The following is a 66993-nucleotide window of genomic DNA, read 5'->3' as shown; positions in this document are numbered from 1 at the left end:
CTATTGTGACCACTTGAAATTGACTTTTCAATGTTATAGAAAAATTCCTACTATCCTTTTTGAAGTGCTTCTCTCAATAATTGTGGTAGTAATTTTAGAATAAGAAAAAAAATTGAAATAATTATATTTTATTAATATGAGTAAAAAAATAAAAATTAGAGTGAATTATTGCCCAATGTAAGAGTGCAAAATAGAACAAAAATAAAATAAAATAAAATAATAATTATTATGTTTTAAAATAAATGAAGTAGAATAAGTTTTGACAAAGGTGGTGTGAAAGGGAAAGGTGGAGGTAACATGTTGACGGTGAAAAGGATGCAATAAATATGAAGAAAATGATTTGAAGACTTTGCATTTGCATATAGCTGGAGATTGAAGTTTTATGGTAGATGCATTAATCATGATGTGATACTCTTTATTAATTATCATCTTAATTTCAGGTAGGTGGGTCCATCCTTTGTTAGGTTTATAATCCATTTTGTAGTGTTTTTCATCCCATGAATCATTCAATATTTTTTTTTTTCTATGGTGCTTTGATTTTGAAATTTGACCTTCATGTTTAATGAATTAGGTATGAGAGACGATAAATTTTATTTGGAGTAACGTTTTATTTATGAGTTTAACGGTATCCTTAAATCTGAGATTTGTATTTTAAAAATACTTTAAAAAATTAATTAAATAAAAATATATTACATCGTAACACGTCTTGAACACGGTTTTTGGTTTTTGAAAACCTCTTTTAAATAATTAAAGGGGAGAAAAAAAGAAAAAGGGCCCTTTGTGAGGTTCTTGGAAAGCATAAGAAAAAGTTAAAAGAAAAGATGGCATAAAGGGGTGATTATCTTTTTCTTTATGCAATGTGAGCATTCCTTCTCCATTCCTTTTGTTATTTCCAATAAACAATAGGGCATTATTTGACTGAGGGCATCCTAATATTCTCCTAAAGTTTGGTTAATTTTTCATATGCTTTGTGTAGAAAAATTCTAGGGTTTTTTATTCCCATTTAAGACTTTGGTGCCCTTAATGGATTGATATTCTTAAGTTATATGTAGCATCTCCATCTGTCAGGGCCCAACTTAACCCTAAAGTTGTGAGCAACTTGGGCAGGAATATCATATTTAATTGTTTGTGGTGGCCAGCCACCCTGTGAGTTGGCTTGTGCCACACAAATTGATTGAAATATTTAGTTTACATTACCTTTTTACATCTACTCACAACCTTATCATAAATCTAATAATCTTTTTTTATATATATATCCTCGTGTTTTTAATGAAGACTAATTTAATGAATCAAATTTTGATTATCTCATTTGAAAACCGATTGATTTTTTAATTAAACGCTATCTGCAATGGCAATAAAACTTAGAAGGGGATGTGGCATCATCTTAGATGCCAATCAGCCCATTGCAACTACACATCAATTTGTGTCCATGCCAACATGGAATGGTGTGGTTTCTCCATGACAAGGGCCATGGGATGAAGAAACAAAGAGGTAGAGCTGGGTCTTGAGATCCTTACAAAATCAGTTACTAACCTTTCAATTCAATGCAATGTGGGCCGTGGTGGCCTCCCCCAAAAAGGTACAAAAAAGGTATGTTATTTAAGGGCCCTAGAGGCCAAACTGTGGTGGGCTAAGGTTGGTGAGGGACAAAGAAAATTGGTTGCAAGGTGGGGGTTGAATGAGGGTTGATTCATATGGAAATATAGATGGCTTCTGTACAAAAGAATTGGAAGACAACTGGTTCTTCTTGTGGGGTATGTGTGTTATGCAGAATCATCTCCATTTCTAGCAATTGCTTGAGATAATCCAAAATGCCAAAATAAATATATGTATATATACAAGTCATGAACATGCCTCCAAAGATATTATTAATGACATGGCATTATTGGGACTTTTTAGAAGAAGGGAAATTAGGGTTATGTTTAATAACTGTTTTTAAGATTTCTTTTTTACTTTTGAGAATAAAAAAAATGAAAACATGTTTAGTTATCAATTGTTATCAGGACATGATTTTGAGTATTTTTATGAAAATCAACGTTTCTCGATAACGTAATTTAATTGTTTTTATTTATTTTGTACAAATATGGAGAATAAAACACTATTTATAAAATTATTTTTAATAAATATTTAAAAATATATAAAACAAGTTAAAAATATTTTAAGTTTCAAAACAGATAAATTATTCTAAAAATTTCAAATTTCAAAATAATTTTTCGAACAATGTTTTGGGAAGATGACTAAGTAATTATTTTTGTATAAAACAAACTATTTGGGCCCCATGGTATTTTACCATCTTCACTACTTAATTTTCTCCTAACTTTTGAGGAAATGTTAATATTTCAATTATCAATCATTAATAGTCTCATCACTCATCAATACTTTTGTGAAGTTGATAGCTAACAAACTACACTTTCAAAATATCAATCACATTTGTCACAAAACACAATCATCTAAGATTTTTGTCTACAAAAATACCTAATTCAAAGAGAGTGTCATTTGGTCAATAATATGCAAATAATATTATTAAAACATCATCTTTTTTTGCCCTAATTGGAAGAGTTTGTTAAAAGTTGAATACGACTTTTAATAGTATTTGAGCCTCAATTATGGATGTCACGCTTTCAAATTTGATTTATTCGTATTTAAAAACAAATATAAAAGTATTTGTATGATAATCGTTTTTAAAAACAGTTTCTTGTTCTTTATATTAGAAAATAATTTTATAATTTAAATTACCTATTTTAGAAATCATGATTGAAAATAAGTTATTTTTTAGAACAAATATTATATGTTTTTAACCGTTATTTGTAAAGTATTATAAGTAATAATTAAAAAAAAATTCAAGAAACTGTTTTTATATTTGAATTTCAAAATAAATTTTTGGTTTTTGAAACAATGAAAATTTATTTTTCGAAAATATTATCAAACAAATCATAAAAGTTTTCTTAAAACACCGTTCAAAAACAACTTTTTAATTAACAAAAATCTTTAAAAAATCTTATTATTATTCTTATTTTTAATAAAAACTAGATTCTAATCATAAAATTCAATTGAACAACAATAATGATAACTTCTTTCTAGATCTATTATTAAACTTAGAACTTAAACCCAATCAAATAAGGCATGATTTTCTTCTTGCAAGACCACATGCACATCAAAGAATGGGAAGGGGGAGAAAAAATTTAATGTACAAACAATATAGGACTCATCTTTAGATTCTCTACATTACCCACATGGTTTGAAGCTTGAAACCAGACAAAGGTTGGTCATAATCCAAGGCCTGACACACCTTTTTTGGCCACAAGAGAAGGTTAAGCCCACCCCACCACCCAAAGTTGAAGAAAAGATGGAAAGTTGGGGGGTGGAAAGCCAACAGTCATTGCCTACTAAGCAAAGGAAAAAAAGTGGTATCACAAAGTCTTTTTCTATATGGGTATTGGTTTGTGAATGGGGAAGAGGAGCCTTTTCTTCCTATTTTTTCCCCTATCTTTTTTCCATCCATGATTATGGTATATTTTTCTTCTTTATAAAATGTGGGTGGGTCTTAGCTAGGAATGGTCACCAAAATGCAATTTGATTGGAGACAAAGGGCCAAAGACCCCACCAGCATGGGCTACATATCCCGTGATTGGTGTGTGGGGGAAAGATCCAATGGATTTTTTTTCTAGGGTTTTGATTGAATATTCAAACACCACCCTACCCCATCTCCATGGGAAATCAATAGGGTTTCATAATTTCACCTTTTGTAACTCAACTCATGTGCCCTCCTCCACTTTAAGTGCATGGTGGAACCCTAGAATTTTGATTACCATGTATAAGAGTTTTGGTTTTTCGAGGGAATGCGGGAAATAAGTTTAAAGATACTATTAATTGATCAAAAAATTATAACTTTATTTAGGGGTGTTTTTAAAACTAGTTTTGAAAAACAATTTTTGAAAACTGTTTTCTAAAATTGATAAAATAAAAATCTATTTGAGATTTTGAAATGTTACAGATTTGTTTTCTATATTTTTAAAAATAAATTTTATTTATTGTACTTTGTTTTTAATCATTTTCTATATTTATATAATTAGTTTTTAAAACAATAAAAAGAAAAAATGAAAACAATTAAAAAAATATTATTTAAAAATACCATTTATTTCTATATTCTGATTATCAAACATGAATTTCCTATCTTTTATTTTAAAAAATAAAAATCTATTTTTAAAAAATAGTAATCAAACACGACCTATATCAATATTCTTAGATCTTTAACAATACATTGAAAACCTAAAACTTCCCCCATAATGAATCAAAGTTCCAATTTTAAGAAATTTAAAGTTTAAATAGTATGTGCAATATATTTTGTATCAATGGATTTGACTTACGAATTTCATCAATCTCTTATAAATATAAACTTTTTAGTTAACAACACTTAAATAAGTCTAAAGAGGAAAATTCCATCTCGTGAATTACCTCATGTGAACATTGTAACTAATAATTTATCCCACTCATACACGAGAGATGTTAAAATAGCCAAATTTGACTTTAAATCTTACTTTTGATGTACAACTTTAGGGATTAGTGTTTGAAATATGGCCCTAATTTTGTGCAGAAATTGGTGCAAGAGGAGCATGTGATCCTCTTTTGCCACTGTTGAATCACAGGCCATAAGTTGACTCCAACTAGTTGGACCCAAAAAGGACAAATGGGTGTTCTTCCATTTTTTATTGTTAAAGACTATGGGTGTTATTTTATAATATGTATATTTCTTCTTCAAAGTCAAAAACCCTTAATTTTTTCATAGAAAAAGGTTAAAGGAAGTAGAGAAGAAGAGAAAGTATTAGGCAATAGTGGAGGAATCACCAATATTTTCTAAGGAAGAGTGGATTTATACCAAAGCTAGGTAGGTTTGAGGAAAGTATCATGGAAATGAAAAATGTGAAATAAAAATAAAATCTAATTAAAATTAATTAAAAATTTATATGTTTTTCAATTATTTAATCTTTATGTATAAGAGAAAAAATAAATATTTGTAAGAGTGATTTATTAAACTTTTTTATTTGTGTCATTTTATTTTATTTTTTCAAATTTTTTGACAACCAAACATAGGGTATAGGTTGTATGGTTTTAGGGCAAAATGGTTATCAATGAGAAAAGAGTTGAGAGTAATGAATGGAAGAGGAACAGAGCAGATATCAATAAGAAAACACTTGGCATGCTTGAAGATAACATAGATATAATGAACAATGTTATTCACTATCAAAGTTTTACATGAAATCATTTTAATTCAGGAATGATGTGCCTTATCCTAGATACCGGAGAATAATGAGCAATGTTATTCACTCTCAATAATTTTATGAGATCTTACATCAATTAAGTATAGTGGATTACTTTATTGTATAAATCTGTTTTAAAGTTTTAAGAAATTTGATTCAAAACATCCATGTGGGGAGTCTAAGTGAGTGTTTTGACTAATCTCCATTTTCATGACACAACCCGTAATCCCAAAGGATATAACTCTCAATTCCAAGGTATACAATCCGTAATATTGAGAAATACAATAAGGACATTATATTTGTATTAAAAATTGTGAAATCTTATCTTCATTATATACCATCAATTCCAGAATATCTACTGTAAATCCTACATCATGCATCAGAAATTATGAGATTGAAATCTCAGATGGGCTAAATAGTGAATATTATCTGCATGGGGGTGTCAATTATGAGATCCCACATCGACTAAATATGTGATAGACCCCATTCCTTGGGCTTAGGACTTAACGATAATATCAACACAATCATGAGGATTAAGACAGAAGAATGTAAAAGGTGGAATCCAAATGGGCGGTTTAGTTCACATGGATAATGAGGGTGTGCCACTCATAGACACCCCCAGGCCCCAACCCCATATTGGTGGGGGACACAGCCTCGGCTATTCTGTGAATTTGATGGGAGTTTTTGGCCTTGATATTTCTGGAAGTCACGAGCACTGAGAGACCCAAGAAGGGTGATTTTATCACTCCCCCTAGGCGATGGGCAAAAGTTTTCTTGTGATTTCTTTTTGTCCATTTTGACCACATTAACTAATGGTATTTTGGGCTTTTCCTCCAAGAAATTCTAGTCCTTATACTGAATGGCAAGTATTGAAGATTCAATTATATAATTAAATAAGGATATAAATATATGTGATTAAAATAAATAAATAAATAAAACTTAAAATATATACATGATAAAATGTAATTAACCCTTTTAGGTATTGAATAAGTAATGTAGTAGAGAACCCGTAGGAATAAAAATAATATTACGGATGAAAAGAAACTTGGATTGTCTTTAGCATGGGATATTTTGTTTTTGGGAGAAGATGATAATGAGTCCAAATTTTGGCTATTTGGGAGCTGTCTGGTTGATGCCAGCCATTTGCTTTCAAGAGTATGAAGAAGTTACTAGGTGTGGATGATGGGATTTAATTGTGTGGGATAAAAGCGGGGAAAGATGAGACAGAAATGAGAGTGTTTTTTTTTATTAAAGAAATATGACGTATCATGTCAGAAATCAGGATAAGTATCAATGATAACTACAAAATAAATAAAATATTGTTAAAAATAAAAATATCTAATTTTTGCATAAAATGCCAAGAAAATTAAAAACTTTTTAAGGTTATTTAAAAAAATATTCTATTAATTTAAGTTTCTACCAAATTATTATTATTATTATTATTATTATTATTATTATTTGGGTAAGTTTCAAGTTTCTACGAAGAAAAGATTCCTTAACAAATTAATTTGACCATGTGGTTTACTATATTTAATAATAAAAATTATTTAAAAAAAAAATTGTCATTCGTGGACAAGTTAATGTGACACTGTTGTATTGGCAGAAAACAGAAGCCTCTGAAAACTTCAGAAGGGTCTTATCAAATTACAGCTAATTATTTCAATCCCTACAACTCTACAACCATGGAGAAGGAAAGGACAAAGTACAAACCCTTCTTGTCTTGTGGGATATATGTTTATCTTTTTAATTAATAATTTGAGACATTATTTATTATTTTGAATTCAATCTAAAATTTTTTAAATAGAATTAATATCAAACTGGGTCCAATTTTATGGGAGTGCAATTTACCAAAGAACCCATTGGTAAATAAGTAAGCCCATTAAAAAAAAAAAAAAGCAATAATTTACTAATCATGTCCAAGTGAGGTAGAACATCAATTTAAGCTGATTTTTTTTTAAATTATTAATTCCGTTTAAAATTATCATTATTAGTTTTAAGAATAATATTAAGCTGTTTTATGTGTATTTTATAGTGTGTTATAAAACATTTTACAAAGTTTTATATTATAAATAAGTGTTAAATAACATTTAGATATAATTATTTTTACATTTAAATTTCTAAACATAATTTTTGTATATTAACCAATGAAACAAAGAGTGTATTTGACAATGATTCTAAAAAAAGTTTTCGACATCTTTAATACTTAAAAGATAAATTTTTTTAAGTATTAAAAAGACTAAAAACATTTTCTAAAATCATTACAAAACGCAATCAAAGTCGAATAGGCTGTGAACATTATTTATTTTAAACAGTTTTACTCAAAAGCCAAGTAAAGCTCTGCAACACCGATCAAGGAAATTTTAATAACTACTTAGGTTAAATGGATTACCAGAACAAAGAAAGCAAAGGTTGGTCACCCTAAAGAGAATAAGCATTTCCTTACTAAGACCTCAACAAGCCTTTTCTAGTTCTTCTACTTTCAAGTTACAATTGCAGTCCTTGCAATTCCATCCTTTGTTAGGTTTTCGATACCAGTTTAAGTAAAACCATTAAGAACGGTTTTTGAAACTGCTTTGTAAGTCTTCTCTCCCTGTTAATCCCTTGTTCAAATGATTAAACTTCAATACTTCAATATACTATTCGATATGATATATAAATGTAATAACATTTAATATGTAGCTACTATACCAAGAGTTGATCAACATAAATCATGTTTTTGTCCTTAATTTATAGGGATCGAAGGGGCCGGGCTGCCATTGAAAACAGAATTGGGTTCCTCAGATCTTATCTTAGGTGAAGAGGACAAGGTTCTCATTACCCGGCAATAACCTGTAAAAGTAACTGACTTTGAGAAGAACCCAGAATTGCTTACCAACAATCTCCTCATGTCCTCTTCTATTTGGCCTCTACAGGTATAGAAACACAGCTAAAGGCTATCAAGGAATCTATGCCCATCCCTGCAAGTTTGTACAAAAAGTGGAAAACTTCACCAGCAATGACTGCAGAAGAAATATAATTCACAACCACACGCTTATCCAAAGTAATTTCGAGACCTCAAATAGTAAAAATCTCCACACAAGATGTCCTCCTAAACCCCTCCTTAAACCTTCTAATAGAGATTGTGCAATCTGGGATTTGGAGACAATGCTGCTTGGATCACACCCATCTGCTGAGACCTCCTCTGGTGGGGTCCCATCCCTTCCAACACCATGCCTATCTTGAAATTTTGGGCAAACAGTTGCCACAACCTCTATCTCTAAGTTTTTTGATATCACAATGGTACAAGATATTTTGTAAATCTATTGCACAATTTAAATAAAGGGTCTGATTACCTTATCGACAACCTCTTGGAATGCCCAAAAGAATGCTACTTTTGGAAACAACAAAGAAAGCAAATCTAGTCCATTCTTTAGATTGCTGTAACATTCTCTCTTGGATAATTGCTTACACCAACAACAAAATAGTATTAATATTATTTTGTCCAAATTGGGTAGGGAGGACACTAAAAGAAATGATGACAATTAAGCTAGAGTAAAAATTGCTTTAAACTTTCATCCATGGGTTGCCTTCTCAAATTTTCTAAACGCCACCACATAGCAATCACTAAAACCATTTCCAGATGTTCGGTTTCAATGCAGACTAGGAATCACTCATTTTTCACAAGCTACTGGTATGCCTCTTTTGGCATCCACTCTCCTTTAACTTGCATTTACTTGCTTCTTATTAATGCAGTCATTGGTTCTCATAGAACTTGTCCACAATATCTCAATCAACTTATCCTCATCTTCTTTCACGTTGTGGTGGCTCCTAATTATCCTGAGTGTGGTTATCTCATATCCCCTTGGTCTTTCAATCATCGTCTCATTGTCCTCATCTCAGTCCTTACAGATGTGAGGTTCCTTCACGAGCAAATAATTGTACACATCTAAAATATCTAAATTGACCCTCCCTTATCTTTCACGCCTTGCAATGACTTCTAATTTTCTGGAGTGCGGATACTCAGTTTTGGTCTTGCAATTGACTATCTCACACCCTCATCTCAGCCTTACATATTGAGGCTTCTTGGTGAACAACACTTCTTCTGTAAGGCAGCCCAGACCCCATGTGGTATCATCTCATATCAAGTTTCATAGGCCATGCCAGTCATATAACATCCATGAATTCTCCATTTTACTCGACTATTACAACATGAACAAAACATCCAAGATAAATTTCTCCTAATAGTTGTTAATTTAAATTAGTAGCAAGGAAGAAAAGATTGGCATGAAAAGTAACGTCAAGTTTGAAAACAGGGAGTAATGTAGATATCAAAAAGTTGAATATTTTACAAAACAATTTTTAATTGAAGGAAAAAAGAAAAGAGACTGTGCTGCACAATTAGAATCAAATATTGAAATGTTGTACAACAAAAGACATACAAAGCAAGGCTGTGACATATAGGGGTAGAGAATGCTCATATAAAGCATATACAAAACATCCAGAAGTAGGAGGATACCATTGATTGTTATGCTATAACATCCAATACATATGTTTAGAAGTAGTTCATGTTTGGCAATAACTTGTAATCATTAAGCAGACAAGTTTAATTTATATTTATCATGGTATATTAAACATAAACATGTGCAAAAATAACTCATTTTAAAAATAATTTATCAAAACAAAGCAAACTGTATACATTCTAACACACATTTACTTCATTAGACTCGTACCTTATTCAAAACCTTCTACACAATACTGATTTTGCATTAACCAATTCATAATCCGTAAATACAACTCTGATAAAGATTTATTTACAACTTGTCAATTCATTGACAATCAGTGGAACCAGTCACTCATTTATTCATATTCAACTGCAGAATTTTTAAATACAGTACAATTGCTTTCCCTTTTTCTATAGGCAAGCAAAAAATTTATTAACGAGGCCTAGCAAAGAAGCGAGTCGCCATTCCTTTGCTACTACAATTCCTCCCTCTCTCTCTCTCTCTCTCTCTCACACACACACACACACACACGCACTTACATAAGAGAATAATGGAGATTTTGAACCACTAGCAATAAACACAGATTTTATAGTATCATTCACAAGCAGTTCCACATGAATATCTTGCAGATTAGGAAAATCTATTAGCCTATCATACAATCATGAGAGAGAGAGAATTTTAATTTTCAAAATGTTAAGAAACGCAACTATCAGGCTTCAATTTTGCACAATCAACTCATAGACAATCTAGTACAAGACCCCATGGACAATGAAGCTTGGGTAAATGACCATGGTATAACCTGCCATATAACTCCCATCAGCTTTCTTGTGAGCCCAAAATAAGTAATCTACAAGAAGTTTAATGGGTTTTATTATTTTTTTTAAAGGCTCGCCCGGTTCAGCATTTCAACAAGCTCGATATTTGCTATTCCAAAAATCAAACACAATGTGAGAAGGCTATTGCCAGGTCATGGTTAGTAATTGTATTTATATGTATTTCCAATTTTACTCAATGTCTCCAAACAGAGCAATATTTTTATTTATCTATTTATTAGTGAAGCTAATATTTGATTTTACCAAGGAAATTTTTTTGTTGCATTTAGCATCATCATTTTCGTGTAAATGAAATTTTTGGTTTACTTTATGCTATAGTTTATTATATAACAAGTGTTACCATGTATTCTACATAACCTTCTACCCACCCTTTACCAGAATGTCTAATTTTTGTTCCTAACAGCACAAAGGCATTCAGCTAAATAGAAGGCATAGGAGACTACTCCATACACCCTTTTATAAGTCCAAGATGATAAGCAATGGAACCTATTTTAGGACTTACTCCACCTCATGTAAGTGTTTGAATTGCTTATTTACTGCTTTTTTTTTTCTTTTTGATAACAAAGAATCCAACTTGACAGGGGAGCATTTATCCCAACTCTCAGGGAAGCAAACTTCAGGTAGTATGAGCCTGCCCCTCTACTTTACACCACTTGAATAACAAGGAGGCTCAAACTAAGAGTCAGAGGTCATTACTGCAGAGGTACACTCAGGGGGCTTATAACTCCTATTTTCAAATACACAGCTATTACCCCCTTACATCTTATTCCAGCCACAGATCCATTCATGCTGTGCATTTAACATGCCTGCCATGGCCCACAACAACCCCCTGCACCACTGCACACCCCCACCCAGGCCCAAAACAAGGATTCTCCAGTTCATTATTGTGCTGATAACTTTAATAATTTAGAATATACATGGGACATCATCATTGTTAATTCATTTATAGAGACAAGTGATAATTGGGAGTGAGCCATTTCGTTGAACAAAATATAGCTATGATGGTTGATGGACACGACTGCAACATGACAGAGGTGACTTAATTAACATGAAAAAATTAGAATCTCAGCTGAAAACAAAACTCTCAGAATTGAATCATTCAACATAGAAAAATGAGATTTTTGAACTAAAATAGCCATTATGATTTTTTTATTTTTTTATAGTTAAATATTAATATAACCGTTATCATGATTGATGAAAGTTGCCACTGTTAGATGATAGAGGTGGCTAAGAAAGCATAAATAAAATTAGAGGTAGCTTAAATATAAAATACCATAAAAGTTTGAGTGTGATATAATATTCTCTTCTAGAATTTTCCAGAGGAGCAACACAAAGTGGTCAACCACATTTATAATAAAACCATGTTTACTGAGAGTGTTGGGCTTACTCTCACTCCGATTCTCCTGATGAACAGTATTTTTTCTAGGCAGGTAAAGAAGATGTCCAGGAGATCTAGTATGAAAACAAGACAAATGGTTAAATGGTAGCATCATACAACCAGAAAAATAAATACCCAGAAATACTTAAACATGCTTTCTGAGACCCATAATTTTATTCAACAAAAAAAGAGACAAGAAGCATGTTTTTGAATTAACAAGTATGCTATTTATGCATACCATGTTAACAACTTTGACTATCCAAAAGGCAAATGTGGTAGTACAAAGACCATGCTTTCTTTAGAGATACCATCTAAAAAGGCATTTTTGGTAAAGAGAAATAACTGCTTTTGCATTCATGTAACATGTGGCATATCCTGTCCATGCATATCAACTTCCCCAAATTCCCTTTTGGAGATGCTATGCCAAAAGCCAGTTCTTTGAAAGCATCACATGGTATTCAAAGGTGTCTTGAGGAAAGAGAGTTTATATTAATGGCTTTATTATTATGTAAGATGGGTTGACTAGTAGAACTAGAGGAAATTTATTTATTTATTTGGTAAACTGTCCTATTTGGACTTTTGCTCTAAAGATGTACAGCTGCATGATCTCATTCACATACAGGTCAATGTGTTTTGTAAACCAATGGATGACACCACAAATGAGATAGTACAGGAGCATATATTAGAGCTTGTTACAAACCCAGTAATTGCAAATTGCAAATTGCAAAGCAAGGACATTTAATTTGGACCCATATGCTGCACATTGTATAGATGTGTATAAGAGGGCATAAGTTTTTTTCACATTATGGAATAAGTTTTAACTTCTATATTGGAGGCTTGGAGCTAGCTTGTTTTGCCCTCAAAATTCTAAGCTCTATGACAGGCTTCTAAGATCATTGGAAAAAAAACACTGGAAACATTTGCAGCATTAAAACAGTTGGGAGCAATCGACCTTAAAGGCTTTGTAGCTCCTGGTGACTCTTTGTGCCATGGAAAGAAAGCAAAGAATAACAAAGGCGGGAGAATGAGTCTTAGAGAAAGAAGGTTAAGCATCAAGTCTTAGTGAATTCACATCTGCAATTGCAAAATGAGAAGAAATGCACAAACAATAATCTTCACAAACTACTATCAATGCAGACATAAATCATTACAATAATGATCAAGCAGGGGCGCAAAACTGAATAAGAAATGATACAAGTAATAGAAGCAACAAATCAGAACCCTAGAAATCATCCTAACCCCTTGCTTGGTTCTTGAGAAAACTCAAGCAACAAAGAAACTTGAGCAAAAAAGGAAACAAAACCAAGTCCCAACTCTCAATGTTATTGCAAGGTCATGGCTAATAATTTTATTTATAGATACTTCCAATTTTACTCAATGCCTCCAAAGAGTAATATTTTTATTCACATATTTATTAGTAAAGCTAATATTTGATTATACCAAGGACATAAAATTTTGTTGCATTTGCCATCATCATTTTCATGTAAATGAAATTTTTGGTTTACCTTATGCTATAGTTTAGTATATAACAAGTTTTACTGAATATTGTACATAACCTTCTACACTTCACTAGAATAGCTAATTTTGGTTCCTAACAGCTCATAGGCATTCAACTTAATAGAAGGCATGGGAGACTAGTCCATGCACTCTTTTATAAGTTACAATTACGACAAGAAGGGGAACAGAAAAGGTCCTTTTAGCTGTTCCTGAATTGTTTTCAGCATTGACGGACTTCTGCTATGTTAAGAGCTCTATGGTTCTAAGCTGTGAACCCTATTTTAGGACTTACTCAACCCCATGTCTTTTGTCCATCACCACACCAGTGTTTGAATTGCTTATTTACTCTTTTATTTATATTTTTAATAATGAGGGATCCACCAAAACAGAGAGGCATTTGTCCCAATTCTTGGCAAAGCAACCCTTGGGTAGTATGAGCTTACCCCTCTACTTTACACCAGTTGAATACAAGGAGGCTCAAATTATGAGCCAGAGGTCACTACTGCTGAGGATCACACAGGGGGCTCATTACTCCTATTTTAAAACAGACAGTTATTACCCCTTTACATCTTATTCCAGTCACTGATCCATCCATGCTATGTATTTAACATGCCTGCCCCACCCAAAAACACCCACAAGAAGGATTCTCCAGTTCATTATTGAGCTGATACATTGAATAATGTAGAACATACATGAGATATCATCATTGTCAATTTATTTATGGAGACACAAATGATAATTGTGAGTGAGTCATATCATTGAACAAAACATAGCTATGATGGTTGATGGACACAACCCGAACATGATAGAGATGACTAAACAAATATAATAAAATTAAAATTTCAGCTGAAAACAAAACTCTCTCAATTTAATCATTCAACATAGAAAATTGATTGTTTTTAATTAATCTAACCATTTTGATTTTTTTTATAGTCACATATTAATATATCCTTTATGATTTGTTGATGGAAGTGGCCAATGAAAGATGATAGAGCTGGCCAAGAAAGCATAAATACAATTAGAAGCAATAACATAAAATTTGGCTTACTCTCATTCACATTCTTGTGATGAACAGTATTTTTTCTAGGTGGGTAAATAAGTTGTCGAGGAGGTCAAGCATGAAACAGGACAAGTGGTTAAATGGTAGCATCATACAACCAGAAAAATAAATATCCAGAAAAACTTAAACATGTTATTCTGAGACACATAATTTAATTAAAAAAAAAAAACAGAAACAAAAAGCATTTTTGGAATTCACAAGTATGTTATTTATGCATACTTTGTTAACCACTTTAACTATCCAAAAAGCAAATGTGGCACCACAAAGGCCATGCTTTCTTTTGAGATACTATCTAAAAGGCTTTTTTGGAAAAATACAATCATTGCTTTCGTATTCATATAACATGTGGCATATCCTGCCCAAACATATTAACTTCTCCAATTTCCCTTTTGGAGATGCAACGCCAAAAGGCCAATTCTAAAAGAGTCACATGATATTCATAGGTGTCTTGAGGAAAGAGCATTTATGTTAATGGGTTTACTATTATGTAGGATGAGTTGACTAGTAGAATGATATGAAATTTATTTATTTATTATATTTTTTTGGTAAACTGTCCTATTTGGACTTTTGCTCTGAAGATGTAAAGCCACATCATCTCATTTGGATACAGGTCATTGTGTTTTGTAAACCAAGGACGAGATGACAAGGAGATATTAGGGGAGAACATATTTGAACTTGTTACAAAGCCAGTAATTGCAAATTGCAAAGCAAGGACATTTAATTTTGACCCATATGCTGCAGATGGTATGAATGTAATATGAGAGGACATAAGTAGAGCGTTTGCACATGCATTGGCATATGGAATGAATTTTAACTTCTATATTGGAGGCTTGGAGCTAGCTTGTTTTGCCATCAAAATTCTAAGGCCTATGACTGGCTTCTAAGATCACTTGAAAAAGACACTGGAAATAGTTGCAGTATTAAAACAGTTGGGAGCCATGGACCGTGAAGGCTTTGTAGCTCTGGATGACTCTTTGTGCCATGGAAAAAAGGCAAAGAATAACAGAGGGGGGAGGATGAGTCTTAGAGAAATAAGGTTAATCTTCGATTCTTAGTGAATTCACATCCACAAATGCAAAATGAGAAGAAATGTAAGTACAATAATCTTCACAAACTACTAACAATGCAGACATGAATCATCACAACGATGGTCAAGCAGGGACACAAAACTGAATAAAAACGGATACGAGTAGTAGAAGCAACAAACCTGAACCTTACAAATTATCCTATCCCCATGTTTGGTTCCTGAGAAAACTCAAGCAACAAAGAAACTCGAGTAAAAAACAAAAACAAAACCAAGTCCCAACTCTCATTTTTACTTTGCTCTGGTTTCCCCAAGAACCGAAAATAATTAACTCGAACTAAGCCAAATGGTACAATACCGGATTTAAGATTCAAAAGTTTGAATTAGTTTCTCGTCCTATACTTTCTCGTCGACCAAAAAAACAAAACTACCATAACAACAACCAAAACGATCCAATAATTCCAAAATCTATCTTACATATCAATTATCAATATCAATACATAAGTCTAAGAAGCTGAATCCATAAATTCGAATAAACTCACTTATCACAAAAATCAAAATACGTATTAAAAACAAAGAAGAAAAAATGGATTGAAAGTACTATACAGGATCGTCCATTCATTGATGGATTGACCGGTCAATCGGAATGCGAATCGTAATAGTAGTCGTAGTCGGGAGCCGAAGATGACGAATCAGAGTCGTTGGATGAGGAGTAATAGTAAGAATCGGACGGAGGGAGACAGAAGAAGGTCCAGAGACACAAAGCGAAGCGGCCGAATTGCTGCAACGGGAAGCAGCAGATTAGATCTAGCAACTGTTGACTGCTTAAACGGTCAGGAATGCAAGCAACGTATTGCCATACATCTGCTGATCTGTTCGCCACCCATACTACCATCACACTGTTGAATACCATTTTTTTTCTCTCCCGAAAGGAAAAGAAAATTCTACTTTTCTTTCTCGCCAAACAACAAGCAGTTTTTCTTCTCTCTGCCTCCCCGGTTTTTTTCAATTTCTAACTTTTGTTGCTTGAACAATTTCGCACTTCGTTTATTTGCTTAGAGGGGTCTCGAGGAGCCTTTTTTGCTTAGACGGTTGTCACGTGACCCTCTATAACTTGATATAAACTAAAAAAAATTATTTATATATTATATAGACACTTTGTGAAAATTATTATTTTGAATTATATTACTCTCAAATAATTTATATTTATTCTCATTTTCTATAATTCAAAATAAGATAATTATTAGAAATTTTTTAACTAAATTAATAATAATTTTCATAATTTGATAAAGTTGACTTAAATTAGTTATCAAGTTCTTACGAGAGTAAAAGTATATATATATGTATATAAAACTTACATAATTGATTAAATTATCATTATTAGGATGAGAGGATAGAGATGTTGCAAGAAAAATATGAGACAAAAATGAATGAGAGTGAAAGAGACCGATAGCGACGTATAATTTTGATTTATAATAATAAATAATAGTGAAGTGGAAGCTAACAATATATAAAGATAAATGATAGATACGATGAATCTAGCAATATATTACCTTCACCTTTATTCGAATCACTCACCGTGTGGCGTTCCTTTATTCGACTTATCACTCACTGAGCGGCGTTTAATGATTGGGAGATCAATGCAAGCCTTCTGGGTGCAAAGTGTAATGACTCGCTCCCAATCGTATAGATATTGTCCGCTTTTAACCCAAAGGGGTTCTCACGACTTTGAAACGCGTCTACAGGGTTAAGAGAAGTCCATATTTATATAGCATCATAAACTTTCCCCCTTATCAGATGTGAGGATGTCACATAAAGGGCGGAGGAAGATAGAGTGATTTGGTTAGCATCAAAGTGTGGCGCTTTCTTAGTCAAGTCTCTTTATTCTATTTTGGAGCCTAGGGTTTCTCTTTTGTTCCCTAGTGATAGTTTTTGGAGGATAAGTGTGCCTCCTAAGACGACCTTCTTTGCTTGGGAGGTTTATTGGGGTAAAGTCTTAACTTTGGAGCAACTTTAAAGGAGGGGGTACTCATTGGCAAACATGTGTTTTCTATGCCTCTTGATCACCTTTTACTTCATTTTGTAAAGATGCGGGGTCTACGAAATCTTCTTTTCTCCCTATTTGGTGTGGTTTGGATTCTCTCGTGTAAAGTGAATGAAACTCTTATTGGGTGGTATGGAGCGTTTGCGGGGAAAGCTCGTCAAAAGGCTTGGCAAATGACCCCTTTATGTATATTTTGGTCAGTCTAGAAGGAAAAGAATTTTTTAGCTTTTGGGAATAAGGAGTTTTTGCTTCAAAGACCGAAATATCATTTTGTATGTAATATTTGGTCTTAGGTTAGGGTTTCTATAGTTTTGAGTCCTTTTTATCTTATAATATTTTTTAAATTGGTTAGGCTCTAAGTAAGGGAATGTGGTGTGTTTCTATCCTTTCCTCCTCGAAGTGCGACTTTGGGTTGTTTTTGCATATTCACTATATACTTTGAAGGCACTGTTTTTTGTGCTTCCCCTTTTCGTTTAATATACATCATTTTATCTATCAAAAATAAATAAAATTATAGACAAAGCTTGTATTCCTGTGTTGGACTTACTTGACCAAACATGTAACTTTTTATACAAAGATAATCATTTAAGGCTTAGGTTTCTAGCCCACTCCATTTTGATGGTTTGACCGAGGAGCAGTCATAAACTAATATAAGTGTTTAGGAAGTGGAATAAAAAAAATTGATTTATGAGTAATGTATGATAGATCTACAAGCAATCTCTTTGCAAGAGGTTGAAGATTCACATGATTAAAATGTGAGAGCTGCATAACTTGGTTTGGAACCTTTTTTTCTTATATTAGATGCATTTTATCATTCCTACAAGTTTACCATCAAATGAAGAAAATGGATACGAGAATCATCCTCCTAGCTTGAATCCCCGAAGACACAACTTTGAATAGGAAATATGGGATTTGTTTGATCAACAGCTTGCAAGTTGATAGAAGATTTTTCAAACTCAATAGTTAAGGTCACGGTACCTATTTCTGAAAACAATTATAAAAAACAAATGGTTTTTGAACTTTTATTTATTATTATGGTATGTAAATCAAAAGTTTATTTGGAACCTAAAATGTTTTTAATTTCTTTTTAATGTTTTGAAATATGCTTTGACTTAATTTTTGGACTTTAATGGCATTCTCTGACCTCCCAGTGTTATTAGTAAGCATTCACACCTTAATGTTTTATATTTTAATTACTCTACGTATTTTTATAATTATTTTTTAGGATAATCTCATATAAATAAATAAAAATAATTAAAATATGTTTTTAAAAAATACATTGTTTTGAAAACAAATTTATCAAAAATCTATTTCGAAAACAATAAACAATCAAACGTATTCTTATATCTTTTGTTTTAATATATGTGTATATATATTAATTTCATCTCATCTAAAGTCGGTGGAATTCTAATTATCGATTCTAATATTGACCACTTTTGAAGATTTACGTATGTTTGGTGGACTTCATATATATTCATTCTAATAGCATAATAAGTAATTAAAAATATGAAATGATTTTTCATTATTTCAATTGAAGTAATAATACCCTTGCTATCTCAAAGGTCCCATGTCCCTGGTATGGGTTACCCAAAAGTAATATGTAAAATTTAATTTATAAAAGTTATAGATAAGCCAATTTCGAAATGCAATTCGGTTATTACATAATTTCAATATTACAATGAATTGGTGATAAGATTGTTTATTTATAAAGAAATGGTATACGAACTCATCACGACTGGATTACCTTAGTTAAAACTTGATCGAAGATGTCTATTAATGTAATTTTTCATTGTAAATGTGTAAGTATTTGGGAAATTATAAATGCATTCATCTAAACTTTTTTTGCATCTATCGTATTTACATATTCAAGTAAAATTTTTAAAACTTATAAATATGTTTGTCCTACAATTTTTAAAAACCCAAAGCACTCTTCCCATCATTCTCTCCCTCAATCCATCTTCTTCCTTTATATATCTCTCAACCAATTTCTTCATAATCATAAACCTTAGTTATAAATCATTTTGTTTGAAGTTTATTTGATACTGAAAGATCAACTATTGTGGTTATGTTATTTTGTTTGAAGTTTATTTGATGATGAAAAATCAACTATTGTGGTTATGTTTTTTTGTTTTTTTGTTTTTAAGTTTATTTGATATGGAAAGATCAACTATTATAGTTATGTTCATAACTAATTTTATTTTTAAATTTTGTATTTTGTTTGAGTGCATATAATATAGGATATGAAAATCTTCTAAAACTATTTCATATATTATTTTTGATAAAACAATTATTAAAAAAAATGATTGAAAAACAATTTATATTTGTTGTGTTCCAATAGACGGTTTTTACTTATGTAAATATTGTTTCCTTATGCATCTGGTTCAAAAGCATTAAAAACTGTCTTAATCCGATGTGGGACATTAGAGATAGCTCCCGTCCTCGGCTGCATCGGGTCCAGCACAGAGGACGGCGCGCACCCGGAAGGGCCGGAACTTGTCATCTTCACATGCGCTATCGGAGCCACCGCACCACAGAAATTAAACCATTGCCATGGTCATTGAATGCAGGAGAACAGAAATGCAGTTTGGTTTCAGCCCCGGAGAGGCCTCCGCCTCCGGGGTGGTTGAAAACATAAAGCGAAGTGGCTAAAAATAGATTTGAGGGTCAAAAGGGAAAGATGGGCCATTGCGTCTCCTTATTTCTCTCCTCCATACCCTTTTCATCGAGAGAAATTTCCCTGAAAATTCCACCAGTCCCATCTGAGAAAATGAGTTGGAAGACATTAATGTTTGCGGTTGTTTTGATTTATGCGTTAATGGTGGCGGCATGTGGGGAGAAGAACGAAGCTTCGTTCGCGAAGTGCAGAAAAGATTGCATGCCGATATGCCTGAGACTAGAGAAGGGGGGGAAGCAGGCAAGCGTCGGAGCTTGCGAGGCAGCGTGTGTGTTGGGATGCCAGCAGCTGTACGGCATGGGGCTTAGCCCTGGTAGAGGGGATGAGGAGTTGTATTGAACTTCCCTAAATGCTCTATATTTTCACTTTTAGATGTTAATAAAACAGAGGGAGTTTATTTTGGGTATGGATGGAAATTTTTTCTTAGTTTGATCCTATTTTTCGTATTTTTATTGCATTATTTTTGTTTGTTTATGATAGTTCACTTCGCCTCTGTACCTTGGATTGGTCTTTGATATTAAATAATAATTTCCTAATAATAGCTATCCCAAATTTCTTTGAGAACATCTAAAATAAGTGTTCCATAAGATTCATCATTAACAAATCAACTTTTTTTATCAAGAGTTCATTTGATAGTGATTCTAAAAAACGTTTTTAATATTTTTAATACTTAAAAAATTTTATCATTTAAATGTTATAAATATTAAAAACGCTTTATAAAATCACTTTCAAATATTTTTTAAAAGACATAAAAATGTTATAATATTGATACTTAAATTACAATTTTATAATTAATATGATATTTTTCTTACTTAAATAATTTTTTAGGATTTTGTGGTACCATTTTGATATTAAAAATATCTCACCAATCAATACCTGTTACATGCACATTTTAATTTAACTTCACGCTTTCTATTACCTTATCTATTTATTTATTTTTATCTTAATTTCATTATTTTATATCATAATTTTATTTTAATTTTTTATATTTTTATCAATTTATACTCTAAATTTATACACGTCTGTTCCCTTATTAACGATATGATCCAAATTCGAAGTTGATATAATCACTATTTTTTTTAGTACTTTGGTCAAATCAAACTTTAATTTTATATATTTTTATTTTTATTACGGGTCAGATTTTAACATATACTTAAAAGACGATTCAAATTCAAAGCTGCAAATGAGCGCATTTGATATTGATTTTAAAAGATAATTATAATGTCATAAAGAAGGCAATAGAGGAAATAGATTTTTCGAAATGAGAAAACCTGATTTTCTTGGGAAGAAAAAGAGGAAGCCAAACAGAGCCTGAAGGGCAGATAGCGAGAGTGGATAGTGCCAGAAGAGTAAGGGAAAAAGAATGGAGGCGTGGAAGGTGTGGAGCGCTTCATCGCAGCCGCTGAAGCAACTCATCCACTTGGCTTCTTCTACCACTCGCCGCACCTCTTCCAGATTCATCGTCTCATGCTGTTCTCCTTCCACCACCACCGCCACCACGGCCGGCGGCGGGTCCAGGATTGCCGGCCGGAATCGGAGGTCAGCGTCTTCGTCTTCCTCGTCCACCTCCGACAGAGACGCCATTCGTGCCATTCGTCTGAAGAAGGTAAACAAACTGATGTAACACTTTGAATCTATCTGTTTGGTTGCTAAGAAACTTGAGGAAAAGAAAAGATAAGAGGTTGCAGGTGAAGTGTTATGGCAGAAATTAAATTCCGTAACACTACATTTTCTTGATTGGATATTTTAAAAGTAGGGAGTGAGTGCGGAGCTCTGCTCAATTGACTCTAATCTTACTCCAAAAAGGAGAGTAACTATGTACATAATTCTCTGTTGAAATTATTACAATTATGAAGTTGAATGCACCGTGAACAAGTTTATGATTGTACTTAAATTGGAAAACCTGAATCTTAAGTCTCATTATGTCGTTTGTTGTGATTGGTAATTGCTAGAATTGTAGAAAAAAGAAAAAGGAATTTCAGAGGGAATATGCTCCAAATAGGCTATTGCTCAAAGGAAAAAAAAAAAAAACCATTAAAACACCACTCTCCATTTGTTTAGGTTCAGCTACCATTTGTTTTGTTTGTTTGTTTTTTTTTTTCCACAATGCAAACGGCTTTTGGAGGTCAATTTATTGATTCATATTTCTATTGGATGGCTTCTCTGTCAATTTAGAGAAATTGAAGAGATCTACCAATTCTGCCTGACGGCTGCATTTTCCCAAATATATGATTTTCTTTTTATCTGATATTTATGGCTAGTAGAGAATTTGCTATCATAGGAAAAGTAAACATACTTGTTTTACAGGTTGAAGAATTGAGGAACAAGGGGCTTGAGCCCTATGCTTATAAGTGGGATAGGACTCATACTGCTAATCAGTTGCAAGATATATATAGACATCTAGGGAATGGGGAAGAGTTAAACAGTGAGAGTGATTATGTGTCAATAGCAGGAAGAATTGTGGCACGTAGAGCATTTGGAAAGCTTGCCTTCTTCACTTTGAGAGATGATTCGGGGACAATCCAGGTTTGCTCATTTACCTGTTCTTGGTTATCACATAAATTTCGTGGTGGCATCTATTTGGGAATTTCTTGTAAAAATATCTAATTAGGAGTTCAGCTTCATTTTTATTTTATTTTATGTTTTCAAGCATTCTGTTTGGTTTCTTTTCTTTTTGGTAATTTTAATTGGTAAAATACTAAAACAAATCCAAGTATCCTCAAGGCTAAAAATTTGCATTGTTAAGGATTAAGCTAGTTAATACTGGAGGAAGACACTGTGCATCAATCCTAAGGTCTAGAAGAAGTGGGCTTTGATCATTGGCACTCTATACTGCCATCGTATGTCTTTCAGGAATGTTCAAATCTTTAAATGATTGAGATAAACACAGAATTTGATTCTTGTTTAGTGTACTAAATAAAGACTTTTAGTCACTTCTTAGAAGAAATAAGCAAGCACTTAATTTTGAAATGACAATGTTGTATTAGAGGCTATAGAGCTTATCCATGCACAAGTGATGTGGAAGGACTTTTAATACATGAAGTAAATGATTACTCTCATATAAGGATTCTAATATTTGATCTTGAAACAGTGTAATGATGCGGTTGTGGTTCTGTTCCACAGCTGGTGTTGTACTCTGTGACATGGCTGAAGAACTTAACACAAATGAAATAAATTGAAGAACTTTGATTTTGAAAATTATCTGGTTGTGTGTTCATTATAGTGCCAGATTTCATATCTTATGTGCTGGGTCCTAAATCCATACTTTTCTGGCTGACTTGGGCCTGAAAAGATGCAAATTGCTGTGATTATGCCAAATATTAAATGGTTATTTAGAACATGAAATGCTCACTCATTTTTGTGTTATTGTTCGCATGTTTTTCCCTTTTCTGCCTTGTTTTTGGGTGTGGTTTTCATTTACTCCTTTAAAAGAAGTATTGCAAGCTGCTAGCTGAAGCTGTTAACATCTGATTTTAGCTTTACTGCGAGAAGGAAAGGCTTTTAAATGAGCAATTTGAGCAGTTAAAGACACTTGTTGATATTGGTGATATTCTGGGTGTAAGTGGCTCAATAAAGCGGACAGAGAAAGGTAAGTTTTGTTATGCCCCTGCTTTACATTCAGTCATTAGCTTCCTTATGAGATGCAAACATGCAAACATATACACATTGAACAATGTCTGTTGGTTTCTTGTAACCTCCATGGTAAAGAAGGGGAATGGTTGGGGTTTTCTGTTAGGACAATTGGGGGAAATGTGGGGCATGGTTGCTTCATCGTGTCGCCAACTTCTAATCTGAGCTATGCTACTTTTTTTCTGATGTCTTGGTCTATATAGCACTTGATTAATCCTTTTTTTGCTGTGTATTCTTCAGGAGAGCTCTCTGTTTATGTGAATTCGTTTGCAGTTCTTACAAAATCTCTACTCCCACTGCCAGATAAATATCATGGTCTAACTGATGTGGATAAGCGTTATCGCCAAAGGTGAGTGTTTCCATCCACAAACTGTCTAGGAATTGAATGTGTAAAATTGTAGTGTGACTGATGAAATGTGGTAATGATTTCTTTGTAGATATTCACCACTGATCTAGGTTAATCTAGATGAAGCTTTTGAATCATGTTTCTAGAGTGAATCTAATTGTTTCTGCAAAAAACTTACCGTATAAGAGGTTATCTCAACCATCATCTCTCTGTCAATAGAAAATTCAGTAAATGATCAAATGAAATGAAAATATGGTGTCAACTGCACAAGATTATACCCTTTAAACCATAGCAAAAGATTCACTTCTCAATAACATTGAATGGACAGGGTGTGCCCCCTCCTTTTTGGCCTTTCTTAATAATGATCTTGTTGTCTATTGAAAAAAAAAAAAAACAAAAACATTGAATGGACATTCCTTGTCTTTTATACGTTATATATCCACATTGTTTGCCCATTCCTTGTATTATGGTAGTTAATTGTCAAGTCGATATTAGTGATTTACCTCTGGAAACTTTGTAAGTTGAACACATTTAAGTTCATTCATGACATCCTGAATAGCATAATATTATAACCTTTTTTCAATCATCAAAAGATTATTTGAAAGGACTGATTTGATAGTTTGACAACAGTGGCGATACAGCAGTTATATATGGGAAATATAAATTTAATTAACTATCCTATGAAATTAAATTTTGGCATATGCGTCCTACATATGGTGAATGGTATTACCCCTTTTTTAAATCATCAAAAGATTATTTGAAAGAAGGGACTGATTTGATAGTTTGACAAAAGCGACGATACAACAGTTCTTATATATGGGAAATATAAATTTAATTAACTATCCCATAAAATAAACTTCAGCATAGGTGTCCTACAGTTTTTTTTTTTAATTTTTTTATTGGTGGCATAGGTTTCTTACATGTGGTGAATAACCCACCACTTATGGTGAACATAATGATTGCCATTAAGTTATAGCTGGTTGTGCATTGATTATCCAATAAAACAGTAATTCTAATACTATTCTTCTAATGGATTTAAGTGGTTGTCTTTTAATGTTGCTGCTCCTATATTTTTCTGGGAGCAACATACCACTTTTCAGTATCTTGTATGTTATTTTATTGTATTTGTTCAGCAATTATACTTGCATGTGCAGTTGTGTTTCTGTGTATGAAACATTTTTTTAAAACTAGTATTGTGGCTATAGTAAATTTTCAAGCAACTCTTGTTTGTTTGATACTTCAATTTCCTAAATATCTTCTGGATTACTCCAATTTTGCCTATGCTAAAATCTGTGATCAGATGGCTTGTTTGCCTCAGCTTATTGCTGATTGTTGGTACTTGATTTATCTTGCTATTTTCTCTTGCTAGGTATGTAGACATGATTGCTAATCCTGAAGTAGCTGATATATTTCGGAAAAGAGCAAAGGTGGGTCCTCATTTTTTCCTAAATGTTGTCTTGTGTTTTCTGAGGACAACCTTTGATGTAGTTATAAGTCAAACTTCCACGGCCCATTGTCTCTGTACATTTGATTCATGCTAATGCTTTTAGATCTCTACAATGTCAAAACAGGAGATTTATATATTTCAGTGCTACATGTTAGAACACTATTAGCATTTGCTCACAAAACTTGGAGACATTCTATGAGGGAAATGGTAATGCCTAGAGTATAAAATTCTGTTTTCAGAGAGTTTGTGTTTTGATACAATTGGTAAAATATTATTAAGTAATTGGATAACATGAGTGTAAAAGGCTAATATATCTGACCTCATTCCAGGGGAGCATCATCTTGAAAGAGTTGAATGTTTTCAGCAAAAAAAATTCTATATCATTTTCTTCAACCATTATAGAATCAGGGTTTTCCTGATTCCATTTCCATCATTTACTTTTCCTGCTTCTACACAGCAACAGAACTTGGTTTTGTTGTAACAGAAGTTATACGGTCATTAGCTTTTAACTAGAGGATTTGATAAACACTTATAAAAGGGTGATGATGCAACTAAGAAATTATAAACCTTTCAATTTCATCTACTATTGTGGTTCTTGTTTTTGTTCCAGCAATTATTATTCTAGTTGATATACAAAAATAAATAAATAAGTAAATAAATAAAATCTGAAACATTACTTTTTCCATTGTTTTCTTAGCTTATATTTTGCGAACTTCATAAGAAACAAAACATGATTGATTCGAATTTCCTAGTTAAAACATCTAGAATAGCTCAAAATTGAAACAAAACTCCAAATGCTCAAAATTTTGTTGTAACTTTCAACCTTCTTTTGAAGTGTTTTCAACTCTTGTACTGGCTTTTTATAGATTAGTTTTTTTTCTTCTTTTTCTTAAGTAATTTTAAGCATTCATGCTTAAGAATTGGTATGCTAATTTAACCTCACTTTCAGTAGATTGTATCAGCGATACGCAGAACAGTGGAATCATCAGGCTTTGTTGAAGTCGAAACTCCAGTCCTACAGGTTCGTTGATACTTTATAGTTCTAGTGGTTTTTTTTATTTATTAAAAGTAAACTGGTAAATATTATAAATAAACAAGGATGCTTTATGTTTAGTGGCAAATCTAATTGTGCATTTTTCATAGATTTAGCCTTGAAATGGTCTTTTCAACATAAATTTGTTTATTTCTGAATTCCAACTGATATGATTTGTGTAACGTGAAGGCAGACCCTTGAGGAGTTGATCTTCTCTGAACCCAAGATATCTTCCCTGGTTAAATTCAAGATATATTTTTGGATTCTAAATCCATGAGATACTTCATAGAATGATAGCCACACTATTGTTTCATAGAAGAAACTTCTAAAACTCATCTGTTTTTTGTTACTTGATCAGGCTTTTGGAGAAAATTTTTGCTTGATTCATTTTTTAAACTTAGTAATGCTGCATGTGTCGGAAATGTTATATTATTTTTTTTTCTATTTGATATCTGAAGAGGCAAACTGTTTGCATTTGGAACTTGGTTTTTAATTTATTTCATCTACTAGGGAGCAGCTGGTGGAGCAGAAGCTAGGCCATTTGTCACATACCATAATTCACTTGGAAGGGATCTTTACTTGAGGATTGCAACTGAGCTGCATTTAAAGAGAATGCTGGTGAGATTTCACATATGTAACCTTTCCTTTTCTGCAACTTCTATGACAAATCCTGTCAAAGACTTCTCTTCTGTTCATCAATAAAATGGATTTGTCAATATATCAACTTAAAGTTTGCTTGAAGTAATCAAGAATCATTTATTTAAGGAGAATAGCTTGTGGTTTATTATGAATTTTCTTGAAAGTTCATGACTTGTAGCTTGCTGATAACCTGCTGGACCTATTTCTTGGTGTTCTCATTTAGTGTCTGTTTACATTAATTTTTTTCCCTTTTGTTCTATGTGTCTGTTTGCTCTGTCTGAAAATATCTAGGAACATTGAACTGGAAGTGCAAATAGTATCATTAATGATAATGGGTGTTGGTTGAGTGAAATTGTAAATTCTAGGCTTTATTTTATTAAAAGTTCTCCAAGAAGCTCCAGAACATGAATAATTATAAATAAGTTTAAACAAAAAGAAAATCAAATGTATTATCCTGCTTTATTTATCTAACAAGTGACTGCTACTCCTGAATATTAGATAGCTATAAATATTGGACATATGCCTCAAACAGATGCAAGCAATGTAATCATACCCTTAGGTATGTAGATTTGCCCCAACTTATCAAAGTCTCATTTCGGTTGCTGCATCTGTTACATAAAATCCTATTCTGCTGCTTTTCTCGATCAAGTACCATAGTTTTTTTTTTTTTTTTTCCTTTTCTCCTTTTTATTTTCAATTTTTTAAATTTCAAGTCCTTTTTTCATGTAGCCCCCTGCTGTGTTCATTCAGGAAAAAAAACAGAGTGTAATCTCATTCAACATATGGAATGCGCAAACTTTTGATGAGAGAGGGAGGGTGGGAGGTTGCAAACCGACTTTCAAGCCTTTCAATCATGAGGAGTGAAATGAGAGGAAGAAGGGAACAGAAGAGAAAGGAGGGAGGAAAATAAGAGAGGGAGGGGCATATTGGTCTTTTGTGCATGTTCACAATAAGAGAAAAGATGTGGATACAAGACAAAGAAATAAGAGAGGCATAATGCTCTCATTTGTGCCCCTTCATAACGAGAGAAAAGAAAGGTGGAGATAGGAAAATGAAAGAAAGAACAAGCAGAAGAAAATATTTTCTATATTTATTCATCTTAGGGATCTGGAATCATTTTACACTAAAGAGGCCTTTCAAAGAACCCTTAGAATAAGTAGAAACAGTCTACAACTCTTCCTAAATAAATAATGTGGCAATATATTAGGATTTAGACTAAATATAAAAAGTTACAGCAACATTCAGTAAAAGGCTCCTCATATAACTCAGGCTAATAAAAAATAAGCTGCCTGCCATATTCTTATGGTCCCCAAGCTAAATAGGATGCATCAATGTGTTTCTATTACTTTTGCAGAGTGGAGATCTTTGATGAATTAATGTTACTGGCCCTCTATTTCCCGTAAACTTCATTTATTTCAAATGTTTGTTTTGGTTACCAAAATCCATGTCTTTGTTTTTTTTTTTAAACCTAAATTGCCATTATAGAGATTTTGATCATAATGATTATTAGCAATGCAGTCACTAGTCTTCTTTTGTCTCTTATCATGTCATTTCTGATTCTCAGGACAACAGGACTTTTTAGCAATGTTCTTTGTAGTTTGTCTATTTATCATTCCAACTAGTTAATGTTTTAATTTCTCATCCTATGGACTAATTTTACAACTGCAGGATTTTATTTGAAATAAATAATTGGTAATCCTATGGCCATTTTATAAAGGATTTATGATCACTGTAAACAATTATGTTGTCTTGTTGTGTATGTTATATTCGCCTTAGGTCCTAACCTTGCTTTCCACTTAAGTTCTTGTTGACTAAAATGTATATCTGAAAATGACAGGTAGGGGGATTTGAAAAAGTATATGAGATGGGTCGAATATTCAGAAATGAAGGCATTTCAACTCGTCATAATCCTGAGTTTACCACTATAGAGGTAATTTTTTAATATTGAACTGGTCTAGTGCAGGGTTTATGTGGATGATGCTTTACATGATATGATCTGTTGACTGAACCATAATAATATACATTGACTCTTCCTTTCTATTAAAGGAACTCTGATCAATGTTGGCTTTAACCTGATTTTAGATGTATGAAGCATATTCAGACTATGAAAGCATGATGAACATGGCAGAGGAAATTGTAACTCAATGTGCTCTTGCAGTTTGTGGGAAGCTTACCATTGATTACCAGGTAATGAACTTTTACTTTCCATTGCAAAGCATTCAAATACATCAAATTGCTTTTAATGGACACAAATTGCTTACCCACCTGACTTCGAGTTGAACGAGCTCAAGTTCCTTGTCTTACTCAGTGGTGTGGAACTGGATTTATAGCGTCAAATGTAGTTTGTCAAAACACGTTTCTTACCTTATTTATATTTAGCCGCTGAAATTTTGTCTAGATCCAGATTACCTCTTTCATGGTAATGTTGCTTCTAAGATGGGGTGGTAATTATATATTTTTTAATTTTTGCTTCCCTCTAGCTCTAATATTTGGTCACTGCATTTAAGATATGTGGATGTTGGAAACAGTAGCTAGTTAAGGCATGCACCTCGTTGTGTTACACTGTGGAGCTCTTGAGCAGCATTCATCTGTGTTCTAATTACACTATCAAATTGGTTCAGACCTTGAGTTTTTAGTTTTTAGTAATATCTGACAGGCATATGAAATGTGTTAAAGCTGATGAGATACTTCCCCGCAGGGAACGGAGATATGTCTAGAACGACCTTGGAGAAGAGAAACCATGCTCAATCTTGTGAAAGAGGCCACTGGGATTGACTTCAATGAGTTGGACAATGATATTAAAGTTGCTAAGGAAGTTGCTCTGAGAGCACTAGGGATTGGTCATGATAGTAAAGACAAATCTTCTATTGAAGCCTGCACATCTGTTGGCCATGTTCTTAATGAGGTTGATGCTCTTTTCTTTATCTAAGAATCTAAAGTAATTTGTTCATACGTATATTTTGTGTGTGGACACGCATGCATGCACATATTTCTGGGAGTGATTTTCTTAGTTGTCTTTCAAGTTAGCTGTTGCTGGCTTCGCAATGTTATAATGGTGAAATTTAAAAGTTCCTCTTGATGTGGTTTTGGTTTCTTATGTGTATGTGATTTTCTAAGTTATTTTCCCAGTTAGGAGCTGCTGGCTACACAACATTATAATGGTGAAATTTAGAAGTTCTTCTGTGCATGGACATGTTTTGGTCTCATTTATCTTTGTGTATAATTTGCTTGGTTGTGTTTCCATTTAGGGGCTGCTGGCTGCACAATGTTATAATGGTGAAATGTAGAAGTTTGTCTTGATATGGGCATGTTTTGTTTTTCATTTTTATCATGATAGATCATCTCTTCTAAGTTCTGAGCTTTCTTTTCATTTTTATCATGGTAGACCATCTCTTCAGCAGTTCTTAGCTTTCAATTTTGTATTTGTCCAGGTCTTTGAGATTGTTGTAGAACCACAGCTCATACAACCCACGTTTGTCTTGGATTATCCTATTGAGATATCTCCTCTAGCCAAACCACATCGAAGGTACTAAATTTTCTGAGAAATGGTTTGATTACTTTTTGCCATATGTCAAATGTTTTCCCCTCTAAAATGCTCTGAGATATTAAGCCTGCATTTGGATTAAGCACGTAAAATTTCCTGAGGAATCTAGAATCATATAATTGGAAATCTTTTCATCTGAAAGTTCTACCTTTTGGATTAGTATATTTAGATCCAATTAATTGGTTCTATGGTGGCATTGGTGGTGATGGCAATTGTTGTTTAGTAGTTTCTTTCCAAATTGGTACTGGAATGCCTGTATAGGATTGTCACTGTTAAGCACCATTTTAGCAAATAGCCTGAGCCATTTCTCTCTGCAACTGGGCTACTGGGTGTATGCATCGTCCAGCGGCAAGCAACCACTCTAACATGGGGTTGGGAGAAAATCATAACCATGAACCAACTGCATGAAAATGAAGTGCTTGTTGACAATGTTCTAAAGACTTGTCAATTTGGAGTTTGAGTTACATAGTGGTGTCGGAATAGGATTAACAGATTTGCGGGTCTGATTCATTTTCTCACATAGGAATATTTGTATGTAACTTTGTGAGTGCCTTCCTGTTTTCTTTTCTTTTCCACCTCTCTTTATAAGAAGAATAAATTGGCCTTTATAATTGGACATCATGTGGATGGACATAACATCTCAAGTATTTTGATTATAAGGGATTCTAAATTGTTTAGTGTTATGACAACAACTTCAAATTCCAATTAATGATTTGCCATGCATTTTCTCTGTGCGTGTAATGGAAAAATAAGTTGAAGTGGAGAGAGATGACTAATTTTCCAAAATGTATTATACTAACTAGTGTATTTTGATATTTTGAAACATGTATTTGAGTCTTATGACTCTTAATCCTTCTATTTTAGGCATGCAGGCTTGACTGAGAGATTTGAACTATTCATTTGTGGTCGTGAACTGGCCAATGCATTCTCTGAATTGACTGATCCTATGGATCAGGTAAGCATTAACATAATTCTTGGATTTGGTTTCTATTGCTGTATATATATATGTATTTTTTTTTTCTATAACATAACTGAGGACTTTCAGACATTTAAATTTGTTTTAATCCCAGAAAAGCAATTATATGTTTAAGTGGCAAAGGCATTAATCGATTGAGGTTGGGTGAATTAAGAGAAACTCATTCTATCCATAAAATTTATTAAATCTTAGAAACCAGCCCATGCAGAAAGTAATTTGTAGTAGATAAAGCAACATGATAAACAAACCAAGTAATGCTTCTCTGCTCTTATTCAGTAGCCATCACGAATGTCCTCTGCAAAACTGTAGGTTGAAAATGTAGTATTTTGTAGGTTGGAGACTTGAAAAACTTGGATAGCGACCTGTTGCAAGTTAATTATGCTCCGTTTAGGTTCAATTACAAGGCATGTTGTTATTAGTTTCAAATGATGGCAGAGAGGACGCTTGGAGGAGCAAGTGAGGCAGCATAATGAGAAGAGAGCTGCAGTTGTTTCAGAGCCGGATCATGCAGAGGTGAAAACAACAGAAAGTGAGGATGAGTCGTATGAAGTTACACTTGATGATGACTTTCTAACGGCTTTGGAATACGGAATGCCTCCAGCTTCAGGAATGGTATGGTCATCCCTTTACATCTGAAAAACTATCAAATTAAAAACCATTTAATTACAGTTGTAGATTGTCTCAGTGAGGATGGATAGAAAGTGGTTGAGGCTGAGTTTGCTTTTTAGATACCTCTAGGAAGCATGGTGTATTAATGACCAATTGTTGCGATTTCAATTTATTGTTACCCCAGTGTTGAATAACTCATTAAGCATTAACTATTTAGGGTATGTTTGGTTCCCAGAAAATACTAGAAAAATGAACAAAAAAAAAAGAACTGAAGAAGAAAACAATTTTCTTATGTTTGGATGCCATTTGAAAACTGGCCAGGGAAAAAAAGTATTAAGAAAAAGATGAGTCAAAGATTTTCTCCCTATTTTCCTTATGAAAAAAAGCCAGAAAAGTTGGAAGGAAGGTCAAAAGTGTATCTCACTAATTTATTTCTTTCTCAACTCTTGCTTTGACAAGCACACAATAGAACTTCTTTACAAATTTTCCTGTCTTTCCCTACTTTCTTTCTATGTTGTTTTCCCTCAAACTTTCCGAAACCGAACATAATGTTGTTGATACACTAGATTTACTAAGACTTGCTATTGAAAATTATTGAACTGAACCTCCTTCTTGTGCTTAACCCTAACAAGAAGAGTTCATTTTCAGGGTCTCGGAGTTGATAGGCTAGTGATGCTTCTGACAAACTCCGCCAGTATTCGAGATGTTATTGCTTTCCCCGTCCTCAAAGTTCAGCAGTAGTTTCACAACAAAAGCTCTGCTCAACCATTCTGGATCAGCATTCTTTTGAAGTTCAAAGAAGATCTTTATGTCTTAAGATGTAATGTCACTCTATTCTTTTCTATCCCTTTTAATGTTATTTACAGGAAAATTTTGACCGTATCTGGAGACTCACCTTCCAATAGCATGATCGAAGAAAATGTTCTTCTCCCCTGCTTGATGGGTTGTAAAATGATCCGGTTCGGTTTGGTTGGGGTTTTGAAGGAAAATTTGTCCTAACTTGTGTGATTGTCTTATACTTGAATAAAAACGGAGCTGAAAATTTTGAATCCAATCAAGTTTATTTAAGGTCGGCTTAATTTAGTTTCTTAATCTCAGTTAATTTTGACGAGTTACATAAAGCCTCGTTTGGGTTTGAAGTAAAAATACATTTAAAACTTCCAATCTAGAATAGAATGGAAGCATGATAACAATTCGACGCCTAATGTGTGGGGATATAAATTTACCCATAAAGAAAAATAAGTTAAATTACAATGAATTATGTTAATGGAGTTGACATTTAACATAAGTTTTGGGATATGAAAATAAGAATATACAATGTACGATCACTTTCACTATCACTATTGATGAAAGAGATTATAAATCTAGATCTCTCAAATCCCAAAGTCTCAATTACATTTTTTTTTTAAATATTTGCCTCTATTTTTTCCTAATTACATATAAAGAATTCATATAAAAATCTAATTATATAACTGTCAAAAATGTATATTTTAAAAGATCTCATAATTTTCCTTTATAATAATAATAAGAAACTCTTTTATATTAATATTTTTAGGAAAAACTTTTCAATTAACTCAAAAAATAGAATTTCAGACACTTTTCAACAATTGCCATGATTTGATATTTCAAAAGAAATGGATGTTTATTTGTAATTTTTATCCATGAACTTGGATTATGGTGCGATGGAAGCGAGAATTTTCTAATTATTTTATTTTATTTTTATTTATACCAAAACGTTTTGAGACTTGTTTGAAAATGGAAAATAGTTAATGTAAAAAATATTTTACAAAGTTTTAAAATAAAAAATAGTTTTTTTTTTTTGTGAGATTTTTTTTTTTTAAAACAAGGTGATTTAGGAGAATAATTTGGAGGGGTTGCGTAAAGCATTATGAGAAACAATTGGAAATCTGAAAAGTAGATTACAAGGTTATGCATAATACATGAATAGAGACTGCCTTTACCCAGTTGAGGAAACTGTTTTCATATTTAAATTTTCTTTATTTGAGCTAAAATTATTGAGAATTATTTTTAAACTAAATTTTGAAAACTATTTTTAAAAAGATGTTATAAAACAGAGCAAAGGAAGAACTGTGATTTTGAATAGGGTTGGATAGAATTTGATTCCCATTTTTTAATTCAAATTAAAAAAAAAACTTATGTTTGGTTCTTAAAAGGTATAAAAAAGAAAAAAAATTCTTTTTTATTATCTTATTAATTTAAATTATTTAATTATTATATCAAAATATTAAATTAAATAAAATGAGTTTGAAATAACATATAAAAATAATTTATTGAATTTAAATTTAATTTTTTTATTTTCTTTTCCCTTCATTTTCCTCCAAATTCTCGGGAATCAGGCATAGTTTCAAAAACTGCTCAGTCAAACCCACATCATTTCAGTGGAACCAACGCCCATGCAATTCATCCAAAACACAAAAGCCCAAAACGCTGAAAATCTCATAATCCAATTAAGCCCACATAATGAAGCCCACAAACTCCAGAGCTTGTACACAACACCGCTCATAAATGTCTTCAACCCCAGGATCCTTTGTCAGCACACTCCAGATTAAATACAGGGAGAGAGAGTCCCAATTTTGTTAGCTGAAATTGGAAAAGTTTTGATTTTTCCAAGACTGATAAATGTGTAAATTTGTAAATAGCAATGGTGGGGTTGATTTTATGGGCCACTGAGAGGAGCCTGAGGGTTAGAAGAGAAAGGATCATTGAGGGTTTAGCAGATTGAGGGAAGCGGAGGGAATGGCACAGAAGAGGAAGGTGGAGGTGACTACTGATATTGATGATGAGAGTGATAGAGTATTGTACTCTGTTTTCAGAAGTGCTGCTGGTGGCCTCTCTCATCTCTATTCTCAAGCACTCAATCATCACAAGGTTGCCTTTGAAGCTGGACAGAGACATGCCCTTGTGAGCAAGAAAACCCCACCTTTTCTTTTGATCGTTTAACAATTTCTTGTATGATTTTGATTGAGTTTATGCATTACTCATTTGGGATTATTATTGTTTAATCTTGTTACTGTTTGTAGAGTTTCTTTTTAGGCTATTGATTGAAGTTATACAATCGTGGGTTGATTTTGATTGAATTCGAAACTTTGTTTGGATTCTTAGTTCTATCTTGGAAACTAAATTCCAAAGATTTCAGGGGATAAGTAGCTGTTATGGCTTATGATTGTGCTGCTACTTGGTGAATCAATTATATGTTTTGATGGGGCATTATCTTTTGTATTTGTTGGATTACTTTTATTGAGTTTAGATTGTTTTTCATGTTTTCAAAATATGGAATTGGTAATTATAATTTATAGGAGAGAGGTAGTGTTTTACAATAATTTTGACATTATTTTTGGTATTTTTTTGGGGTACTTTTTATCGAGGTTAGATTGTTTTTCATGTTTTCAAAGTATGGATTTGGTAATTATAATTTATAGGAGAGAGGTAGTGTTTTACAATAATGTTAAAATTATTTTTGGTATTTGTTGGGGTAGTTTTTATTGAGATTGGATTGTTTCTCATGTTTTCAAAATATGGATTTGTTAGTTAAGATTTACAGGAGAGAGGTAGTGTTTTACAGTAATGTTGAAATTATTTTTGGTATTTGTTGGGTTACTTCTATTTAGTTTTGATTGTTTTTTATGTTCTCAAAATATGGATTTGGTAGTTAAAATTTATTGGAGGGAGGTAGTGTTTTACAATAATATTGACATCATTTCTACAAGAATGTTTTGTTTGATTGCTTTGTCATTTTGTTTCTTTTTTGCCTAAATTATTGCATTTATTGTGAGAACTAAGAAAGAGACTACAACAGATGGAATGAATGGATGAATGATGATGAAGAATTCAGGTGGACACAATTTGGAATAGTTGTGAAAAATGGGCAAATGAGTATTGTACTGATAAGGAAAACCTACTTTTTTATTTATTTATTTTTTATTTTTTCAAGTGTGGTTTAATTCATTTGTTTGGTTAGATATGATGATTTTGATATTATTTTTGGATATCATTTTGATATGATGATTTATTGTTAAGTATTTTGAAGAATAAAATTATATGTAGCGTAGGAGGGGTATATTAGTTGAAAAACACATAAGCTTTTGATAGTAGTTTTTGGTTGAGATCATGTTTCTATTAATTTTCTCACTAACCAAATGGATCCAAAATTCGTAAAAGCTCACTAGAAGTTGATCATAGGATAAAAATAAAAACCCTGACAATTTAAGACCCAAATGGCGATCTCTGGATTCAGGTTTCCTATGTTTCATTTCATGTTTCCTCTCCTTTTCCTTCCAAATATTCTGGAATTCCTAAATAAACTTTAAAATGAAGCTAACTCATGTGGGAATGCCCTCGTACAGCCGCAAGAGCCTGTTTTCTCCAAATCAGGAAGTCATTGTTGTCAAGCTTTGAAGTAATTGAATGTGTGAATGAAATCTGTTGAGTTCTTTTGGAACCTCCAGTGAAATCTCCTTATAAATTGTTCAAACACTTAAAAAAGGAAAAGAAACTCAGAACCCTACTTGAATCAATCTCAAAAGGGAAAGATTAACAGTGGCAGATGGATGACGCTGATGCAAAACAATGAATGAGATATTTTTTCTTTTCGATCTTGATTGTGAGATCGATATCAAGGTTGCAGAGTTGGTTCAAAAGGTTGAAGTTCTTGAGCAAAAGAAGGCTGAGCTGATTTGGTAAGATGTCATGATTGCAGCATGATCTAAAGAGAATGCTGGAGGTGAAGAGACTGAGAGTGGAGAATCTTGAGAATGAGGAGGGGAGGGAAAGTGAGGCAAAGGGCGAGGAAATCAGGGTAGCTCTGATACCTGATTAAATCGAACCTGTACTTCAATAAGTTTGGTTGTCTGGATTCTGGTTAGTCTGTGTTACATTATACACAACGTATAACGGAACCCGTAAAATTCTTAAAGAATGCATGTCTTGTAGTGTGGAACTATTCATTTGGTTTCAATATCAACTTGAAATGGTAGAGTGAGTTATACAAAGCTCTTTTTTTAACTTTACATACACGAAAAGAGAAAGAAAGAAATATAAGAGGCTTAGGAAAAACCTTTGGCCATTCTTCATATTGAAAGACGAAATTGGAAAAACTTACCTGATTGGAAGGTGATGCCTACTTGTTTATTTGATCTTGGTATGTCATTATACAGAAGGCACACTGGTCAGTTGGGTTCGCCTGCCTGGGCGTATGTCTTTAAAAGTAAGAGTTGTTTTCTTACATATTCAATGAATTCGACAAGTGATGTGGGGAGTTGGCGATGGGGCTCTTTTTTTTGATAAGCAAGCAAAGAAATATAATAAAAGCCCCTAGCAAAAGAGCGCATCGAAGTACATAGGAAATATACAAGAGTGCCAAAAGGCAAGGAAAAAGAAGAGAGAACAAAAACTATTTCCTCTCCTTACTTGTGCCTAACTAATCAACCAAGTCTATCATTGACATAGACATTTCCTCGAAACCCCATCTAACTCACTCCAAAAGATTACAAATAAAAGACATTTTTTAATCACTTGATTCAGACCTTTGATCTCTCTTTCCAACTAGTCCAAAACAAACAGCAAAGAGCAACTCTCCATGTTCTGAATGAAGGATCCAAACCAACTTAGAGGGGTCATTTTTACTGAAAAAGTTTAGCACCCACACTATTCCAAACAAGGAGAAGACCATTGCCATAGGATTCTTGTTTTGGCACAGTGAAGGAGGATGTGCTTAACATCTGTACTCAAAATTCACTTAAGTCCATACTCACTTTTGCATATTCACCAAAGTCCATTCTCTCCTTTTTTACTAATCCATTGTCAAAATTCTTTTCCAGATTGCTTCTCAAACAAAAAACCAACTTAAGTTGGACGTGGATTCCAAATAACATCCATTGGAAAAAGGTTCTGATGTCCTCTTCCCCATCCAAGAGTAATAAGATTTAACTGAGAAGTTGCCATTTTTTAAAGCCATCCATGCCACCTTATTTTCTTCACCCCTATCATAATATTAGGAAGGAACTTTACCTTACAACTCAGTAGTGAGAGGCTTTTCCCTGGGGGACAGCATGGTTTGAACATTCTTGAGTTTACTCGATGAACTAAATTATATGCAGTCTGAAGTGTGTTGACTGGCTTTCTTATAATTCAACTTCTACATACAAAAGAAATCCAGAATACGGTTTTAAACTTATTGTAAAAGTCATGCATTTTTATTCTTTCCCATGAATTTTCTGCAGGAGAAACTGAATGAGTGGATGACAGTGAAGCATCAAGAAGGAATGCTGGTCACCACAGCTGATATTTCTGCCTATCTGCAGGTTTCGTGTTCTGACTGTTTTTCTCTACTACACATTCTTCAAGTTTCTATAGTGATTGATTAATTATTGTTGTTTTTTCGGATCTTTGGTACCAAATTCAGTATTTGCATGTTGAATTCTTGGTTCATGACTGATCTTATTAAATAATAGGATTATTTTAAACATAAATCTTGTTGTAATGGTAGATCAAGAGTCATGTTTCATGCCAGACATTCTGCCTGGTTTCTTTCCCAACTATAGGCTGAATTTTCCAAATAATTGGGAAGTAGGATTGGATCTGAAGTGGGTGAAAATCTTGCATGCTTGAAGCTGTCATAATAACCTACCAATGTGTGATCTAATGTTTTCAAAGGTGGAACTCCTATTACGTTGGATCTGAGCAATACTGACTTTCGAACTTAGATTTTGGTTCAAGCGCAAATCATTTGCTTTCTTCACTGTAAAAGGTCCAAGAAAAGGAGTTTTAAGGTTTGGGAGCCGATTTTCAAATTTGCTGGATCCTTTTATTGGCCAAATGAGTGAGATCTAGATGGATGCATGGTATAGAATCATGCTTTTAAGTGAGTTATAACTGTTGCATAACATTAATCATTGGTGAATGATTGTAGTAGATGGAGTCTTAAACCATGCTCCCTTTGTTAACTGAGAATTTGTACCTGGGTTTTTCCATGCTGTCTGTAAATTGCATAAACCTTTCTTTTAATTGTTAGTTCCAGTAATTTATTAGCTTTAACACCTATATCAATCTATCTGCATTTTATCTACCTTGAAGCCTTTCCTTTTCCTTCTGTAACCTTACACTTACAACTTTTGTCTCAACCTGATTTTATCTTTAAATCTATTATGGACAGCCATATTCTCCATTCATAGTTCTGTGCTACATCACTGAAACAAGTGGATGCCTGTCTATACAATGATGCCACTCATCTCTCTAGATCATGAATTTTCCTTTCCTTTAGTTATCTACATCATGCCACAGAGGTCTTTCAATGGATTATAGGATGCTTTAGCCTAGAAATTTGCATAAATTAGATAGATTAGGAAGCTAATGACCAAATCTTACACTAAGAAAATTGTAAAATCTGTCTCCTGTGACCTGAATCATTTTTAAGCTTATTTAGAAGAGAGAGTCAGGCTGGGAGCTTGTGCATATACAGAATCAACACTCTAATGACTAATACTTAACAAATTAAGTCTCTAATATTAATAACTGTTGTGGGGTGAGATCCTTGGTCTATGGTAGAGAATTAGTCTTAGTTTTTGATGAATAAGAGAATAAATAGAAAAGGTGCAAAAAGGGGAACCAAGCAGGGGAAAAGAAAGCAAGCCGAGATAGCACCTGATGGAAAACTACACTTTTAACTCCCTCCCAAATTATCAATAAAATCTAGGATCTCCTGGAAAAGCCATAATCATCTTACTGATACTTGAGCTGAGAATCACTTGATTAAGATAAGCCAACACACAAACCACCGACTTCTCTCATTCTTTTGTCTTTTGAGTGAAGATGATGGCATTGAGTCCATGATGAGAAGCTATCCCCTCTTTGCCCATGGACTGATCCATAAGACTGAAGAAAACATATTTTTTTTCCTCCCTTCCTATCCCGTTTCTTCCTCTATGGTTCAACACTCTTTCTTTTCTCCACTTATCATTAGGAGTTTGCTTTATGCCTAAAGGATACAAAAGCTATTTCTTGTGTACATGGCATGAGTATACTTGGAAAGATGTAAACAAGGTCATGTTTCTTCATGGGAAGCTGTACACTTGCCAGGATGTCTTTTCTAAATATAAGTGAGATTTAATATACATTTTGACTCCCTCAATTATAATCATTAGAGTTGATTGTATGGGAATAATACTTATGCAGGCTGTTTACGGATCCACTGCCTCCATTTGCAGGTCAGCGTCATCATTTTGAGTCAACCCCCCAAAAGGGACTTCATCAGTTGGTAATGCTGAATGTAATTAGGACTCTAGGCTTTGTATATGTTTTATGTAATTGGGATGCGGCCTCTTCTAATTGGGGAGTGTCTCCAATGAATGAAGCTTTATCCTAACTTCTAGGGCTAGTTACAATAATTCTGTTTTGTCATTGTGCGTTATTTAGATCTACTAACTCACAAACGATCTTGTATATTTCTCACCTCCCTGCAGCCTCTCCATTGGGTTCATTATGAATAGATAAATGACTGAGTTCCAATTAAGTCTTACTGTTTTGCTTTTCCATGATGTGTTTGCAGAATGAGCTGAACAGTGTATCACTTCCAAGTAATCCACTCCATGGCAGGCAGAATGAGGCGGATTTGTCTTTCTCTACTTCCCTCACGCAGAGCCAAGATCGAGACGAAAATGCATTTTGTTCTCTTAGTTCAGAAATGGAGATTGAAGAATCTCCTCATTAATGGTGAAGGAGTCCTCTCATTTTCGGTCTCTTTCCTTGTGTTGTTCATATTGATCATCCATTTCATGAGGGCTGATAGTTCATCCACCTGCCATCTTGTCCAGTTTTGCTAGTCATGATGTTTGTCTCTCTTCTTTTTATACAGTCGCAGGTCTTGGTTTCGTTTGTATTGTGGGTTAAATCTGAGGAAATTCAACCCTCAGTTAAGACCAATGGATGGTTTACAAACTACAGTTTTTATATATTTATAGAGAAAACAGAATGTGTATTACATATTTATAAATTACTCAATAGTTTTGGTTATAGACTTCAAAAACTCAACAACTAGTCCACATTGGATCACTGTTTTGATAAACCGATCGAATAACTTCCCATTAGTGTAATGCTTCCATTTCATCATGTCTTCCTTCATGGCTTAACATATTTATTGATCTTCATGGGGTCTGTTCTTTTTCAGATAGGTAGATCACATGTTCTTGGTGCGGGACTGCAGCCGCTGTGGAATGGATCTACTGGAGAGTATGCTCGACCTTTGAAACCAGAAGGGGTTAGCAAGTGTTTTAGATTAGATATTCCCACCTAAGGAAAGGGAATGAATGTTGTTAGAAAGATCAGGAGTGAGGGGTTTTCGACAAAAAGGGCATGAAATGATGGTTCATAGGTTGCTTAATATGCAAGACTTGTGAACACATTTTTCATGTCAGCATGAGCAAAACTGTCTGAATGAGTTATCCGATTGTCTCAACAGAGTATGCCTTTGAACACATTCATTTTGTTAGTCATGCAGTATCTGAACAGTGCTTCTTCCCTCATGGTTGCTGTTGCTGCTGCTCACATCATTTCTCAACTGGAACTTGCTTTCAAGTTGTTTCCCAGGTAAAAGTTCTCAATTATATTTTACATCCCTACTGTCACAACCATGCCCAGCAATTATAGTTGAGCTTGTCCCAATCAGACACCGCCATGTGTGCATTTTTCTGGGTAGAAACAACCCTTTGTGCTTAAGAGGACATACCATCTTTGTTTCAAGATTACATGTTGTTATGATGCTGGACATGGTTGCATTTGAGGAGGGGCCATGCCTCCACAATCAAATACACTTGGGCATGCGCCTGTCCCAACAACAAACAAAAGGTAAAATTGACACCCAGCTATCATCTTACCTGGGTTTCCCATTCCCACCTTTATTGCCCTTGCTCTAATTATATGGTTTTACACATGTTGGATCATCTCCTTATTTCCAGCATCACCCGATTCCCATATCACATGTTGCGGGGCTTGGTGTCGGCTACACTTAAAACGTGATTATCTTGATAATCTTACCCCAAAATGGGGTTAGTTTCTCTCAATTTGGGTTAGATTATGGCTGGACTCTATGTACCCAGAAGAGCTATGCAGGGGAATATAACAAAAGTATGATATTTATGCAATGGATGGTGGTGGGTGTGGCTGAGAAAAGTTGTGGATTGCCTTTTATGAGAATGGAAAGTAGAACCCATTTAGATTTTCAAAAGGGTGTATCATGTCATCCATGTTAAACCCAAAAAGAAAAAAAAGGAAAAAAAAGGCAAAAAAGGAGAAAAGAAAAGAAAAAGTTTGTGCCTTCCATAAAGCTTTCAAGATGGGCCTTCTATTAAGGAAAAAGGCAACAGACTTCCCACTTGAGAAGGAGAATAAAACAAAATGGGATTAACATATGAGCATCAAAAGGAAAGGCTCATCTCTCTAGCAAATCAACAAGGCTTGCTTTGGCCTCAAACTTCTCAAGTTTCATGCAAGATCATTACAATGGGCACACATGTGAGACAAGTTGGAAGCTTTGATGGCTAATCATTTACAACAGAGATCTTATCTACCACTTAGTAACCTCCACTGGTTAGATTTTGCACAAAAGAAAATAAATCATATGGACCTAATGGCTCACCACTTCTCTCACATTGCTACCCTAATTGATTAAGTTTTGTTTAATTTACTATTCTAGTCACTATGACTGATGGGTTTAGGATTGAGTAAGTTTTTAAGATATAGCTATATTCATCCTATGGTACTGAAAAGTAGTTTTTCGATATCATAAATAAAAGTGATGACGGTCATAAATTATCACATCTTAAAAAAAATTCTTTATTCTTTTGCTTTATACCTTATAATTGTTTGTATTTTGATTTGATTTTTTAAAAGAGCCTCATATCTTCCTACCTTTATTCAATGATTCAAATTCAATCATACACTTTACCGATTTAGATTTGAAATTCGGTCTAGTGCTATAAAATCATACATCCGCCTTAAGATGCTCTTTGTAACACTATAAACTCATCCTCAATAGATGAAGCATAAACTAATCCAATTACTAATTTTATAGGCTTGGCAAAGCTTGCTTTAGGTTGGGGTATTACAAAAGATGGTAATTAAATACTCATTTTGGATACTATGAACATTTATCATTTTCTTATTCCATGCTACTCCCACAATCATCCACATCATAATGTTGAAGATTTCAATCTAGCCCTTATTTTAATTTGTTTGAGAAATTCAACTAAATTTAAGAAACATCAAAAAGCCCTCCCCTCCATGGTTGTCCACATGTCTTCTCATGTTTCATATTTTAAATGGATTCTCTGAATAATAAATGCTACAAATGTACAAAATGCATGTGCCTCCATGATACTATAAACTTTTTAAAATCAATTTAAAAAAAAAGTATATAAAAAATGAGAAGGTAAAAAATGGGAAATATTCCAATCATTTAGTACATTAAAGTAGAAAAAAATGAAAATAAAAATAAAAATTCTCAATTAATAATACAAACCCACAGAATTGAAGACAATGGGTAGTGATCCTCTCAATTTTATCCTCATTTGTTTTAGGGTTAAGATAGGAATAACTTTAAAATACGTCTATAAATAATGATATTTATTTCAGGTTATGATTCATATAACTTTAAAACAAATCTAGAAAAAAAAAGTGAAATACATATATCTAGGAAAAAAATATAATATAAATAAAAAACTTGCCTTGGTAGTTGAGGTCCAACATCAAAGGGTTAAAAAAAGTGAAAATGTGGAAGTACCACTATAAAGAAAGGGGAAAAAGAGATCCAGAAAGTATTCTTTTTACTAGATGTTGGTTGGTAAGGAAAGATAAGATTAAAATATAGAAGGGTGTTGGCTTTCTTTACTCAGTATAAGATATTTATGGCAGTTACTAATAAAATTCCTTTTCGAGATGGACTACGGTTACATAAGGGAATGTTTGGACAGTTGGATTTGTCATCCGAATTGGTATCAGTCTGGTCTTTCCAGCTAAGACTTTTCCCTCTTTTTGTTCTTTCTAATATCATCTCCTAATTACAATTCTTCTTCCTTCATTCATGCTTGAGAAGAATGCACGATGAAATCTTGAAAGAGGGTAGGATTGTCATTTTGAGGGTACATGATCACTTTGTTTTTGTCTGATAGATTCTCTCATATAACAGTGGAAACAGAGGTTTCTGGATAATTTTAGGCTTGTTTGACAGGTACCCATTCCTCTTAGACTTGTAATTCACCATCAGATACATCCAGAAATCAACAGGGCTTTCTGGGTGTCCCTTCTTTCTCTGGGAAAATTGGAGTTTCTCACTTCTTGCTCTGGAAAAACAAAAAAAAAAGAAAGAAAAAAAAATCGGAAAATTTCTTTGTCGTCAACCAATCAGTTTTGAGAAGAAAAAATTCTTGATTTTGGTTCTGTTTTTGTGAAGATTTGGGATCTGGGTTGTTGTTATCTGGTATGCTTTTTAATGGGGTGTTTGCTGTTGTTATGAGGGTCAACCTGGCTGGGATTTTTTCTTCTTTAGAAAATCCTTTGCTTGGTGATTTTTGATTCTGTGTCATTACACTCAGAAGAAAAGAATCAAGAAGTTTAAGTTCTGATTAAGTTAATGTTCTTATTTGGAGTTGTGAAATGGACTACTTATAGTTGTAATAAGTTTTTCTCATAATTTTTTCATGAGGGTTTTGTTCTGCAAGATTCACTGTCCTTCTTTCATCTGCTTCTGCAAACCCTCCCCTCATATTTACACTCCTGGACCATTGAAATTGGAGAACAACCCACATGTTCCTCCATCAATTGTGTCAATTCCTGATGGTGAGAATCATTTATCTGGTGATACCATTGAGGTCAAGGATGGGAGCTCAGATGGGAAGCAACCAGATGAGAATCTTCTGAAAACCAGTCTCAAGAAGGCACCTTCAGAACCTGGTACTCCCAAAGAGGTTGGAAAGAAGAGAGTACAATGGATGGATTTCTTGGGGAAAGAACTTGTTGAGATCAAGGAATTTGAATCCAGGTGGATATTCCCTCCCTATCTCTATATCTAGAATAATTTTTGCTTCCAATTCTTTTGTTTGATTTACCTTCTGATGTGTTTTTCAAATTGTTCTGCATGAATTTTGTAATGGTGCTTGAAATTGACAACAAGATAATTGAACTGATTTGGCTTCATTTTGTTGTTAGCACTGTAATCTACTTTAGGAGGTTGAGAATATTGGCAGATGAATCAGCTTAGGATAACTGGGTTTTTTGGATCAAATTTGAATAATGATTTGCTTGGCATTTAATTTAAAAGTGAAAATGTATTGGTTATCCATGGAAAGGGGGCTCGGAAACTGAAATCCTGCCTAGCTTCTTGTCATTATCAAACTTCAGGGGAAAGTTTGATGGTTAAACTAAGATTTTTGCTTCCCTAGAGGAGAAGTTGAATCAGGTTGGAGTATTAGAGATTATATTGATAGGAAGAATTGGGAAGGAAGTGGTTGTTGTGGAAATTATGCAGTCAAAAAATGTGAAAATGTGCTTGGCTTAGATGGGAACTTTATGATTATAAGAAGGAATGGGGGTTTGTGACGTTATTCACACCTCTAAATGCAGCGAGATTGAAGGCCAAGTTTTTGATGGGTGAAAGGGAGCTTCGACAAAGTGAGGTTTGGACCATGGAAGTGAGATCTGCTATTTTGGTGAATCCTTTTTGGGGCTAAAATTATTTTTTCCATGATGGTTGAAGCTTGAAAAGTCATATCTTCCCGACTTTGGTGCATATAATATAAGTTTTTGGTTAAAATTGGACTCTTAGGATTTGAGGGTCATAATATTTAATTTGTTTGTGAAATACCATCTGTTGCTAATGGCCTAATACTCTTTGAAGGCATGTTAACCTCAAATGAGTTTCAGCTTAATGGTGCTTTCTCAGCACTTTCTTTTATCTGAGCAAGAGAATTTTTTCGGAGTGAAAAGAATCTGAGGCACTTGTTGCAGTATTCTCAGTAATGTCCCAAATGCTCAATATTTCTTTTCCATTTTGCTATTTGGATAGAGATTCATTGTCATAAATGGTAAGAAAATGAATTTTTTAGGGTGCTACGATACTTTGGTAATCTTTTCTCCTGTTATGGTTGTTATGGCCTTGCCTCTTCCATGAAGGGGCTTTCTCAATAGTAAAGAGAGCTGTAGGTCGACACTGAATTTTAATTTTCGATATTCATGTGAAAGACCTGATTCTGATTGATGCTTTCAATAATATTTTGTGATGGGGGAAATATTGTACCCTGGAGATTTTGAAGTACATGCACAGGAGTCTACTGTATGAGAACTAGAGGCAGGGAGATAAGGGGTTTCCAGTTATAATACATTTTGTTTAGATTACATTTGTCCATACCTCTTCACTCCCTTATAATGAATTGACTTCTAGCGTTCAAACACATCATAGATGATAACTCACAGTGGAAGAATGGACAAGGCTGATGATGGAAGATGCCTCTGATAAACGGTCCCTTATTCTTATAAGTTCCCAAATGATTGAGTTGGGTTTTATGTGCTAACTTTATGTAGCTGGGATAAGTATGGGCAGATGATCTTATCAAATTGAGTATTCTTTCCTCATACTGGAAAATTGAGATTTACTGAGATAAATATCTCACTAATGTCTAGTGCCACAATCCTATTCGTCAGATATTCATAAGCGGCCTCCCAAGTTGCCATGGAAATTTAAGGGTGCTGAATCCCCCTTGTATCCTGCTTGTAACAAGCCAAAATCTAAGAATGGGATTCCCAGGACCTACTGATTGGTGCCCTTATGATTGTGACAATAGTATATTTATTGATGTTACAGTTTTCCTGGTGTGACTTGAAGATACGAATGTGTTTATTTGATTTTTCTGGTTCACTCTACAAGGAAAAATGGCTTCTGGAGCTAAAAAATGGACCATCTCTCCCTGCCCATCTATTTTATGAAATTTCATACTGTTTCTGCTTTGAAGAAATATTTATTGATATTTTCGTCTCTGCTTAAAAACAGTCCATGAGAAGACTTGGGATATGTAGGGTTGCTTTAAATGCTCCAATTTGTGCTGCATCTGTGCCATATTATGAGATAATTGAACTTTAAAAACACTAAGGATGGAGCAGATGCAGCAAAAACATTGGAACAGGCTATGGCTTACCCAAATTTCTATGCAGCTTGCTCTGATGTATTTTCTTGACTACAACCTTTGAAGCATGTCTCGTGTGTATAATTATGCTTATGGGCATATGAGGGCTTTGGATCATATAAGACCTTTCTATTTGACATGTTCATATTAATTATTTGTTCCTTAAGTTGCCCAGATGATTCATAATCAGGCTCTACATGTTCTGAAATATTTGCTGCAAAAATAAGATATTTTCTTGCAAATAGACAGCAAAGTATTATATTAGTTGTACAATGGTTTACCTTCATTCTTGTGCTGAACCATGGTTTTGGTTATAATCTGATTCTCCCTTAACCATTTCGTTTATTTTTTTCCTGCTACAGTGAAACAGGGGATACTGACACTGAGGCTGAAGACAACAGAGGTTGTGTATGTATCATTCTTTGAACCTGCTCAACTAGCTTCAGTTTGCAAATTCCAACTGTGGCTATGACCATGAGAAGATGAAGACGCAAAACCAATCTTTTGATTCCAACTTCATTCTATTTATCCAATGGGTTTAGAAAAGAGCTCCATGTCCATCATATTCACTCATGGGTATTCTTTTTCATTATTGCTGGCTCTTCAGCACCCGAAACCAGACTGCTCTTTGGGAATTGAATTTAGCAGACAGTCAAGTTTCCTTAGTAAGAATGTGAAGCTATTCTTCTTTTCTTTGACACAACAATGTTTGATTTTTCACCCATCATGAAATTTCACACAAGTTCTTGAACTTTTTCTAATAAATGGCCTGCTTCATCATTTTGTATGCTTATCATTAATCTTCCATGACACTCTCATGAAATTCATTAACATGAAAAACACTTCGCTCCCATCACATCACAAAAGGAACTACAACAGGAATTTCATTAAGAAAGGTGCTTTGTAATACAGGGCCACCAAACTCTACTTGATATAAGGCTTATGCTTTAACCAAAGTTCTTCACCATCTTAGGAAATCCAAAACTTTCACCATGACAGAAAAGCCTACCTGGACTGTTTTGGTTCAAACCCGTTGCCTGATTGAGTGGTGTGGGCGGCGGTGGTGGTTGTTTGAAGGTGGCGATGGGTTAAAATAGCCAGCAAGGAAGATAATTCCTATAGTTAACAAGAAGCCAACTGGGTATCCAATCCCCATACCTTCCCACAAAAACCATGGCTCCTTGTTATCATAATCCTGTGGCTTTGGTGCTGGTGACTGATCTTCAGGACATGGCACACGAATTTGCATACCACACAACCCACTGTTGTTGGCATAGTAGTTTGGATCCGCCATTGTGTCCATTTGGCCACCAACCGGAATCCGACCTATCAGTTGATTGTTGCTCACATCAAAGGTAGTAAGTTGTTGAAGCTTTGAGAGGGTGGTAGGAAGGGAACCAGAGAGTTTGTTGTGGGATAAGTCCAAACTCTCTAGATTTTGTAAATCACTTAAGCTTGCTGGTATTTTGCCAGAGAGTTTGTTATAGGAGAGGTTGAGCATCTTCAGAGCCTTAAGACCACCTAGTGAGGCCGGAATTTCACCGGATAGTTGGTTATTCGACAAGTCTAACAAAAAGTACATATCAATATTGTGACTTGGGAGACCTTGCTTCGACTTCTTCCAATTCACTATCAACACATTTACCATAATGTTGGAGCTGATCAATTCGTGGAAGACCAATATAACATCATTAGAAATTGATGTCAGATGTGGTGCCTCAATCATTCCAGCAAGATTAACAAACCCTATGGGGATTTCTCCAGTGAGATTGTTGCTTGAGAGGTCAAGAATTTGGAGATATTTGAGGTTGGAAATAGTTTTAGGGATTAAACCTTGAAGGGAGTTGTTCCTCAGGATCAGAACTTGTAGATGGGAGATATGGAAGAGGAAGTTTGGTAATTCACCTGAAATGTAGTTGTCCTGGAGTTCGAGACGTTGAAGATTTCTCAACTTAGTCAGGTTCAAAGGCAAGGCCCCAGAAAACTTGTTTCCTCCCAGTGCAAGAATTTCAATGTATTGAGGAAAGGCGGTTGGAACCTCTCCTGAGAATCGGTTAGAAGAGAAATCGAGGCACGACAACAGTACTTGAGGGTCAAAAGGTTGGAATTTTGGGAGATGGATTGAGGAATAGGTCCAGAAAAGTTGTTTCGATCCAACATAAGAATGTAGAGAGTCTTCGCATCTCCAATGTTGTAGGGCAACTCCCCAGAAAAATTGTTCCGGGAGAGAGCAAGGACAAATAATCTCGAAGATTGAAAGAGAGCAGGTGGAAGAGAACCTGAGAGTTTGTTATCCGATAGAATCATAGACTCAACTTTAATTTCAGCAAGCCATTGTGGAAATGATCCTTGGAGCTCATTCTTGCTTAAATCCAGAAAGTTAACAGTCTTTTGCGTAGAAATCCATTCTGGAATTTCTCCTTCAAGACTACATGATGTCAGAGATAATTCCGACAGCATGCACTTCGGTACTATCTTCACTCTGTTATTCCAAGTAAGATTGTTTCCTCCAAGATGTAAGGTCTTCAGGCCTTTGAAATTGAACAACCAAGATGGAATTTCTCCGGTGAGCAAGTTGCTTTCCAAGCGAAGTGTATTCAACTTAGTTTCTGCATTGAAGAGGGGATTCCACCGGTCAAACTGTTATTCCTCAATATCAAAATGGAGAGGTTGGATAAATTTCCAATGTTCATGGGAATTTCTTTGGACAAAGCATTGTGACTCAATTTTAATTCTTCCAACTCCTTCAAATACGAAATTGAAGAGGGGATGCCATTCGAAAATTTGTTAAATCGAAGTGACAGTTGCTGCAACTTTGTGAGGTTTCCAATTTCTTGAGGGAGTACTCCGCTAAGAAAATTGGAAGTCAAATTCAACATCCTCAAGTTTTGAAGAGAGCCCACCTTAGGACTTAGGCTACCATGGAGCGAATTATGACTCAAATCAAGATACCGAAGATGTCTCAGCTGAAAGAGTTGAGGAGGAATGGATCCATTGAACTTATTCTGACTAATGTCGAGGTGAACCAAGTTGCTGAGGTTACCAAACCCGAGAGCTGGAATTTGACCATATATGGAGTTGTCAGAGATGTCAAGCACCATCAAACTTCTGATAAAAAAGAGCGGTGCCAACAAAATAGAAGGCATGCGCTCCGAGAACTCTGGATATAGCTGTGCAAAAAGGTTAGAGAGATGGAGAGCAATCACAACCCTTGAAGTTGAAGTTGAAGTTGAATTTGAAGGAGAAGTGCATGTGACATTATCCCATTGACAACAACTTGAACTGGAGTTCCATGAATCCAAGGTGTGCAATGAAGAATTAATGGCAAGGATGGAGGACTTGAACTGAAGGAGGGCTTGCTTTTGGTACTCAGGACAAGACAGACATGGCGGCAAGAAGAAGAGGATGAAGATGGATTCAAGCAGCAGGCTTGGGTTGGCCATTGTTGGGTTTGTTGCTTCCATGGGAGTGAATGGATGAACATATAAAGAGATTGCAACTGTCCGTTATCACAAGATTCATAACATCGAGACAATATTTCAAGATGGGAAATCACATTGGGTTGGCATGTTCTGTGAGAGGTTTGACCGAGTGAAGGCGGCTGAGACAATCTTCATAGCTTTCAAACTGCTTTTGCTTTACACCAAGTCTTCATTTCTGAGATTGGGACAAGGAAGGCTTCTACTGTAAATGGTATGGTACTGCCACTCCAATTTATTTGTTCCGAGTTTTATCAATGGAAAACCGATTCCTCAGTTACTGCTTTTTGCCATAGATTTTTTGGTCTTATGCTTCCACAGGAAAGTCCTTATTTCTGTTACAACATACCAGCTCTGTGTGAAACACGGAGCTGCGTTACTCAACCCTCTTTCATGAAGGAGACAGATTACCTTAGGCTATATTGTTTTGCAAATACCTCAAAAAAAAGAAAAAAAGTGTTGTAAAAAGTAATTTTCTCATATTTGATTTCATTAAAAAAAATATCAAATATAAATAAAATTAATTAAAATATATATATATTTTCAAATTATTAAATCTTTATATAGAAAAAAATAAGTGAAATGAACTCGAAGTATATAAAAACCAAATATACTCTATCTGACATGTGATAAGACCCATTACCAAGTGCCCAACAAACAATCCAATCAATGGTTCCCTTATTTATTTTCTAGTGCAGCTGTTCAGGGGCAGAAGCTATATCCAATTTTAGACCCTTGGGGAATTCTTATTAATGTTCAGTTTGGAAGATTTAGAAAATGTAGTTCGGAGTAAAAGATGAAAATTTTTTGTGCTCTTGGTGGAAAAAGGGTAACTTCCAAGCACATGGTCATACAAGTTGTTGTGTATCAGAATTATCTGCTTCCTGGGCTCATTCTACAGGAAACATGGCTTACTAGAACAGAATTATCCTGCCCATCTATCTAGCTATTTATGAAATTTCATCCTGTTTCTGCTTTGAATTAATGCTTAGCAGTGCTGTCATGACTTGGTATTTTCCTCTCTGCTTAGAAGCAGAGTATGATTAGGATTTGGACATGTAGGGCGGCCCTAAATACTCCAACTTGTGCTGTATCTGCTCCACAATAATGGATGGTAGGGCTTTCAAAGTATGGCTTTCACTTACAGTATGGATATAGGAATGCAGGGCTTAGACGATTGAAAATCATGAATAGATATTCTGAGACATTTGATACCAAAATCAGGCATTTTCTTACAATAGGGTGGCAGAATAGTATTGAAATTACTGGCAGCAAGTGCAGAAGTTTAGCTTCATTCTCATGCTGAAGCACAGGTTGGTTATATCCTAAGTTCCTAACTATTCTTTTATCATTTTGAATTTTTTTTTCCTAAGCGAAAAAGGGGAAACTGACACCAAGGTTGAAGACAACAATTTCTTGATACTGAGAACAGAGAGATTCACCAAGTCAGTCTGATGCCATGATCCTATCTATCAGATATTCATGAGCAGCCTCCCAAATTGCAGTAGAAATTTAAGGGGATCTAAATGTATGTTCTCCTTGTAACAAGCCAGAATCTAAGAATGGGATGTTCAGTTCAGTAAAATTCAATCGAACCCTGCCAGTACCCAGTAGGTTGGTGCCCCTATGAATGAGACAATTGTAAATTTCCTGCTGGTTCACTCTATAGGAAAAATGGCTTCTAGATTTGAAAAATATACTGTCTACCCCTGTCCATCCATTTATGAAATTTCATCCTATTTATGCTTTGAAGCAATGTTTAGCAGTACAGTCATGACTTGATATTTTCCTCTCTTCTTAAAAACAGGCTATGAGAAGAATTAGAACATGAAGGGTAACACTAAAACTCCAAAATGTGCTGAATCTGAAAAACTGCACCATAATAAGAGGTAATAAGACTTTGTAAACACCAAGGATGGAGCAAATGCAGCTGAAGTAGGAAAAAGTTGAGGCTCCCCAAAGTTATATGCAGCTTTCTCTGATATATTTCCTCAACTATATGCTACCTTTGTGTATAATTATGCTTGTGGGCATGTAAGGGAGGGCTTTAGAACATACAAGACCTTCCTATTTGAGATATGTTTGTATAACTAAAGGTGATCTATAATCAGGTCCTGCATGGCCTGAAACTCATGCTGAAGCATGAATTTGGTAATATTAATCTAATTATTCCTTTACCATTTCTAATTTTTTCACTACATTTAAAAGATGGCCTGGCTTCATCATTTTGATGTGCTTATTATTCATTCCTTCAGACAAATGGTTCTACTAACAGCTGCGATGACACTCTCATGAAGTTCACTAACATGAAAAATAGTTCACTTCAATCACATCACAAAACGAGTTAAAACAGGAAATTTGATACATTTCACTAAGAAAGTTGAGTACTGAGACTAGTCACCTAAGTCTACTTGATACTTGGCCTTCACCACTTAGGAAATCCACAGCTTTCACCATGGATAGAGAAGCTTGTGATGACCTGGACTATTCTATTCTAGTTCACATCCGTTGCCTGCTTGATTGGTGTGGGCAACTGCAGCGAAGGCGGTTGTTTGAAGGTCGTGATGGGCTAAAATATCCAGTAAGGAAGATGATTACTATTTGTAACACAAAGCCAACTGGGTATCCAATCCCCACGCCTCCCCATGAAAACCATGGCTCCTTGTTATTATGCTCTTGTGGCTTTGATGGTGGTGACTGTTCTTCAGGACATGTCACTTGAATTTGCGCACCACACAGCCCACTGTTTTTGGCATAGTAGTTGGGATCCAGCATTGTGTCCATTTGGCCACCAATCGGAATCTGACCAGTCAGTTGATTGTTGCTCACATCAAATATAGTAAGTTGTTGAAGCTTTGTTAGGGTTGGAGGAATTGAACCAGAGAGTTGGTTGTGGGATAAGTCCAAGCTCTCTAGATTCTCTAAATCACTTAAACTTGCTGGTATTTTCCCAGAGAGTTTGTTATGGGAGATGTTAAGTAGCTTCAGAGCCTTGAGAGCACCTAGCGAGGCTGGAATTTCACCAGACAGTTGGTTACTCGACAGGTCTAACAAAAAATACATATCAAGGTCGTGACTTGAGAGACCTTGCTTTGACTTCTTCCAATTCACTATCAAGTCATTGAGCACAATGTTGGACCGGATGTCTTCAGAGTACAGTATGTCGATCATGGATATAGAAGTATATGATGATGGCAAATTTGGTGCCTCAATCATTCCCATTAGACGAAAAAATCCTAAGGGGATTTTTCCAGTGAGATTGTTGTTTGAGAGGTCAAGAATTTGGAGATTACTGAGATTGGAAACAGTTTCAGGGATTAAACCTTCAAGGAAGTTGTTCCGCAGGTTCAAAACTTGCAGAGTGAAGATTTGGGAGAGGAAGTTTGGGAATTCACCTGAAATATAATTGTCTTGGAGTTCGAGGCGTTTAAGATTGCTCAACTTAGTCAGGTTCGAAGGTAAGCCCCCAGAAAACTTATTTCCTCCTAGTGCAAGAATTTCAGTGTATTGAGAAAACGCGGTTGGAACCTCTCCTGAGAGTTGGTTGGAAGAGAAATCAACGTAGCTCAACAGTCCCTGAGGGTCAAAAACTGGGAAAGTGTTGCCAGAAAATCTGTTTCTTGACAAGTCCAACACTTGTAGGTTGGGAATTTGGGAGGTTGATGGAGGAATAGGTCCAGAAAAGTTGTTCCCAGCCAACATAAGAATACTGAGGGAGTTGGCATCTCCAATGTTTTTGGGCAGCTCTCCAGAGAAATTGTTCTTGGAGAGAGCAAGGAGCCATAAACTGTGAGAATGAAAGAGGGCAGGTGGAAGAGAACCTGTAAGTCTGTTATCTGGTAGAATTATATATGCGACCTTCATTTCTGCAAGCCATTGTGGAAATGTTCCTTGGAGCTCGTTCTCACTTAAATCCAGAAAATTCAGTCTCGTCTGCGTGGAAATCCAGTCTGGGACTTCTCCCGTGAGAGCACAAGATCTCAGAGATGATGTTACCAGCATACACCTCGGTACCATCTTAAAACCGTTATTCCCAAGTCAGGTGATTTCCTCCAAGATACGAGTGATTCAGGCCTTTGAAATTGAACAACCATGATGGAATTTCTCCTGTCAGCAAGTTGTTTTCCAATTTAAGTGTATTCAACTTGCTCAGTTTTCGCATCGAAACAGGGATTCCACCAGTCAAATTGTTATTCCCCAATATCAAAGTGGAGATGTTTGATAAATTTCCAATGTCAGTGGGAATTTCCATGGACAAAACATTGTCACCCAAGTCTAATTTTTCCAACTCTTTCAAATGCGAAATTGAAGAAGGAATGGCATTTGGAAATTCATTGCTTCCAAGTGACAATTGCTACAGCTTTGTGAGGTTTCCAATCTCCTCAGGTAGAACTCCGCTAAGAAAATTGTGAGCCAAATTCAATATCCTCAAGTTTTGAAGAGAGCCCACTTTAGGACTTAGGCTACCATGGAGTGAATTATCACTGAAATCGAGATACCGGAGATTTGGTAAGTGAAAAAGCTGAGGATGGGTCCATTGGGTCCATTGAATCTATTCCAGCGCATATCAAGGTAAACCAACTTGCTGAGATTACCAAACCCGAGTTCTGGAATTTGACCATATATGGAGCTGGTGGAAATGTCAAGCACAACCAAGCTTCTAATAAAAAAGAGTGGTGCCAAGATAGAAGAAGGAAAGAGCTCCAAGTTCTCTAGAAGTGACCCTACAAAAAGGTCAGAGAGATGGAGAGCAATCACTGCCCTTGAAGTTGAATTTGGAGGAGAACTGCATATGACTCCATCCCATAGACAACAACTTGAACTGAACTCCCATGAGTCCAAGGCATGCAATGTAGAATAAATAGAAAGGGTGGAGGACTTGAATTGAAGAAGGGCTTGCTTTTGGTATCCAGGACAAGAGAGACAAGGCAGGATCATGAAAAAGAAGAATAAGATAAAGAAGTGGAGCAGTAGACTTGGCTTGGCCATTGTTGGGTTTGTGGCTTCTTTGTGGGTGAATGGATGGATACGATTGATGAATACATAGAGGCTGCACTCATCATCAAGGTGAGGGAAAAAGATGGGGTAGAAGGCACATTGGGCTGTGTTCCAAGAGATCTTTAACTGGGTTTTATTGGCTGACACAATTTCCTTGCTTTCTCACTGGTTCTGGTTACATAAAGTCTTCATTCCTATGATTGTGGTGTAAATGGCTTCGTAGTGCCGGTCCATTTCTGTTTTTGTTCAAAGTCTTCAATTATTGCTTTTTCTATAGACTTGGTTGTTAAATATTTTCCACAGAAAGGTCCCTTATTTCTGTTAAACGTACCAACTCAGTGTGAACAACCAAAATATCATTCAACAATGTTCGCTAGCTCCCAGCCAGATTTTCCGCTGGACCAATGCAACATCATCAGCTTTCTCTTTCGGCTTAGTACATGCTTGAAAGGCTTCTTTATTCAGGTCAATATCAAAATGCAAACTAAGTTACTAAAACCTCTATTATTGCACTTCATGAAGGCGAAAAATCATCTTAAGTTATGTTTGGTTTCTGAAAAGTTATGGAAAGAAATTTTTTTAAGAAGAATGAGTTTTTCATATTTGATTTCATTATAGAAAATACAAAAGAAAATTGCCTTAATCCTCTGATGAATGATAAGACACATCACCAAGTGCCCAACAAACAGTCAATGGTCCCCTTATTTGTGTTGTAATGTGAACCTTCAAAGTATGGCTTCCACTTACAGCAATGCTTATAGGAATGCAGGGCTTATATATATGACCTACCAATTTGTTCTCCTAGAGGTGCCCAGATAATTGAAAACTTGCCTGGACATTCTAAAACACTTGTTGCAAAAAATCAGGCATTTTCTTAAAGTAGGGCAACAGGATAGTATTGAAATTAGAATCACTGGTAGCAAGTACAGAAATATAGCTTCATTTTCATGCTGAAGCACAGGATGGTTGTAACCTAACCAATCTTTTTATCATTTCAAAATTTTTCCACAGTAACAGGGGTGAGGAAAACAGTGAGATATGCTAATTTGGTGAATCCTTTTTGAGCCTTAGAAGTAATTTGCTTCATGAGGGCTCAAAAGACATGTCTTCCTGACTCTGGCAATCCTTTTCTCCTATTCTCTCTGACCTATAAATCTGTTATGGTGCGGCCTCTTCCATGAGGAAGCTTTCTCAATAATAAATAGAGAAAGCTTTAGATTGAGGCTGAAGTTTAGATTGATGCTTTCAATAATATTTTGGTGATCCTGAAGATTTTGAAGTTATCATAGGTTTTTTTATTTCAAAGAATTGGACTTCTAGAGTTCAAACCAAGATGCCATTCATGATAAACTCATCAATTCATAGTTTGACACTCTAGTGTTCTCAACAGATTCTTCCTCACCTTTGCACATAAAATGCCTATTCATCAAAGTGTATCATCTCCTTTTTAATTGGTCCATAGTAAAAATTCTTTTCAAACTGCTTCCTATGAAAAAAAAAACCCAACTTTTGTTCGAACCCTGGATTCCAAAGGCCACTGATCTCCCATGCACCGTTTGGAGTAATGGCATTTAACTGATAAGTTACCACTCTTTGAAACTATCCATACCACCCTATCTCCACCCCTATCGTGATATTAACAAGGAACTTTATAGCATACAGCTCCGTTGTGAGGGTTTCTCCCAGGCAGCTGATATTTCTGACTGTTTTTCTCTACGACATATCCTTCAAGTTTCTAAATTGATTGATCAATCACACTTGTTTTTCAGATCTCTGATACTAAATTCAGTATTTGCATGTTGAATTCTTGGTTCATGATTCACTTTAGACATAGACCTTGTTATAATGGTAGTTCAAGAGTCATGTTTAATGCCAGAAATTCTGCCTGGTTTCTTTCCCTATTGTAGGCTGAATTTGTAAAATAATTGGAAAGTAGGATTTGTAGCCAAGTTTTTCCATTCTGCCCTTAAGTTGCATTAACCTATTCCTTCTAACTCTTAAACTCTTAGTTCTAGTGATTTATTAGCTTTAACACCCTTTTTTCATAGGTAAGTAAGAAAAGATTGTCAAGAAGGTATGCACAGTGTATACAATGAAGCCTAAAGGCCAAACGGCCAAACATAGAAAAAAAAAAAAGGAAAAAAAAAGGCACAAAGGCACACAAACCTATAACCACATTCCATCCACCTTTGAACCTTTTCTTTTCTTTCTGTAACCTTATACTAATAGCTTCTGTCTGAGCACAATTCCATCTCCAAATTTATTAGAGACAATCATATTCTCCATTCTTAGTTCTGCCCTACACTGAAACATGTGGATGTCTAGCTACAGGAAGATATCACTGATCTCTCTAGATTAACAATTTACCTTCAGTTCTCTAGATCACACCATAAGAGGCATCTTAACTGATTCTTGGATAAGCCAGCCTAGAAAAATTTCTGTGCAGATTTGCATAAATTAGTAAGATCAGAGGAAGCTAGTGATCAAGTCTGACTCTAAGAATATCATAGGAACCTGTCTCCACTGATGTTGGAGTCTACCTCCAACCTCGATCTTTGTTATGCTTATTTAGAAGAAAGAGTGGGGAGGGAAGCTGCTAGTGTATAACTTCATGCACACAGTGGACACATAATTTGAGAAGTTAAGGCCTTGTTTGGTAACTATTTTTGAAAACAGTTATAAAAAAATAGTTTTTAAAAACAGTTTTCAAAAACTGTTCTTTAATGTTTTGTAAAATAAAAATCTGATTGAGAACCTAAAATTGTTTTTAACCTGTTTTTAATATTTTTAAATATGTTATAAAAATAAATTTTATGTCCATAGCTTTATTTTTAATCATTATATATGTTTGTATAATTAATTTTTAAAGCAACTTTCAAAAAACAACTAAAAACAATTAAAAGAAGATATCTGAAAACACCCTGTTTACTGTTTTCTGATAATAGAAAGCAGAAAAATAAAACAGAAAGCAGTTTCTAATTACCAAACGTGTTTTTTAATTTTTCTGTTCTAAAAAACAGAAAACTGTTCTTGAAAACAGTTGCCAAATAGGACCTAAATCTCTAATAACTATAAACTGCTTCTGAAGCCAACTTGGTTCTTTGATAGAGAATTAGTTTTTTTGGTAAGGAAGATAATAAATCAAAAAGGTGCAAAGAGGGATGCAACCCAAGTTGGGGAAAAGAAAAGCAAAATGAGACACCACCTCACAGAAGACTATCAACTTCTGCCCAAATTATTAATAAATTCCAAGATCTCCTTGAAAAGCCACAGTGGGTGAGCTAACTATCTCTCCAATGCTTGAGCCAAGAGTGACTTGATTAAAATTAGCCAACAGACGACCCACCAACTTCTCTCATTCTTTTCTCTTTTGAGTGAAGATGATGACATTGAGTTCATGATGACAAGCTATAGCCCTATCCATGGGCTGATCCATAGGATTGAAAGAACCTTCTTTCTTGTCCCTCTCATCCTATCCCGTATCATCTGCTGAGGTTTTTTTTTTCCCCTCGCCCCGGGGCCATCATTTGGAGTTTGTTTTGTGCCTCAAGGATACAAAATTTATTTCTTTTGAACATACATGAATGTACTTGGAAAGCCGTAGACAAGATCATCTTTCTGGGCTGAAAGTCATACACTTGCAAGGATGTGTTATTGTTAATACAATACTAAAATTTAATATTTAATAATTCCATTAACAGAGAATTTGAATCCCAAAATTATTAATTATTAGAGTTGATTGTATGAGAATAATACTTAATGCAGACTGGTTAGGGGTTCAATGCTCCATATAGCAGGTCTGCATCATCATTTTGTGTCAACCACAAGAAAGAGGCTTCATCAGTCGGTACTGTTGAATGTAATTAAGACCCCTAGGCCTTGTATCTGTATTGTGTAGTTGGTTTAAGACCTCTATTAATAGGAGTCTCTCAGCTGAATGAAGCTTTATCCTCACTTCTAGGACTAGTTTCAATAAATCTTTTTTGTCATTATCTGTTATTTATATCTATACCTTCTACTAACTCTCAGGCAGTATTGTACAATTTCACCCCACTCAGCTTGCTCCATTTAGTTCATTATGAATAGATAAAGGAAGAGCATGTTATGTTACATACTGTAAACAAATAGGAATTGAAGACCAGCATCCTCAATAAAATATCAATTCTTCTTCATAGAATAATCTTAAGCAATGGTTCAATTCTATACTTTGTATCCAGGCACAAGCATTCAACCCATAAGGCTTTAACACAAACATCACACAGAGAATGCTAAAGCAGTAAAGATTTCAAACACAATGGATTTCAACAAAATATTGCCCATCAACCACATGCAAGCACAAAAAGATTAAAACATAAAAATTTGAAAACATGATGTTGCAGGATTGTAACATAAGCCTGATGTCCAAACCATAAAGCATAAACAAGCTACTTGTAACTTCAGTTCTGTTTCAACTAAAACCTTTACCCACCTAAGCCAGGAAAGTGAATAAAAAGGGAAGTGAAAGGCCAAGGGTCTGTCAATTATTCCAACCATTCCCCTCCCACCTAATCTCACCCACAAAATCAAAATTGCCATAATAGAGTACACCAAAACCAAAAAAATTAACAAAATAGAGGTCTGAAATCATGCAAGGCATAAGGCAAAATTACTGTGAGACACCAAGCCACTTTGAGAAGTTGTCAAATTCCGTGTAGTCGCTATCTGAGATCATTGTCTGGTACCAGGCCTTGCCTGCAGCTTTGATAGCCGCTGCCTCTTCCTGAGGAATCAAATATAAAAGGAGAAAAAAAAAATCAATCAAACTATCATAAGTTTATACATCATGTAACAACAATGGATTTTCATGTAACAGATAAATCATTAATTAGCATCAGCATGAAAACTGAGTTGTGAACATACACCACATATTATCATTTAGAATTAATCTTTACCAACTAAAAAAAAAGGGACATTATGATGTGAATTAAAATAGCAAACCCTTCTATTGATTCTGGATACACACATATAAGCACCCACAAAAGATTTTCATAGTAGAAATTAATTCCAGAAAGAAGCATAAACCTGAAATAGACAGAAACCAGAGCTTATGCTATTTTAGTTTTTCCAACAATTGAAATTGAATAAATAACACTCCTAGAAGCCATTGCTATATTCATCACTTCATTTACAATATCTAGGAAACCAGCACATATAGGCTAATAACTCAAAAGACTATGGGAATTGTACTTCAGGCTCTCTCCCTTTAGGAGCTCATACTCAAGTGCCAGAGATCTAACTAGACAAAAAAACACTATAGGATCATCAGACCTTAGTTATGGTCTAATGGGTTGTTTTCTACCGATTTAATAACATCACATTCATAGCACAAAGTCCCTTTAGTGCTTTGTACTGGTCTAATAGGCTGTTTGCTATCAATTTTCCTCTGCCACACACATCAATGGTGTACGTGTACTTATAGCTTAAATTTTGCTCAAGATGTATCTAGAGCATAGTTCATTGATAAAAGTCCAGTATCAAAAGGTTTTTTGGTATGAGCCAGCCAAAATTTTGATTCGTACAAACACAAAGCATAAATACCCACAAAAGATTTTCATACTAGAAATTAATGCCAGCCAGAAACCAAACAGGTTATAGAAATTACCTTAGGAATTTGTGCCCTTTTCTTGTCAAGCTTCTCCTTCTTGGCCTTGACCCGTTGTGCCTCGGCCAGAAGAGCCATCCTCCTTGCAGTCTTGGCATATGGATTCAGCTTCAACATTGTATTCAAGTTCTTGAGCGGGTTCTTCTTCATTGGTGCCCTCTTCACCTCCTTCTTGATTGGCCTCACCACAGACTGAACCTCGTCCGAGTTGATGATCCTAGCCAAATCAGCATTTACCATCTTTGCGCGTGGCAGGAGGTATCCCTTCTTCTTCTCCGATGTCTTATCAAAGGATCCATAGATTGAATCCACCTTCTCAATTGCCGATTTGGTCCAGATAATGAACCTTCCAAGATGGCCACCGGGAGCGAGTTTCAGAAGATTGAGCCGCTCGACGTTAGCAACCTCAACCCCAGGAATGTTCCGGAAAGCCTTTACAAGCTTCGCACCCTCCGTGCCGTAGACGATCAACGGACCCTTCCTTGAAATGTAGCGGCGGTTCCTCATCTTACCCTTTCCGGGACGAATACCATGGCTGTCTTTCGCCTTCTCTGCATCAGGATAAGCGCCAACTTGCTTCAGAATATCAATCGCCGCCGATGTTTTCTCGACGCTCTCGGCCGAATCTCCGATCACCAGAGGAAGCTCCGGGACGGATTCAATCCTGTGCCCACGAGCCATCACGAGTGAGGGGACGGCTGAGGCGGCGATGGCGGAAACCACTGCGTACCGCTTCTGGTTGACGTTGATCTTGCGGTGCCAGCGGCGCCAGATCTTGGTGGGGGCGAACATCCTACCGCCACGGCACATGTTTCCGAAGGCACCCTGGCCAGCGCGGTGAGTACCACCACCCGGAACACGAGGGATACGGGAGACGGCGCGGCCAGTACCCCAGGACTCGGCGGAGGTCTGATGACCAGCGCGACGGCTAACGGCGTAGGGTTGGCGGCTATTTTTGGAGATGTTGGAGTGGACGAAGTTGACGATGTCTGGCCGGATGGAGGCCTTCATGACATCCGGGAGAGGGACTGCGTTGCCGCCGTCTGTGGCCATATCCGACTTGAGCACCTGAACGGTGACGAGAGGGCGAGCGGCGGCAGCCATTGCTGGGGGTGTGTGGAGTTGGAGAAGAGAGGAAGTAGGGTTTTGGCGTGTGAGGGTTAAAATAGGGTTTGGAATTTATAAATTTATAATTTTTAAATAAAGGAATTTATTTTCAGTTATTTTATATTGAATTGTTTAAAAATTCTTAAAAAATTTAAGCTTATTTGAGATAAAATTACTAAAAGTATTAAAAAAATTTAAATTTTTTTTAATTATTTATCTAATTCTTTTCAAAATTTTCTTTAAATATTTTTGTCAATTTTTATTATAACTAACTCTCACTTTTGGTTTACATTTCCTTTAAAAACAATTTTCATATTTTTTTTAATACTTTTATATGATAAAAAAACGTCAAGATTATATTTAACGATTAATTTCATCAACGCAAAGCCAAAATATTACTCCATATGTTTTTATTATTGACTTAAAAATTTATTATTCAACTTGGGCCTCTAAGGAAGGCCCATTCATACCAAGACTTGGGCTTCATGAGCAAGAAAAACAAAAGCTCTCGGATTTTCTTTTCCTCTCATAGGCCTATGTTAGATTTTTATAAAATTCAAGGGAAGAAAACATAATAGAGAGAAAAAATAAAAAATAGATTTAAAATAAGATAAATTATATTTGCATTAACATAAATTTTTCTTACATCCATCTAAATAATAATTTTTTTGCCTTAAGAAGAAATACACATTCATATTTTTCCCCAACACTAAAATTGAATATTTGAACCGACCTTCTTTTCTTTTGTATTTTTCATAAATTTTTACTTTAAAATCATTTCTAAATTCCTCCTAATTGTTTTAAAACTATTTTTATAATGATTTTTTTAAATTAAAATTTACATAACAAGTAAACCCTACAAGATATTTTCCTATTATGGTTGTTAAGAAGAAAAAATTTGAAAGAAAAAGAAAGAAGATGAATATGGAAAAGAAGGGTGAAAATAATATTTTAAATTTATTGGAAATTTGCAGTTAAATGCCATTAATATGGTTAATATTTCAAAATAGATGTATAAATAAGGTGCATGTAAAAGGAAATTCTATAAATGTAAATAAAATTTAAATAAATTATTTTTACATATTACTTTATATTTATTTCACTTATCTAAAATAAATAAAAATTTGCACAAATAAAACTGCATTAATCTTAAGTTCTTAACTAAATATTGGAAAATAGTTTGAAAAAATGAATAGGAATAATGATGAGATATATGATTGATGCCCAATGTACATAAGCTTTTATGTAGTGGAAGAATTCATTTAAAATTTTGGAACTTAATTATACTTTTGACTAATTTACCCTTAGATCAAGTATATATATATATATATTATTCAACAGAAGAATAAGTAAATAAATACATTATGCATGAAATGACACGCATACCGGCTTATCAACATAATGAAACTATAGAGAAAATGCACTTTTATTTCAATTTTTTATTTTACATTTCACTCGATGCAAATACCTTTTACTTAACCAAAGGTCTTCCGCCATCCCATGAAATTCACTGCTTGTGGAGACCGCCCTCGATCCAATATTCTGGTTTAATTCCATCGCCTGATTGGACGATTTGGACGATATGGGCGATGCCGGCGGGCGTTTGAAGGTGGTGGTGAGGTAAAATACCCGGTAAGAAATATGATTCCAATTGCCAACAACAATCCAACTGGGTACCCAATACACACACCTTCCCATAAAAACCATGGCTCCTTATAATCATGCTCCTGTGGCTTCGTCGGTGGTGGGGGCTCATTTTCAGGACATGACACATGAATTTGCATACCACACAATCCACTGTTGTTGGCATAATAGTTTGGATCCAATACCATTGTGCCCATTTGCCCACCATCTGGGATCCGACCTGTGAGCTGATTGTTACTCACGTCTAGAATGGTGAGTTGTTGCAGCTTTGTGAGGGTCGGAGGAATTGAACCAGAGAGCTTGTTGTGGGACAAGTCCAAAGTCTCTATATTCTCTAAATCACCAAAACTTGTTGGTATCTTCCCGGAGAGTTTGTTGTGAGAGATGTTGAGTAGCTTCAAGGCTCTAAGAGTGCCCAACGAGGCTGGAATTTGGCCGGAGAGTTGGTTATTTGATAAGTCTAACAAAGTGTACATGTTAAGGTTGTCGCTAGAGATACTTGCTTTGAGTTCTTCCAATTCACTATCAAGTCCCTGAACTCCAGAGAGACCTGCACTTCTTGGCTCGACCATCTTTCAGTAAAATCTAAAGCGATTTTCTGAAGGATTGATGATGGCAAATTTGGTGCTTCAATCATTCCAACAAGGTTACGAGACTCTCTGGGGATTTCTCCAGTTAGGTTGTTGTTGGAAACATCAAGAATTCTGAGGTTACTGAGGTTGACAATACTTTCAGGGATTAAACCTTGAAAGGAGTTATTCCGGAGGTTCAAAACTTGTAGAGTGGAGATTTGGGAGAGGAAGTTCGGCAACTCACCTGTAAGTTTGTTGTCCTGAAGTTCAAGGCGTTCAAGCTTGCTCAAGTTAGTCAGATTCCATGGCAAGCCCCCTGAAAACTTATTTCCGCCCAGTGCAAGAAATTTAGTTTCTTTAGGAAAGGTCGTTGGAACCTCTCCTGAGAGTTCGTTGGAAGAGAAATCGATGTAAGCTAGTGCTCCTTCAGAGTAGAAAACTGGGAAAGTGTTACCAGAAAATCTATTTCTAGATAGATCCAACAGTCGCAGGTAGGGAACATGGATGAGGGATTGAGGAATTGGCCCAGAAAAATTGTTCCCGCTCAACATAAGAATCCTAAGGAAGGCTGCATCTCCAATGTTTATGGGCAACTCCCCGGAGAAATTGTTCCTTGAGAGAGCAAGCACGCCTAGAGAAGCTCCAGAAAAAAGACTAGGTGGAAGAGAACCCGTAAATTCATTATCTGATAGAATCAAACCCTGAAGTAATTTCATTTCAAGAAGCCATTGTGGAAATATTCCGTGGAGGTTGTTCTCACTCAAATCCAGAAAATAAAGACCCGCTTGGGTAGAAATCCACTTTGGAATCTCTCCAAAAAGAGCACAAGATTTCAGAGACAAGCGAAATGGCCTGGGGTTTGGTGCTATCGTCACACTGTTATTCCAAATTAGACGGTTTCCTCCAAGATAAAAATCCTGGAGGCCCTGGAAATCCAACAACCAAGATGGAATTTCTCCGGTTAGCAAGTTGTTTTGCAAGTAAAGCTTTTTCAACTTGCTTAGTTTTTGCATCGAAGAGGGGATTCCACCGGTTAACCGATTGTTACTCAATGCCAAAGTGGAGATGTTGAGTAAATTTCCAATCTCTCTGGGTATTTTCATGGATAAATCATTGTCACTCAAGTCCAATTCTTGTAATCCCTTCAAAGACAAAACTGAAAGAAGCATACCATCTGAAAATTTGTTACCCGAGAGGGACAACACCTGCAAACTTGTGAGGTTTCCGAATTCTTCAGGGACTTCTCCACTAAGAGAATTACCATCCAAAGAGAGATACTGAAGAAATGGTAAGTGAAAGAGCTGAGGAGGAATGGATCCACTGAAGTTATTCCCCAACATATATAGACCAACCAAATTGCTAAGGTTTGCAAACCCAACTGCCGGGATTTCACCTTGTATGTTGTTGTCTGAGATGTGAAGCCACTCCAAGCTTCTGATGTGAAAAATGGGTGCCAAGATAGTGGACTGCACCCGGGGCTGTGGAGACAGATCGGTGAAAAGGCCTATTAGATCGAGACTAATCACAACACTTGTAGTTGAATCATTGCATTCAACCTCCTCCCATCGACAACAACTTGAACTTGAATTCCATGACTGCAACTGAGAGTCGGAACTGTTCAATGAAGAAGTAATAGCAAGGATGGAGGACTTAAACTGGAGAAGAGCCTGCTTCTGGTGTGCAGGGCAAGTTAGACAAGGCAAGAAGAAGAAAAAGAAAAAGCTGCAGAAGGCAAGCAGCAGGCATGGCTTCGCCATAGATGAGTTTCTTGCGTTCTTTGCTGGCGAATTAATGGAGGTGGACTGCGTGCACCATGATGGTGAAGAACATAAAGACATGGCCCATTGGCTTGGGATGTTAGGTGACCTTTGAGGTAGCTTATTCCAATGGAAAA

General features: G+C 34.9%; 4 protein-coding genes, 1 non-coding gene and 3 pseudogenes across 10 annotated transcripts; 3 read left to right on the top strand and 5 right to left on the bottom strand.

Moving 5' to 3' along the window:
• Window positions 1-11826: 11826 nt before the first annotated feature.
• On the bottom strand, window positions 11827-16615 carry LOC104879598 (uncharacterized). The gene is made up of 2 exons (XR_009465803.1): window positions 16138-16615; window positions 11827-12024 (listed from the first exon to the last, which is right to left on the bottom strand). It is a non-coding gene; the product is annotated as an uncharacterized LOC104879598 (transcript).
• A 4871-nt stretch (window positions 16616-21486) lies between these two features.
• LOC100262063 (lysine--tRNA ligase, chloroplastic/mitochondrial) lies at window positions 21487-33527 on the top strand. The gene is made up of 14 exons (XM_002285701.5): window positions 21487-21855; window positions 22557-22775; window positions 23727-23838; window positions 24120-24228; window positions 25595-25652; window positions 26625-26693; window positions 27216-27323; window positions 29182-29274; window positions 29427-29531; window positions 30043-30249; window positions 30776-30870; window positions 31753-31843; window positions 32300-32476; window positions 33122-33527. The coding sequence occupies exons 1-14, from the start codon at window positions 21613-21615 to the stop codon at window positions 33212-33214; spliced, it is 1779 nt and encodes a 592-aa protein (XP_002285737.1). The 5' UTR covers window positions 21487-21612; the 3' UTR covers window positions 33215-33527.
• A 1465-nt stretch (window positions 33528-34992) lies between these two features.
• Window positions 34993-41961, top strand: LOC100256958 (uncharacterized). 6 transcript variants are annotated; one of them, XR_009465802.1, is made up of 5 exons: window positions 34993-35395; window positions 38713-38793; window positions 40696-40745; window positions 41037-41200; window positions 41655-41961. XR_009465802.1 is itself a non-coding variant. In XM_010653088.2 (4 exons), coding segments are annotated over exons 1-4 (297 nt in total). In that variant the 5' UTR covers window positions 34993-35230; the 3' UTR covers window positions 41038-41518. The 6 variants fall into 6 exon arrangements, 5 of the variants coding, with proteins under 5 accessions (XP_010651390.1, XP_010651391.1, XP_059593297.1 ...); XM_010653088.2 differs by lacking the exon at window positions 41655-41961 and having other exon boundaries at window positions 41037-41518; XM_010653089.3 differs by lacking the exon at window positions 41655-41961 and having other exon boundaries at window positions 40664-40745; window positions 41037-41518.
• Window positions 41962-44402: 2441 nt separating this feature from the next.
• On the top strand, window positions 44403-48438 carry LOC100260500 (uncharacterized). The gene is made up of 2 exons (XM_002285704.4): window positions 44403-45521; window positions 48021-48438. Exons 1-2 carry the CDS (start codon window positions 45181-45183, stop codon window positions 48082-48084), a joined length of 405 nt encoding a protein of 134 aa, XP_002285740.1. The 5' UTR covers window positions 44403-45180; the 3' UTR covers window positions 48085-48438.
• A 22-nt stretch (window positions 48439-48460) lies between these two features.
• On the bottom strand, window positions 48461-51538 carry LOC100255205 (receptor-like protein 46; annotated as a pseudogene).
• A 1789-nt stretch (window positions 51539-53327) lies between these two features.
• On the bottom strand, window positions 53328-56600 carry LOC100250046 (receptor-like protein 46; annotated as a pseudogene).
• A 3863-nt stretch (window positions 56601-60463) lies between these two features.
• On the bottom strand, window positions 60464-62995 carry LOC100251826 (large ribosomal subunit protein uL4). The gene is made up of 2 exons (XM_002285705.5): window positions 61777-62995; window positions 60464-60894 (listed from the first exon to the last, which is right to left on the bottom strand). Exons 1-2 carry the CDS (start codon window positions 62878-62880, stop codon window positions 60781-60783), a joined length of 1218 nt encoding a protein of 405 aa, XP_002285741.1. The 5' UTR covers window positions 62881-62995; the 3' UTR covers window positions 60464-60780.
• A 1271-nt stretch (window positions 62996-64266) lies between these two features.
• LOC100244910 (receptor-like protein 46) lies at window positions 64267-66947 on the bottom strand (annotated as a pseudogene).
• Window positions 66948-66993: the final 46 nt, after the last annotated feature.

This window comes from Vitis vinifera, chromosome 6, assembly GCF_030704535.1.
Source record: "Vitis vinifera cultivar Pinot Noir 40024 chromosome 6, ASM3070453v1".
Lineage (NCBI taxonomy): Eukaryota > Viridiplantae > Streptophyta > Magnoliopsida > Vitales > Vitaceae > Vitis > Vitis vinifera.
This window is presented reverse-complemented; position numbering and strand designations above follow the sequence as displayed.

What these genes read in the sequence shown, in the direction of transcription:
- LOC100260500 (XM_002285704.4), top strand. Translation starts at nt 45,181, where the DNA reads ATGAGGGTTTTGTTCTGCAAGATTCACTGTCCTTCTTTCATCTGCTTC. An exon ending in ATCAAGGAATTTGAATCCAG is followed by an intron (nt 45,522 to 48,020) that starts GTGGATATTCCC and finishes TTCCTGCTACAG; the next exon opens with TGAAACAGGGGATACTGACA.
- LOC100256958 (XM_010653087.3), top strand. Translation starts at nt 35,231, where the DNA reads ATGGCACAGAAGAGGAAGGTGGAGGTGACTACTGATATTGATGATGAG. An exon ending in CTGGACAGAGACATGCCCTT is followed by an intron (nt 35,396 to 38,712) that starts GTGAGCAAGAAA and finishes AATTTTCTGCAG; the next exon opens with GAGAAACTGAATGAGTGGAT. An exon ending in ATATTTCTGCCTATCTGCAG is followed by an intron (nt 38,794 to 41,036) that starts GTTTCGTGTTCT and finishes ATGTGTTTGCAG; the next exon opens with AATGAGCTGAACAGTGTATC.
- LOC100262063 (XM_002285701.5), top strand. Translation starts at nt 21,613, where the DNA reads ATGGAGGCGTGGAAGGTGTGGAGCGCTTCATCGCAGCCGCTGAAGCAA. An exon ending in AATAAAGCGGACAGAGAAAG is followed by an intron (nt 23,839 to 24,119) that starts GTAAGTTTTGTT and finishes TGTATTCTTCAG; the next exon opens with GAGAGCTCTCTGTTTATGTG. An exon ending in AGCTTACCATTGATTACCAG is followed by an intron (nt 29,532 to 30,042) that starts GTAATGAACTTT and finishes ACTTCCCCGCAG; the next exon opens with GGAACGGAGATATGTCTAGA.
- LOC100251826 (XM_002285705.5), bottom strand. Translation starts at nt 62,880, where the DNA reads ATGGCTGCCGCCGCTCGCCCTCTCGTCACCGTTCAGGTGCTCAAGTCG. An exon ending in AAAGGGCACAAATTCCTAAG is followed by an intron (nt 60,895 to 61,776) that starts GTAATTTCTATA and finishes TTGATTCCTCAG; the next exon opens with GAAGAGGCAGCGGCTATCAA.